At 39.9% G+C, this 57,785-nt stretch overlaps 1 protein-coding gene across 1 annotated transcript; it reads right to left on the reverse strand.

Moving 5' to 3' along the window:
* Window positions 1–37,394: 37,394 nt before the first annotated feature.
* LOC101645051 (L-lactate dehydrogenase A chain-like) lies at window positions 37,395–38,414 on the reverse strand. Its single transcript, XM_013007893.2, is given in 1 exon segment — window positions 37,395–38,414. A coding segment is annotated over 1 exon segment (1,005 nt). The 5' UTR covers window positions 38,400–38,414.
* Between the last annotated feature and the right edge of the window lie 19,371 nt (window positions 38,415–57,785).

The following is a 57,785-nucleotide window of genomic DNA, read 5'->3' on the forward strand; positions in this document are numbered from 1 at the left end:
GTGTGGGAGGGGAGCTGACCTACCACACCACACCCAGAGGGAAGCTGGGGCAAAGGAAGGAGGAGGAAAGGAGCGGAGCACAACTGGGCCCACCAAACTCAGAGGACGATGGTCAAGATCTAACTTTAAGTGCAAATCTGTCAGTGATAGAATAGTGTCTAACCTCATAGAAGGAAATGCAATAAATACAACTATTATTCAAATTTATGCACCAACCACTAAAATTAGTGATGCAGAAATTGAAGAATTCTACCACCATCTTCGCTTGAAATACATTAAGCATTCAATAAAGATGCATTGATAATTATTGGCAATTGGAATGCAAAATTTGGAAACAACAAAAGAAGGAAGTTATTGGAAAATATGTTCTTACTAAAAACAACAACAAAAAATATGCTTTTACTGATTGAAACGAAGCTGGAGATTGCATGATAGACTCTTGCAAGACTAACAACTTCTTATTGCAAATACCTTTTTCCAATAACACAAATAGTGATTATACACATGGACTACTCCAGATGGAATACACAGAAATCAAATTGACTACATCTGTGGGAAGAGTCGATGTAATGATGGTGAGACTTAGTCTTATGTACATTGGACATGTTATCTGGAGAGTCAGGTTCCTGGAGAAGACATCCTGCAGTGGAGGGGCAGTGAAACAGGGGAAAGCCCCGGATAACCTGAATTGACACAGTGGCTACAACAACGAGCTCAAACATACAAACAATTGTGAGATGACCCTGGGTGGTGCTTTGTTCTGTTGTACATAGTCAGAATCAACTCGAGGGAACCTGACGACAACAACAATAACAACATCCCCCATCTAAGCAGATACAGAGGAATATAGGGCCACTAGCTTGACATATCCTTGAGCCTAGATTAATATAAGCCAGGGCACACAGGTTTGAATCATGTCTTCATTATTTATGCATTCATGCATGATGTGTTTATTTTGCTTCTGGTCATTAGCAATACAGCAGTAAAAAACAGACAAAAATGTTTTCTGGACTTTATATTCTAGTGGAGGGAAACATAATAAGCAATGTACATCTATAGTATGACAGATGGAAATAAGTATTATGAAAAAAAAAAGTAGCCCAGAGAGGAGACCTGAAACAGGTGAGGGAAGAAGCTGTGCTGGCCAAGAAGAGTATTCCTGCAGATGGACCCAATGCAAACACTCTGAGACAAGAATGTGTTTGATGTGTTGTAGGAACATAAAAAGAGATCCAAGGTGCTGGAGCAGAGTGAGTGAGAGGGACAGCAATAAGAGATGAGGTCAGAGAGGTAACTGGAGGGGAAGAGGCAGGCTATGTGGAGTCTTATAAACCCTTGTTAACCTGTGGCTTTTGCTCAAGAAGTGAGCTGAGGAGTAGTGGGAAATTTTGAGCAGAGAAGTGTCCCAATCTGACCTGCCATTAAAAGAGCCACTCTGAAAAGTGCGTTACGAATACACTGTAAGTGGGCTGAGAAGAATCAGAAGCCTCCGTACAGAGGCTAGAGCAATAAGCCAGGAGAGAGGCGATTACAGTATCCCAGTGACGGCACTGAAGGCCATCATAGTGGTCAGATGATGGGTGCAAGGGGGTAACAAAATGTTTGTGGAAAACAGAATGAAAACATCATGGACTTTTCCCACGAATGTATTGAAGTCCCCTCGTTTATTTAGAAGATAGAGACATGAAAATTTCACCTGGATGAAAATTTCTTGGTTTATGCAATTGGAAAATGAAGAACCGTTCATTTACTGAGACAGAGAAGGTGATGGCTTGAGCAGATTTGAAGGGAAAGAGCAGGAGTTCAGTGTTTGAAATGAGAAGTTGGAGGCATCTGCTACACATCTGAGAGGAAACTCAAGCTGGGAGTTGGATGTATAAATCTAGAGGTCCGAGGGTGATATGATGGAGATAAATGCAGGAATTGTTAGCATGTATGAGGTGATATTTAGAGACATGATATGAAATAAAGTCATAAAGGAGTGGGTGTAGCAAGAATAGAAAAGAAGTTCAAGTAGTAAACCATGGGTCACTCCAATATTAACAAACTGGAGAGATGAGTCAGCAAAGGAGACCAAGAAGGAATAGACAGAAATAAAGGAGAAATGTCATGTGAAGGATCCTCTAGCCAGTCTTGCATGAAGAACAGAACCCAGTATGTTAGCTGCAAAGAGAATGAATTTATGAGTGAATAAAAAATATTAACACCTTACCATTCTTGAGTTGCCAACATCTGGAGCATTACATTTAATAACTGGATCCTATTCAACAGCCCACTCTCCTCCAAAAATTCTGGAAATAAAGTTTGTTTCTTATTTAAACAATATCTAGATTCCTTTTCACCAGTTTTGTGCCCAATGCTGGCCTTGAAAAATTAGCTCATTCTGGTATACTGGGAGCTTAGTTTTTTTCTTTTGGTACTTACTTATTTTTAATTTGAGCTGTTTTATTGACATGTAATTCATATACCATCCAATTCAATGGTTCATATATCTTTAAAGGAGTTGTGCATCAAGGAGTCCAGGAAGAAAAAGGAATGTTTGGAAACTGATTGTGACAGCAATTTTATAATTCTGCTCGATGTGACTGAACTATGAAATGATATGATATATGTATTAACCCACAATTAGCTCCCCAATACCCCCCAACTTCCCCTGCCATAACCCTAAGAAACTATTTATCTAGTTACTATCTCTATAAATTTATTAAACGAGTTACTGTCTCGATAGATTTATCTATCCCAAATTTTATATAAAGAAAATCAGACCCAAAACAACAACAGCAAACCCAACAACAAAGAACACAGAAAATCTTCAATCCAATAGCAGAAAATATTTAAAAACTAGAACAAGTTTAAAATGGGTCAAATGGGAGAACAAATGATAAGATGCTAAATTATAACCTAGTTATATCTGCTTTCCAGGTTGCTTTTCAATGTACTCTCTGAAAGCAAGGCTATTCCTAACCCTGATCAATAGTCAAAGAGGATTCGCCAGAGGCTTAATCACCATGGGGACTCTGCAAATGGACTTTGGACTTTGTCATTCATAGCCTTCTGTAAATAGGGTGCTCAGAATTTAAGTTCACATATTATTTAGGGAGCTTCTTAATGATCTTGATTTTCAACCGTTGAACTTGATGAAACACAGAAATGTACAGGGAAAAATCAAATGTGACAGTTCTGACAGGAGAAGGAAATGCTATTTACAGTGACATGGGGAAGAGATAAGGTTTTCTACTCCTATAAAGCTTTATGGTCTTGGAAACCCACAGAGGGAGTTCTACCCTATGGTATAGGGTCACTATGAGTCAGCATCGACTGGATAGCAGTGAGTGAGTGGACTATGGTTCAAACTTACCAACTGCTCTGCTGGAGGAAGATGTGATAGTTAGCTACCAAAAAGATGTACAGGGTTGGAAATTCTACTCTGTCCTATAGGGTCACTGTGAGCTGAAATCTTTCCATGGCAGTGAATTTGGGGGTTTTATTAACAGAGAGTAAGTGCTGCTGGAAGTGCCACACAGGTGGCTGGGCTGGGACACAGTCACAAAGAGAGGTTGGGGCAAAGATAAAAGAAAGAGGTTTTCTTTTCCACCACTGATTACATATCCACTTTTCTCACCGCTAAGACAAATTAGTTATGTAAACACTTCTGAATAAAGAAGCTACAGAGAAATAGCTAAAAGAACTTCAAACATCATTTGCTTCTCTATCTATCTGCAGAGAAGACTATGAACTCTAAAAGAGCTTTTGTGATGGTTCCATCATTACAGCTGCAGCCTGTAGTAAATTCTAATTTTGGAGGCTTATTATTGAGAGTGAAAAACCTGTTGATTCCAATGTTATGTATATATTTTTTTAAAATCCACCAAAATAGTCCGTGCATGGCAGGATATCAAAGCTGAAGGGGGGTGGGATGGGATTCAAGACCAGCAAGCCCAAGGATCTCTATTTACAATGTGGAAACTGAGGCAGTGAGAGAAATTGCCCTGACCTTGGCCGTGAGTGAGAAAGTGACATAAATGGAGCAGCATAAATGCAACAGCACTCTCAAGACACCAATCTCAACCCAGCAGTCTTTTCTTTTCAGTACACTTGAGCATGTGCTAATGGAAAACAAATTAAAGCAGAAGATTGCTAAGGGGATAGAAAGCTTGAAATTGCTCATAAAGGATTGCTATTTTCTCAACTGGTTTTCTAAAGCCCCAGAAATTCTAGCTGAAGTAAGCCACAGAACAAAACAAAGTGGGTGACAGTCAAACACTGATCACCACTATCCTTTGAAAACATTGTATTTAAAGTCTCCCCTTCCCCACCCCCATCCCCATGAGTGAGGCTCCACATGTTGAATTCATGCCATGGAAAGTTTGTTGTAATGATTACGGAAAGTCACAGGTGATTCATAGTTTCTCAGCCACATTGTGCGGTAATCAAACAGTCAAAATTCCTTATCAACAGGCATGAAGCCCAAGGGTCAGTCCATTGGTGAGACTGAACAGAGCATGTTAACACCAGACTGGGATTTAATGAGCCTGGTTGGGAAATGACAGGACCAAAGACATTGATTATGTGTATATTTGTATGTTGGTGGCGGGGGGCAAAGTGTGCAGAACAATACACCACTGTCCTAAGCTCCATGGGGAGGAGATGGTGCCACCTGGAGTGTACTAGCTCTAATAGCTTGACAGGGAGCTGAGAGTACAGGGAAACACTCTCTCATTGACAAGGGGACATGACATTGCATTTCCTTATATATATGTTCCCTCGTGTACTTCCTATGTACAATTTCAGGAGAATAGTTTTTTTAAATGTTTTCTCAAAGAAACTTCTATGTCTCTTTAGTAAATCCAGGAAACATCAGCAACTCCAACCAAGAAAAAGTTCTTTAAAGAGAGTGGCCTTGGTCTTCACCCAAGCAAGGTTAAAATAAAGGACCAATTGTTTGCCTCAACCTGATGTCTCAGAGAATCCTCACTCTTCATCCATATGGCTTTAATTTCTCAGTCCACTTCGGAGTTGGCATTAGAGAATATTGATTTCCCATCTACCTCCAAACCTGTGCAGGGCACCACAATGTTAAAGATGGAGACATCCTAACAGGTCTTCCCTAGAAGTCCATTCTTCTTCCAGGTGCACAAAGGCATCAACACCAAGAACTGAAATGGAGAAACAACTCTAAATGTAAAAAAATATCTTTCCAGCTTTAAATTGATATTCACTCCAACCATTGAAATAAAGGCTAGCATAAGCCAAAGACAAATTTATGTGTTCAGCATTGCAGGGATAGAAGAATAGAAGATAGTATCCTTATTCCAGATGTGGAAGATGTGCACATTCCATAATAGCCAACAATATAAGCAAATACAGAAGACAACTAGAGCAGAAAGTAGGAGTTCACAAGAAAAGAAGAGGATGAGTACAGAGACTTCACAGAAGGATTTGCGAAGGACGTAACCTGTGAGGAAAGATGAGGAGGGCTGTGTGAACAAGCAGCACAGGGGCAGGCATGGATATGGGTTGTCACTCTGGACAAGGGAACGGTTTGTGGGTTAGGGGTTGGGCCACTAACCACAAGGTCAACAGCTCAAACCAATTAGCTGTTTTCCAGAAGAAAGATGAGGCTGTCTGCTCCTCTAAAGCTTTGCAGTCTCAGAAACACTATATATCAGTGGTTCTCAACCTTCCTCATGCTGCGACCCTTTAATACAGTTCCTCATGTGGTGGTGACCCCCCAACCATAAAACTATTTTCGTTGCTACTTCATAACTGACTTTGCTACCGTTATAAATCGGGCAACCCTTGTGAAAGGGTCGTTCGACCCCCAAACGGGTCACGACCTACAGGTTGAGAACTGCTGCTATATCTGGTGTTGCTGTGAGTCAGAATTGACTAGATGGCAGTAGAGTTGGTGGAGGTGCCCTGGTGACACAATGATTACAGTGCTCAGTGACTTGAACCCTTCAGCCACTACATCTGAGTAAGAAGAGTGTGGAGTCTACTCCTATAGTGATTACAACATTGGAAACCCAGTGGCAGGGAGGTTCTAGTCTGCCTATAGGGTAGCTGTGAGTCCAAATGGACTCAAAGGTAATGGGATGGAAAGTGAGCACACAGAGCTACTGGGAGGGAAGTTAGGTAGAAGAGGCAGAGATTCTGGACCTAAGGCAGGTAGGTGCTGAGTACCGTAAAATCCTAAGCTTATGAAAGATACAGGGAAAGCAGTAATTCAACAAAAGTTGTCTGACAAGATGGATTTGGGAGAGAAATAGCCAGGAATGTGACTATAGAGTAGCCAACAGGAGACAAAGAGGACTTACATTGCAGAACTGGAATAATCAGGATAAAATGTATCATGGTTGAAAGAATGGAGAAAGGGTAGACAACTTGTATGGAAACTTATTTTATCACAGAGTTACTGTGATAATGTTGGCATTTCTTTGAGGTAAACCAAAGTGAGACTCATACATAGTATGTACAAGTACATACATTCATAAACACAGGTGTGTGTGTGTGTATGCCAAACAGCCTTACCCATTTAGGTCATTTGTCATTCCTCCTGTGTTTCTCTTGTATTGTTCATAGTTAAAGTGTTAAAGGGAAAACAAGAGATCAGAAGAATTAATATACACACTCTTTTTGGCTTAGTGGAATTTATTATTTACAATTTCATATCATTCTTCAATTTGTCATTCTTGGCACAATTAGCCATATGATTGGCCATAAAATTGCCAATTCCAGTGCATTTCAGCTCACTAAATTTTCCTTCAGCTCACCAATCTCTAAGATATCTATACCTGTTCCATTTCATTTCTAAATGACTCTAAATTTCCTGATTAATACTTTTCACATTCTTCTCAGTTATACACATCAGCAAATGAAAGTCCTGAAAGCTTTGATGCATCCACTTCACTAAGATTGACTCTATTTTGAGGAAGAAGCTCATTCTCAGTCATATTATGAGTGCCTCATAAACTGTGAAGCTCATCTTCTGGAATTACATTGGAAAATGATCCACTTATATTCCTAAGGTATTCATTGGCCATTTCTTTTCAGAATTACATTGCAAGTTTACTTTTCTTAGTCTCTGTTAGGGTGAAGCATCCCTGAGACCTGTCCACCAAACATGATTCTGGTCGTATATGAAATATCTATGGCATAATTTCCAGTATCACAGCAATCTACAAGTCACCACAGTATGGCAAACTGACAGGAAGGGGCATAATGTCTCTCTACAGCAACATAAGCAGAGAGTATATAATTTAAATACAAAACACAAGATAATATTGACTATATCTGTGGAAGGAGATGATGGAAAAAGCTCACTACCACCAGTCAGAAAAAGACCAGAGGCAACTACCGAGCACATCCTTTGTTTATATGCAAGTTCAAGTTGAAGCTGAAAAAAATTAAAACAAGTTCAGGAACCAAATTGCAACCTTGAGTCTACCAATGACAAGCTGTGGGATGGCATCAAGGACATAATATAGGAAAAAGCAAAAAGTCATTTAAATACAGGAAAGGGGGGAAAGCTCAAAATTGATGTCAGAAGAGACTCTGGAACTTGCTCTTAAACATAGAGTAGTTAAAGCAAAGAAATAATTAAAAGAGCAATGGAGAAGACAAGTAAAGTATTACAAGGAAATATACAAACAGGAGGAGAATCAAGGGAAATAGAGGAAAAAGCTGGGAGGCAAAGGGTATTTATGGAGGTCTAGATAAAGACGTACATATGCAAACATATTTATATGAGGATGGGGAAATAAATCTATGAGCCTACATTTATAGATTTAGTATTAAAGTAGCAGAAGGACATTGGGCCTCCACTCAAGTACTCCCTCAATGCAAGAAAACTTTCTTCTATTAAATTGGCATTCTATGATGCTCACCTTCCCAACACAACCGCTGAAGACAAAGCGGGCGAATAAGCAAATGTGGTGAAGAAAGCTGATGGTGCCCGGCTATCAAAAGATATAGCGTCTGGTGTCTTAAAAGCTTGAAGGCAAACAAGCGGCCATCTAGCTCAGAAGCAACAAAGCCCACATGGAAGAAGCACACCAGCCTATGCAACCACGAGGTGTCAAAGGGATCAGGTATAAGGCATCATCAGAACAAAAAATCTTACCATAGTGAATGATGGGGGGAGTGCGGAGTGGAGATCCAAAGCCCATTAGTAGGCCACTGGAGATCCCCTTGCAGAGGGGTCTCGGGGAAGAGATGAGCCAGTCAGGGTGCGATGTAACAATGATGAGAAATACAACTTTCCTCTAGTTCCTAAATGTTTCCTCCCCGCTCCCACTACCATGACTTGAATTCGACCTTGCAAGTCTGGCTAGACCAGAGGAGGTACACTGGTACAGATAGGAACTGAAAATACAGGGAATCCAGGGCGGATGAGCCCTGCAGGACCATTTGTGTGGGTGGCGAGACAGGGAGGGTAGAGGGAGAGTGGGTGGGAAAGAGGGAACTGATTACAGGGAACTATATGTGACCTCCTCCCTGAGGGACGGACAACCGAAAAGTGGGTGAAGGGAGACGTCAGACAGGGCAAGATATGACAAAATACCAATTTATAAAGTATCAAGGGCTCATGAGGGAGGGGGGAGCGGGGAGGGAGGGGAAAAAATGAGGACCTAATGTCGGGGGTTTAAGTGGAAAGAAAATGTTTTGAGAATGGTGTACAAATGCGCTTTACACAATTGATGTGTGTATGGATTGCGATAACAGTTGTATGAGCCTCTAATAAAATGTTTTTCTTAAAAAAGAAATATACAAACACCTGTGGTTAGAAAGGCAAAAGGAAAATTTTTTCTTGGGCATTTCTCAAGCGGAAAAGACTGAAGAAAAAAGCCAAGCCCTAAGTTAAAATATTAAAGAAAACTACAGGCAAAATATTAAAACATAGGAAGTACCAAGTAACAATGGAAGGAATGCACAAAATCACTCTACCAAAAAGAAATGGTTGGCATTCAATCATTTCAGGAAGTATCTTAGAATCAAAAATGGAAGGTATTGTAGGAAGAAGTCTAAGCTGCATTGAAGGCATGGGCAAAAAGCAAGATTCCAGGAACTAACCGAGTACCAACTTAGATGCAAAACTGGAAGTTCTCACTCATCTATGCCAAGAAATTAGAAACACCACTACCTGGCCAACCGTATTTGTGCCCATTCCAAAGAAAGATGATCCAGCGGATAGGGTTACTATCAAACCACATCATTAATGTCACAGGCAAGTAAAGTTTTGCTGATTACAATTCAAAAGTGTTTGCAGCAGTACAACAGCAGGGAATTGTCAGAAATTCAAGCTGGATTCCGAAGAGGACATGGAAGTAGGGATATCATTGCAGATATCATATGGGTCTAGGCGAAAGATGAAAATACAAAAATACGTTTACCTGTATTTTGTTGACTGTGCTAAGACATTTAACTTTGTGAATCATAAAAAATTATTGATAACGTTGCAAAGAAAGAGACTTCCAGGACACTCCATGGTGTTCTTAGAGAACCTGTACATAAATGAAGAGAGTCATTCAAACAGAACAGGCAGATTCTGCATGATTTAAAATCAGGAATTGTGTGCGTCATAATTGTATTCTTTCACCATACATATTCAATATGTATGTTGAGAAAATAATCTGAGAAACTGAACTACATGAAGAACAAGGCATGCGGATAAGAGGAAGGATCTTGAACAACGTACAATAGTCTGTCTTTTTGTGACTAACCACTCAGCATAATGTTCTTCAAACCCATCCATGCATTGAGGTGCTTCACAGTTTCATCACTATTCATTAGAAATGCGTTTATGTCATTCTGTGTATGTACTCTAGTTTCATTTTCCCACTGATGGTCAATAATCTGTGAATAATGCAGCAATAAATATGTTTGGCCATATATAATTTTTTTCTGAAAAGTTGTTTATTAATTCATACAATTAATACTTAAAAACAAGGAAAGAGGTGCACAAAACTAGATTTTAAGAGTTTTAAAATATGAATGAATGAAAATATTAAAGGATACCTGACAAAACAATAATCCTGTGATTTAGGGTATTTCCATATTGCTTCTTGATTGTCATCCGCACTTACAATATTCTTCACTTTAAAAAAATCATTTTATTGGGGGCTCTTAAAGCTCTTATAACAATCCATACATCAATTGTATGAAGCACATTTGTACATATGTTGCCATCATCCTTTTCAAAACATTTTCTTACAACTTGAGCCCTTGGTATGACGTCATTTTCCCCTCCCTCCCCCACCCTCCCACTCTTATGAACCCTTGATAAATTATAAATTATTGTTTTCATATCTTACACTGTCTGCTGTCTCCCTTCACCCATATTTCTGTTGTTCATTACCCTTCGTGAGGGGGGGGGTTATACGTTGATCATTGCAATCAGTTACCCCTTTCTCCCCCACCTTCCCCCTACCCTCATGTTATCGCTACTCCCATTATTATTCCTGAGGGGGTGATCTGTCCTAAATTTCCATGTGTTGGGAACTCTTATCTGTATCAGTGTATGTGTTAGTCCGGGTTCTTTAGAGAAACAAATCCACAGAAACTCATGTATAAGAGAGAGTTTTATATATTAAGTGTGCACCAAGAAAACATCCCAACCCAGTGCTGCCCAAGGCCACAAGTCCAACATTAACCCATATGTCCAACAACAATCCACACAGTCCTCCTCCATCTCAGAAAACAGACACAATGATGCCGACTGCAGGAGGAAAGCCGAGTCAGTGAATGTGTTAACATCTCAGCGCTGGCAAGGGTCTCCACACGGCTGCTCCAGCACCCAGGGCTGCATCGGGGTAGGTCCATGTGGCTGCTCCTTGGGGATGTCTTGCTGGAAGTCAGTCTTGCAAGCTGAAGCAGGGAACTGCTAAGGCAGCTGCACCCTGGTGCTTCCATCACAAAGCAAGAGATCCGAGAACTGGAAAGGCAAGGCTCATCCAGCCATTTATCCCTCCACCCTTCAATTAACCCCACTTGTGTTTATGGCCAGATTGGCACAATTAACTAACTAACTCAGTGTACATGCTCTGGTCTAGCCAGATTTATAAGGTAGAACTGGGGTCATTTTAATGGGGGAGAGGGAGGGAGGAAGCATTGAGGAACTAGAGGAATATTGTATGTTTTGTCTGTGCTATACTGCACCCTGGCTGGTTAGTCCCTTCCTTGTGACCCTTCTGTGAGGGGATGTCCAGTTGTTTACAGATGGTCTTTGGATATCCACTCTGCACTCCCCCGCATTCACATTGATAATGGTTTTTTGTTCTTTGTCTTAGATGCCTGATACCTGATCCCATCAACACCTCATGATCACACAGGCTGGTGTGCTTCTTCCATGTGGGCTTGGTTGCTTCTCATCTAGATGGCCCACTTGTTTATCTTCATACAAATCTTTTGTTATTTTGATTAGGAATATCCCTAGATATTTCAATTTGTGCTTAGATATTGTGAAGGGTACTACCTTTTTGATATCTTCTCCCATGGTATTGTCTGATAGACTTCTGTTTGTTGATCTTGTATCCTGCCACTCTGCCATATCCCTCTCTCACTTCCAGCACTCCCCTTGTGGAGCTTTTGGGGTTTTCCATATATAAAATCACCATCTTCAAATAACAAAAGTTTCACCTCTTCTTTCCCCAGATGAATACATTTGATGTCTTTTCTTTGCCTTATGCTTTTAGATAAAACCTCCAGTACAATGTTAAATAAGAGTGGGGACAAAGGGCATCCGAGTCTGGTGCCCTTTTTCAGTGGGATTGTTTTCTTCTTTTCTCCATAAACTACCATGTTGGCTTTTGGTTTTTCATATGGAACTTGGATTATATTGAGGATTTTCCTTCCATTCCTATCTTCTTGAATGTCTTAAACAGGAATGGGTATTGGATGTTGTGGAATGCTTTTTCTGTGTCTATTGATATTTTCATGTGATTTTTATCCTTTTTCTTATCAAAGTGCCAAATAATGCTGATGGACTTTCAGATTTTGAAGCATCCCTTATGGTGGATTATTCGTGTTATAAAATTTTGTATTCTATTTGCCAGTATTTTGTTAAGGAATTTTGCAACGGTGTTCATTAGAGCTATCGGTCTGTAGTTCTCAATTCTTGTGGGATCCTTGCCCACTTTGGGTATCAGAGCTATACTAGCTTCATAGAAAGAGTTTGGGAGTTTGCCATCTTTTTTTCTATGCTCTGAAAGAGTTTGTGTAGGGTTGGTGTCAGATCTTTCCTGAATGCTTGGTGGAATTCTCCTGTGAAGCCATCTGGTCCAGGGGATTTTTCAGTTGGTATATCTTTGATAGCCTTGTCTATTTCCTCTATTGCTATGGGTCTATTGTGTTGCTTGATGTCCATCTGGGATGGTCTAGGGAGGGACATTTCCCCAATATTTGTCCATGTTTTCCACGTTGTTGGATTCTTTGGAATACAGGCTTGTGTAGTAATGTATAATTAGTCTTTTAATTACATTAGGGTCCATTTTAATGTCCCCTGTTTCATTCCACATTCCGGCAATTGAAATTTGTTCCTTCCTTTCTGTGGTTAAGTTTTCAACCTCTGTCAATTCTGTTAACGCTTTCAAATAACCAGTTTTTAGCTGCATTTTTCCATTGTTTTCTTGTTTTCCCTCTCATGTGTATCACCTCTGATTTTTATTGTTTCTTTTGCTATTATTTGTATTGTCCTGTTGACTCTGCTCTAATTACTAGAGTTTTTGCGCCACCATATCAATAATAAGCCTCTCTGTCTTTTTCATTTGTGCATTTATCGCTGTCAAATTTCCTGTGATAACTGCTTTTGCTGTGTCCCAAAAGTTTTGGTACATTGTATTCTCATTCTTGTTGGTTTCTAACAACTCCCTAATTTCATGTCTGATCTGGGCCAGTATACACTACTTTTGCAATAGTTATTCATCCTCCAATAGTTTTCTCTTGTTTCTTAAACATCATGTTGTTGATTCCCAGCCTTATGATGTAGAGGTCCAAGAGGGAAGTCTGCGTGACCGCTATATGTTTGAATTTACACAGGCTCAACTTTAGCCTCAGTATGTGGTCTATCTTTGAGTATGTGCTGTGAGGACTTGAGAAAAATGTGATTTTTTTAATATTTAGGTTAAAAGCTCTGAATACATCTCAGGTCAAGTTGCCTAATAAAAAAGTTTAGTTCTATAGCCTCCTTGTTAAGCTTATTTCCCTGTGATCTATATTTCTCAGAGAGTGGTTTATTAAAGTCACCTTATATGATTGTTGAGCCTGGGTTGTTGTTTTTTTTTTCATCTTTTGGAGTTTTTTCTTGGTGAATTAACCCGGTCTCTCATTGGGTGCATATATATTTATTAAGTTCACTTGTTCTTGCTCTACTGTTCCTTTGAGCATTATATAGTGCCCCTCCTTATCTTTTGTTATGACTTGCAACTTGAGATCAGTTTTGTCTGAGATTCATATTGCAATCCCTGCGTTTTTCAAATTTCCATTTGCTTGGTATGTTTTTATCCAGCCTTTGATTCTCAGCCTATTTTTGTCTGTAATCTTGAGATGTGTCTTCTGTAAGCAGCAGGTTGATTGTGTTTTCTAAGCTAGTCCGCTAATCTTTGTGTTTTACTAGGAGAGGTCAGTTCATTGACATTAAGGGTTATGACATCCAGCTGTGGACTCTGTGATGTCATCTTGTACCTTTTGTGTTGGATGTTTTCCTGTCTCCATTCTTATCAGTGCATTGTGCCTGTGTATGTTTCATGCTTGCCTTCTTTTCACCGTTGAGCCAATGGTACTTGGGGGCAGTTTTCAATTTGTTGACCCCTGTGTGGGGTTGTTCTATGTGGTGGTCTCTTATTTGTGCTTGGTGAATGTTGTTCCTCTGCCCATACTGGGTCAGCAAGGATTTTTTGCAAAGCTGGGTTTCTTTTAAAGTATTTTTTGAGTTTTTCCTTGTCTGGAAAGATTCTTACTTCTCCATCTATCTTCATAGATAATTTTACTGGCTAGAGTATTCTTGGGCTTGCATTATTTTCAATCAACTTTTAGAATATGGTACTCCATTCTCTCCTTTTCTTCATTGTGTCCACTGATAGGTCTGAGAATATTTGTATTTGGGTACCTTTATAGGTGACTGCTTCTGCCGCCACCCCCTCCCCAAACCTTATCTGCTCTTATGATTTTCTCCTTTTCCTCGAAGTTGGATAGTTTAACTATTATATTCCTTGGTGAATTCTTCTTGGGATTTAGTCTACCTAGTGTCCTTTCGGCTTCCTGATGGTTGCCTGATTTTCATTCATTAAGATGGGAAAGTTTTCCTCTTCAGAACTCCCTTGCTCTTTTTGATCTTGAATTCTTTGTCATGTCTTGTTCCATTAGTCCAATTAGTCTAATGTATTTCCTCTTCATCGTAACAGACATTGTTCTCAGGTTTTTGTCAACTTCTCTGATTATCTTGATTGACTGTCTTTCCCCATTGTTAAAATCTGCTTCATTATCCTCTAGGTCATGTGTATGATTTTCTGCTTTGTCAAGTCTATTGGTGAATTCTGTGAATTTGCTACTTGCTTTGCTACCTCGTCCCTTAACACTTGTATTTCCCTTTAGTGCATGACCTTCATCTCCTCTATCATTTCATTCTTTTCCTGTATATCTTCACTCATACTGTATGAATCTAAGCAGCATTCTGAAGAATTCTTTCTTTGGCATATCAACATTTATCTCTTCTATGAATGTCATTAGGTTCAGGACATCCTCTGACAATGCATTTTATTTCTCTTGTTTTCTTGTTGAGGTTGTTGAGACAGTTTACTGTTTCTGAGTTATTTTGGAGGAACTCGGTGCCATTTTCCCAGGAGTCAAGGAACTCTGGACTCTCTCCTTGGGAGGTTGGAAGGAATGCTTCTGTATGCTTCCTGCAGCCAACTGCCCTGGGTGGGTCGTGCTACACCTTTGTCTCACTGGGGCTTTCCTCTCACAATAGCCTATTCCGATTCCATTGTTTGGAAGGCAGGTGGATGGTCCTCTCAGTCATCTTGCTCTGTGGTCAGCCTGTGTCACATTTGAGCAGTGCTCAGGTGTCCAAAGGAGCCTATTCATGGCTATGAAAGCTGTCCCCAACTGTACAGGGCATGGTCCGAATGTAAGTACTGGCCTGGGTGTGGTAACATGAAACTCTGGGGGGTAGGGGTGAGGGTGGTGGTGTGCGGTATTCTGTTCCTATCTAGAGGCACTGCGGATGGCAGTAAGGCAGGGAAAAGGCCCCAGCCACATCTGTTACCTTAACCCACAGCTCCACAGCTCCAAGCACAGGAGGTAGAGCAGGGAAAGTGTAGGAAGTAAAATGCCAGTTTTGGAGGAGGGATCCTCCAGTGGGTGGCATAAGGGCCTCGGGCCATTTGGTGTGTCAAACTGCAGCTTCAATAGCCTCTGCTGAGCAGCTGGTGAGCTTGGGGTGTGGTGGCCAGGATGCAGACAGACGGCTGGTGGTGATAGCTCTGGTGTGATCCGCAGCAGCATGGGTGGTGTGAGCTGGAGCATTCCCTGCAGCAGGCCACAGGTCCTCAGGCCTCCGCAGTGAGTGCAGGATAGTGGCTGGAAGTCAGATCCTGGTTCAGAAAAGCGATCTGGGCTGTCATGAGGATAAATCGACAGTCTTGGATCCCCTACTGGGCCCCCAGATCGCTCCACTGACCAATCTCCACGAGTTCCCTACTTGGTCATCATTTGACAGAAGTCCCTTGCTCATATCTTTTTGTTCTATGGCTCCATACACAACTGGTGGGACTATAAATAGGTTCAGCCCCTGTGGAAAGTGGCATGACGCTTCCTCAAACAATTGGAAGTAGAAATATCACATGACCCAGCACTTTCTTTGCTGGCTATCTACCCTAGAAAAGTCAAATGCTGTATATGACCACTGTTACAAAGGAAAAACCAAGACAAATATTTCATTAAAAAATAATAAAACCTTGATGACTACCAGGAAGAAGGTTGAAGGATGGGAGGTGAAGCAATAGGCTAGAAGGTAAACAGGAAAAAGGGGGGGGGGTGCAATTCATTCAGAGTGTTGATGAATAGTTTTAAGTTGTTGGATACAAAATTGATTATCTGAAGTATAAACCTCCTCCTAATTCAAAACACAAACTTTCTTTTAAAAAGGGAGAAAAGAGTGAAGGTGTCAGAAATTTCATTTTACTTGGATCCACAATCAATTCCCAGGAAAGTAGCAGTCACAAAATCAAGTAATGTCGTGAATTTAGTAAATCTGCTGGGTAGAGAAAACTGTATAGAGTGTTACGAAGCAAAGATATCATTTTGAGGACTAAGGTGTGCCTGACCCAAGCCATAGTATTTTCTATTGCCGCATATACATGCAAAAACTGCACAATAAATAAAAGCTCCAAACTCACTGCCATCAAGTCAATGCTGACTCATAGTAATCCTATAGGATAGGGTCGAATTGCCCCTTTGATTTTCAAAGACTGTAACTGTTTATAGGAGTAGAAAGCCCCACCTTTCCCCCTGAGTGGATGATGCTTTCCAACTGCTGATCTTGCTGTATGCAGCCCAATATGTAACCATTATACCACCAGGGCTCCTGCACAATGAATAAGGAAGACAAAAAATAATTGATGTATTTTAATTATGGTGCTGGTGAAGAATAGTGAAAGACCATGGACTTCAAACAGAACAAACAAAATTGTCTTGGATGAAGTACACAAAGAAAGTTCCTTATAAGTGAGGATGGCATAACTTCATCTCATATACTTTGGATATCTTATCAGTATAAATCCATCCTGGAAAAGGACATCATGCTTGGTAAAGTAGAAGAGCAGAGAAAAAGAGAAAGGCAATTGACAAGATGGAATGGCACAGTGGTTGCAGCAATGGGCTCAAACACAGGAACAATTGTGAGGATGGCCTAGAACAGGGCAGTATTTCATTCCATTGTATATAGAGCCTCTATGTGTTGTAAAAAACTCAACATCACCTAAGGACAACAAGTACTTTACCAAACAGGATGACTTTTTATATTGATTCCTCTTTCTTGATGACATGTCCAAATTAATTGAGTTGAATTCTCACCATTTTCCCTTCTAAGGAACATTCTGTTTCGTGTGTGTGTGTGTGTGTGTGTGTGTGTGTGTGTGTGTTACATTTCAGGCCATCAACTCTGAATTCATAAGTTCAAACCACTCAACATATTCTATGTCCTACTCATTTGACTTCTCCCTTTTGTGGTTCTCTATCCTCTCTTTCTTTCAAGTCAACACCTTTCAACCCAGTAGTCTATATCTTAATCTTCCCTCCCTTGCCCTCACTTGCCCTTCCTTGCCTTGTCCTTCCCAGCCTTTGTAACTTTCAAAGTCTGTTCAGTTTGGTACAAAAGTCTTAGTCTTGGTTTTTATCTTATAGTTATGGTGTCTTACAATATTTGTCCTTCTGTGATTGTCTAACTTTATTCATAATGATCTCCAGGTGCATCCATGGTATAAGATGATTCATGGTTTCATCATTGTTTTTAGTGATAAAAAGTATTCCATTTTGTTTACCAAATGTTTCTTTATCCACTTGTCTCGTGATGGACATTTGGGTTGTTTTAAACTTCTTATGCTTGTGAATAGTGCTATGATGAACATGAGAGTGCATATGTCTGTTCATGCTATGTCTCTTACTTCTTTAGGATATATAACCAGTAGTGGTGTTGCTGGATAGTATAAAATATATTTTCCCAGTTTTAACCATTGCCATATCGCTTTCCATATTGGTTGTACATTTTTAGAGACCTATCAGCAGTGTATTAGTGTTCCAATAGCTCCACAGCTACCAGCACTTGTTGTCTGTTCTGGTTTGCTTGCTTGCTTGCTGGCTTGCTTTTTAATTTGACTGCCACTGTTGTATAAGGTGGTAGTTAATTGTTATTTTGATTTGCATTCCCCAGATAGCTAATAATAGTGAGAATTTTCATGTTTGTTTGTCATTTGAATAACATTTTTGATAAACTATGTTCATGTCGCTTGCCTATTTTTTAATTAGGTTATTCAGGTTTTTAAAAAATTTTTATTTTATTGAGATCTTGCAGTTTTCTGTAAATTTCAGCCCTTGTCTGCTGTGTTATGGGCAAATATTTCTTCCAAGACTGTGGGTTCTCTTTTAACTCTTTTGATGCACATAATTGTCTTATTTTAATAGGTCCCAGTCATCTAGCCACCATTTGTCAGTTTGTCATATGGGGATGATTTCTTGTCTTATTAATCATTAAATATAATTTAATTTATGTGTATTATTACTTTTGTTTTAATGCTTTTCTTTTGCTTAGTTTTTAATTTTAATAAATCATTTTATTGGGGGCTCTTATAGCTCTTATAACAATCCATACATCCATTGTGTGAAACACATTTATACATATGTTGCCATCATCTTTTTCAAAACATTTTTTTCTACTTGATTTCTTGGTATCAGCTCATTTTTCCTCCTTCCCTCACCCTCCCACATTTATGAAGCCTTTATGAATTACAAACTATTTTTATTTTCATATCTTACACTGTCCAATGTCTTCCTTCGCCATGTTTCTGTTGTCTGTCACCCTGGGGGCAGGCTGGGGATGGGGGTGGGGTTTACATCAATCATTGTGATTGGTTATTGGGATGGATTTTATGTTACTGTGATACTTAAAGCTATGTTGCTTGTATTTTAAATACCAGCGGGGTCACCCAAAGTGAATAGCAGAGCTTCCAGACTAAGAACAGACTACAAAGATGGAGTAGACTGTCCACTTCTAAGGAATTAGCTATTTATAGATAGCAGAAAAACATTGTCAGAGATAGTGCCAGAAGATGAGTCCCTCAGCTTGGAAAGTGCTGAAAATATGATGGAGGAAGAGTTGACTTCTTAAAGTAGAATTGATCATAATGCCACGGGTGGAGTAAAATCGCAGGTAGTCACACTTTCGATACTTTCATTTACTGAGGGCAAAGGACTCAAAACGAGAAGAAACAGCTACAAACACCAATTACTAACTGGAATGTTGAATGTGGGAAGTATGAAGCTAGAAAAATTGGAGGTCTTCGTAATGAAATGGAACACATAAAATGGATATTTTAGGCGTTCTTGAGCTGACATGGTGTAGTGTTGGCCATTTTGAAAATTGTATGGTCTCCTATGTTGAGAATTACAGATTCAAGAGAAATGGCGTCACAGTCATTGCCTAAAAGGACTTTTTCTTCTTTGATGGCTGATACCTGATCCCTTTGGCACCTCATGATCACACAGGCTGGTGTCTTTCTTCCATGCGGGCTTTGTTGCTTCTGAGCTAGTTGGCCGCTTGTTTACCTTAAAGTCTTTAAGACCCTAGATGCTGTATCTTTGGATAGCCGGGCTCCATCAGTTTTCTTCACCACATTTGCTTATGCACATGTGTGCTCACCTTCCCGATATGATCACTGAAGACAAATGGGTGTATTAGCAAATGTGGTGAAGAAAGCTGATGGTGCATGGCTATCAAAAGATATAGTGTCTGGGGTCTTATAGGCTTGAAGGTAAACAAGTGGTCATCTAGCTCAGAAGCAACAAAGCCCACATGGAGGAATCACACCAGCCTGCGTGATCATGAGGTGTCAAAGGGATCAGGAATCAGACATCAAAGAACAAAAATCATATCATTGTGTTCTCACCTCCCCAATAAGATCACTGAAGACAAATGGGTGTATAAGCAAAAGTGGTGAACAAAGCTGATGGTGCCCAGCTATCAAAACATATAGCATCTGGTGTCTTAAATGTTTGAAGGTAAATAAACAGTCATCTAGCTCAAAAGCAACAAAGCCTACATGGAACACCAGTCAATGTGATCATAAGGTGCCAGAGGGATCAGGGATCAGGGATCAAAAAACAAAATTCAAATCATTCTGAATGAGGGGGAGGGCAGATTGGGGACCCAAGACTCATCTGTAGGCAATTGGACATTCCCTTACAGAAGGGTTGCGGGAAGGAGACGAGCTAGTCAGTGTACTGTGTAGCAACGATGAAACATACAAATTTCCTCTAGTTACTAAATGGTCCCCCCTCCACTATCATGATCCCAATTCTACCTTACAAATCTGGCTAGACCAGAGGATGTACACTGGTGCAGATAAGAACTGGAAACACATGGAATCCAGGACAGATCATCTCTTCAGGACCAGTGGTGAGAGTGGCCATACCGGGAGAGTGGAGGAAGGGTGGGGTATAAAGGGGGAACCAATTACAAGGATCTACATATAACCTCCTTCCTGGGGGTGGACAACAGAAAAGTGGGTGAAGGGAGACGTTGGACAGTGTAGGATATGACAAAATAATAATAATTTATAAATTATCAAGTGTTCCTGAGGAAGGGTGGAGCGGGGAGGGATGGGAAAAATGAGGAGCTGATACCAAGGGCTCAAGTAGAAAGCAAATGTTTTGAGAATGATGATGACAACAAATGTACAAATGTGCTTATCACAGTTGATGTATGTATGGATTCTGAGAAGAGTTGTATGAGCCCCCAATAAAATGATTTTTAAAAAACACAAAAAACTACAGCCCAAAATGACAAAAAAAAAACCCAAATAAATAATGGACATTTAAAAATCTATCTTGAATTACAATGCTCTCTGTGATAGCATAAGAACTATCCACATTGATGCTTGGCTACCAAAAGATATAACACCTGAAGTCACTGAAGACAATGGGTGCACAAGCAAGTGTGGTGAAGAAAGCTGATGGTGCTCAGCTACCAAAAGATATAGCACCTGAAGCCTTAAAGACCTGAAGATAAACAAGCACCATCTAGCTGAGAGAAAACAAAACCCACACGGAAGAAGCACACCAGCCTACCCCTACTCGATCGCTGAGGACATAGGGGGTGCATTAGCAAAAGTGGTGAAGAAAGTAGATGGTGCCCGGCTATCAAATGATACAGCATCTGGGGGTTTACAGGCTTGAAGACAAACAGACAGCCATCTAGCTAAGAGACAACAAAACCCACAAGGAGGAAACACACCAGCCTACCCCAACACGAATGCTGAAGACAAAGTGGGTACATAAGCAAATGTGGTGAAGAAAGCTGATGGTGCCAAGCTGTCAAATTACACGGAATCTGGGGTCCCACATGCTGGAAGATAAACAAGGGGCCATCTAACTGAGAAACAACAAAGCCCACATGGAAGAAGCTCACCAGCCTGTAAGATGACAAGGCGGCGAAAGGGTCAGGTATCAGGCATCAAAGACAAAAAAAAATCATAACATTGTGAATGAGGGGGAGTGCAGAGTGAGGACCCAGGGCCCATCCGGGGGAATTGGACATCCCCTTGCAGAAGGGTTGCGGGGAGGTGAGGAGCAAATCGGAATGCAGTGTAGAAACAATGAAATATGCAATTTTCCTCCGATTCTTAAATACTTCCTCCACCCCACTATCATGATCCCAATTCTACCTTACATATCCAGCTGGACTGGAGGAGGTGCACTGGCACAGATAGGAACTGGAAATACAGTGAACCCAGGACAGATGAACCCCCCAGGACCAGTGGAGAGAGTGGCGATGGCGGGAGGGTGAAGGGAAGGAGAGGGAGAAAGGGGGAACAGAGGACAAGGTCTACATGTGGCCTCCTCCTTGGGGGACGGACAGCGGAGAAGTGGGTGAGGGAGACGTGGGATGGGGCAAGATATGATAAAATAATAATAAATTATAAATTATCAGGAGTTCGGGGGGAGTGGGGAGGGAGAGGGAAAAATGAGCTGAAACCAGGGGCTCAAGTGGAAAGTGGGTGTCGTAAGAATGATGAAGTCAACATATGTACTAAAGTGCTGGACACAGATGACGTATGTACAGATTGTGATGAGTTGAATGAGGAGCCCCTAACAAAATGATTATTTTAAAAAAAAGAGAACTATCCACATGTAAGGCAATTATTCCAATTTATACACTAAGCACTAATTCTAGTGATGCAGAAATTGAAGAATAATACCACTGTCTTCTGTCTGAAATGAGTCAATGTGCATTCAAACTACATTGACTATTTTGGCGATTGGAATAAAAAAATTGGAAACAAAGATGAAGGAACAAAGAATTGGAAAATAGGAGCTTGATAGCAATGAAGTAAGAGATCCCATGATAGAATTGTGAAAGATCAATTATTCAGCACAAATAGCTTTTTTCAACCACACGAAGGCAACTATACATGTGGATTTAGTCAGACAGGATACACGGAAACCAAATTGACTACATCTGTAAGAAGGGATGCTGAAGATGATCAATATCAGCAACTAAAACTCAGCCAGGTACCAAATGTGGAGGGGAGGGGGAAAAATGAAGAGCTGATATTAAGGCCTCAAGTAGGAAACAAATGTTTTGAGAATGATGATGGCAACAAATGTACAAATGTGCTTGACACAATGGATGGATGTATGGATTGTGATAAGAATTGTATGAGTCCCCAATAGAATGATTTAAAAAAAGTGGATGTCAGAAGAGATTCTGAAACTTGCTCTTAATTGTTGAGTTGCTAAAGCAAATGGAAGTAATGATGAGTTAAGGCTCATGAAGCACTAGAAGCACTCACTCATCTATGCAAGGCAATTTGGAAGGCAGATACTTGGCCAACTGACTGGAAGAGATACATATTTGTACCCATTTCAAGGAAAAGTAACCTAACAGAATCCTCAAATTATAGAACAATGTCATTGAAATCATACCAGGAGCTGCCAGAGATTCAGTCCAGATTCTGAAAAGGATGTGGAACAAGGGATATTATTGCTGATATAAGATGGACTTTGGCTCAAAGCAGACAATAACAAAAATACAAATGTGTTTTATTGACTATGCCAGCGCATTTGACTGTATGGATAACAAACTATGGATAGCCTTGAGAAGAATGGGAATTCCAGAACACTTCACTGTGCTCATTTGGAACTTGTACATGGATCACGAGGCAGTTGTACAAACAGAACAAGGGCATACTGCTTGGTTTAAAATCAAGTGAGGTGTGCATCAGGATTGTATCCTCTCACCATACCTATTCAATATATAAGCTGAACAAGTCATCAAATAAGCTGAATTATATGAAAAAGAATGTGGCATCAGGATTGGAAGAAGGCTTACGCGTGTAACTGCATACCTGTGGTATGTAGATAACATAACCTTGCTTGCTGAAAGTGAGGAGGAATTGAAGCATTTGCTGATGAAGATCAAAAATTGTAGCTTTCAGTATGGATTACAACTCAATGTAAAGGAGACAAAAATCCCCACAACTAGGCCCATCATTAACATTATGATAAATGGAGAAAAGGTAAAAGTTGTCAAGGATTTTATCTTACTTGGATCCACAATTCAATGATCATGGAAGCAGTAGTCAAGAGATCAAAATATGTGTTGTATTGAGCAAATATGCTGCACAAGAGAGTATTGAAGATCAAGGATCTTACTTTGAGGACTAAGGTGCACCATGGTATTCTCCATTGTATCATATGCATGTGAAAGTTGAACACTGAATCCGAAGAAGGATTGATGTGTTTGAATTGTGATGCTGGAGAAGAATATTCAAAGTACGCTGGACTGTTCAAAGGACAAATAAATCTTTCCCAGAGAAGTGCATCCAGAATTCTCCTTAGAAGCAAAGATGGCAAAACTTCATCTTACGTGTTTTGGATGTGCTGTCAGGAGAGACCAGTCTCTAGACAATGACATCACACTTGATAAAGTAGAAGGGCAGTGAAAGAGAAGGAGGTCCTCAATAAGATGACTTTTAACAGTGGCTGCAACAATGAGCTCAAACGTAGAAACAATTGTGAGGATGACACAGGATTGGACAATGTTTTGTTCTGTTGTGCATAGGGTCACAGTGGCTCAGAACTGTTTAAAAAGCACCTAACCATAACTGAGAACCCTACTCAACCCTGTTGACACAAAACCTATCACACCTCTCTCTTTTTCATTATAAAATATGAATGAGCCCATGCATACAAATTACATAAAATAATATATCAGACACCTGTGTGCTTACTATTAATATAAAACAAATATAAACTCTTGGTCTTATTTTTTTTTACACATATAAAAGACAAAAAGAATGAAAGAAAACATTACTATTATAGCTAAAGCCCCATTTCCATCTCTACTGCCGCCTTTCTTTCCACCCCAGGGAGAGCCAATTTCCTGAAGTTGATGTACATTACTCAGCTGCTTGGTTTTATACTTTTGCTATAAAAATGTGTGTCAATAAATAATATATAGAATAATTTTACTTAGTTTTTGAACGTATATAAATATAATCTACTGTATGCATACTCTCAAACATTGCTGTTATCCATGGCATTCTGTGATGCTTACCATCCCGACACGATTGCTGAAGCCAAAATGGGTGTGCAAGCAAATGTGGTGAAGAAAGCTGATGGTGCTCAGCTATTAAAAGATCAGGTATCAGGAATTAGAAGACCCCAAATAATCATACTGATGTGAATGAGTGGGCTCAGAATGGAGACCCAAAGCCCATCTGTAGACAATTGGACATCCCATCACAGAAGGGTCACAAGGAAGGGACAAATCATCCAGAGTGCAGTATAGCACGTTTCTGTTGTTCATTCCCCGTGGGATGGGGGTGGGGACCATTGCAAACGGTCCCCGCTTCCATCCTTCCTTCCCCTACATTCCCCCTACCCTCCTGGTATCGATACTCCCATTTCTGTTTCTAAGGGGTTTATCTGACCTGGATTCCGTGTGTGATGAGTTCTTACCTGTACCAGAGTACATGCTCCGGTCTACCCAGAACTGAAAGGCAGGACCGGGGTCGTGATAGGGAGGGTGAGGAAGCCTCAAAGAACCAGAGGAATATTGTGTGTTTTATTAGTGCTATACTGCGCCCTGGTTGACTCATCCATTCCTTGTGACCTTTCTGTGAGGGGATGTTCTCTTCTCTACAGATGGGTTTTGGGTCTCTGCTCTGACCCACCTTGTTCTCAACAATATGGGTTTTTGTTTTGTTTAGCTTGGGGTCTTCTGCTGCAAAGAGAGGGGGGGAAAGGCTAGCGAAAAACCTCCAAACCAAAAACAAATGAAAAAACTATTCATAATTCTAGGTCTGTCCGCTGACCTTTATGACTATCTCCCCATCGGTCCTTGGGGTTTCCAGGAACAGCCCCACCCTAGCCATAAATCTATTTGGGGGACTCCTCAGGGACTTTGTGGCTTGGCTTTTCTCCAGCTGCTGATCTGTTATGTTTCTTTCTTGTTTTGCCCCACTGTGGGGGTGGGTCAGGCCGGGCTTGCTCCTCGCAGTGTGTCCCCAGTATTGTCCTCTGTCATGGTATGCTCCAGCAAGTGGACATCATGTATCGAACTGTTGTCGACCCTACAGTCTTCTCTCTGCCTCAGCAGCTCTGTGCAGCGACTTTGTCTTCAGGGCCTGATGGCCTGATGTGTCTATATGGGGTCTAGTTCCTCACTCTTTTTCCTTCCTGGTTTGTGAATGTGTGGGTATAGCAGGCTGGCCCCACTCCCCAACCACTAGGTTTAATGTTATCTGTCCTCTGTAGCACATATTTTTAGGGAGCGGGTCAGTTTGGCTCTGATGGGGGCTGGCCCTGTAGCCCTCTGTTCATGACTTGCTCACGTTGCCCTTAAGGTTTGAAGGAATGTGATGGGGTCTGCACTCACACTCCCATTTCTGTGGAGACATATACAATACCCTCGCCCTGGGTGGATTAGTGCCCTGCTTCCCCAGTGCCATTGTCTCTCTCCCCCCCCCCACTTTCTCTCCCCTCTATCTTTCCTCTTCTCTGTGTTGAAATGACATGTACATCCTTGGGTTTGGCCTGTCCCCCCCTCCTCTGATTGCCTGTACCTCAACCCATATAATGTGAGATAAGTGGCTTTTTTCTATACCTACTGTGGCAGCAAATCTTATGGAAGTAGACCACCATAACTTTCTCCCGTGATTGATGGGTTTGAACCACCAACCTTTTGTTTAAGTCAGTCAATTGCACAGCAACGAGTATAAACCATAATGATCATTTATTTTGCTCAAGAACCTCAACTTTGCATGGGTATGGCTCATCTGTACTCTATGTAGTGTCATCTAAAATCCATTCACTGGGACTAGACTATCCATTTTCAAAATGGCTCAGTTTCATTACTGGCAAATTGACGTTGGGTGTCAGCTGGGAGCTCAGCTAGAACTTTCAACTAGAGGACTTGGTTTCTGTTTAGATGTGAATCTCTATGTGGCTGATTGGACTTCCTCACAGCATGGTGGCTGGAAATCCTAGGCAAAAGATCAAAGTTTCTTCTGATCTTGCCTCCAAAATATTAGCCCATACATCCACTGAATTCTCTAAGTCAAGAAAATCACCAAAATGAGCCCAGATTCAAGGAGACAGGAGGTAGAGTACATCTGTTTTCAATATAACATATAACTATAAATTATTCACCAAGCTCACTCACACACTGCAAAGGACCCAGAATTCTCATCCCATTTTGACATCAGGTTCAGGCTGGAGGACCAGGATGCCTTCATCTAATTCATGTCTAGGTGGGATTGGATTCCTTAAGCGAAAGTCCTTGAATACAGAACTGAGGACTATACTTTGTGAATTAAATGATGTTCCCCATACACACACACCACACAATGGTGAAATAAAGATAGGCTAACCACATTCTCATTTTAAAAAGAAGGAAACAAGAGACCCATAGCAGTCCACAGTAATTCTGAAGCCCAGCCAGGCAAATATCACTACCTTTCATGAGGTGAGGCCCCAGTTCTACTGTTTGGAAAATATTCTCTATAACTCTTGACTCCAACCTTTAAAATTCTGCTTTCTCACTGTCTTTAAGATATTTTCTAAATTTTTTTTGTGTGTGAAAATTGGGATCCCATTTCACAATTTCTCCACTAGTTTCTCAGTGACATTAGTTATATATTTTAGAACATGTTAGCATTCTCGTTAATTCCATTCTGACCTTTCAGTTTCTAGTACTCTAGTTTCCCAGACACCCTATCTTCTCATTTTTGCTTTAGAGTAATTATTGCCCCTTTGGTCTTATAGATTTTTTTACTGGATCCCTATGCCCTGATTCCATTTTCTTAATAATTCTTCCTTTCTCATAAGATATGACCCATAGACAAGTGGGACTTTTGAATTGGTGGTAGGAAGAATTCAGTGAAATATTCCACAAGGAAACAACCATTTACCTATTACAATTTATGAAAGTAAAAACTTTTTCAGTCTCTAGAAATTTCCATTAAGAGCATACAACCAAAGAGAAAAAAAGTTATTCAGGAAAATCTACAAATTCTCAGTAAGAAGAGTGAGAGTCTGTTGTATTTGAGGTACAACCTGTCCCCATTCCTCACCTCATAGCACTATACAGTGATAACATCTCTAACCTGGGTAGGAGTAAATAGTGGTAGTCCCTCCCCACAACTCGTAGTGTAGGAGTACAGTTATAATCTGGGAGGGGCCAGCTACTGGTATTTCTTGTTCTTCCCATCCTTGCATTGCAGGACCTCGATTTCAACAGGTGAGTGTAAGGACTAGAACTTCCATTCAGCTCCCACCTTTTCCTATTCAACTCCCACTCTTAAGGTGAGGGTGAAATGGGTCAATGGGCCAAGAATACTTGATCTCAATCCACCCCATCCTGTTTTACTCCTAGGATAAGGGTTTCACCATGGAAGGGACAAGCTTAGAAGCCCCCTCAGTAAAGTATAGATATCACCCCAAAAGGAAAAAAAATTCTGTCACTCCCTCCAGCTCAAGTGTATGGGGACACAGGTTTTGCCCAAGGATAGATGCAGGCTATAAGGACTGAAAACCTGACAGTTATGCCTGATATGACAGACTTTATTTAAGAGAAAATATGGAGGAGGTCATACCTACAGGCATCACATAAAATGTTGAAGATTTTGGTGGCAAGCAATTAATATGTACTGGTATCATCATTATACTAGAATAAAAAAATGGCAGAACATTCAGAAGATTAGCAGAGAGCATCAGGGAGGGAGATATCAATGAAGAGCTGCCCTTCATGCCCCAGGATCACACACCAATATAAAGGAACAGAGGGCTACATGCTTGCATTAGGCAGCATCCACTTAGGAGCAATCAAAACAATATATGGTGTATACTTGAAAGCATTCACCAAACCACGTGCAAATGTATTGACACCCAATGGGCCCTTGAAACTCTTTGACTTCCAAGGAGCTTAAACAACCACTGGCCAATGACAGAACAATAAATTAGGGTGACTCCCAGGAAGTTAGGTAAAAATAAAATCCCTGGTGAGCTGGAAAACAGTGTGCCTACAACGCTGCTGCTCCTTGGGAACTTCCAGTGTGCCTACAATGCTGCTGCTCCTTGACAACTTCCAGCTTCTAAGCACTTGCTGAAGGCAGAATAATAAACTCTCTGATCTGTGAGTCTACAGACCACATACATCCAATGATTAAATAGTGAAAAGAAATCATAAGGGGACTGAAGCATAACCTTTGCCCCCAAAGTGCTTTATGCACATATAAGGATGACTCCTGGGAATTCAAGCTAGAAGATAAAATTTAAGTGAAAAAGCTGAACAAGGACATCACAGACTACATATGACATAAGAAATAGACTTAATATAGAATTATTCCATCGAATCATTAAACAAATAAACAGATTATCAAACAACAACAAAAATCAAAAAGCAAGAAGCCTCCAAAAACATGGGAACCATGTCTACAGTAGCTAAACTACATTACCTAAAACATCCTCTTTTGCCTGGGAGATCAGGATCATAGTCTCAGGCCAATTGGCATAACATAGTTCACCAAGACAGTGTTCTACATTCTACTTTTTAAAGACTGGAATCTTAAAAGCTCATGAAAACCCTCACTGCTATAGAGTAAATTCAGACTCATGGCCACACTATAGGACAGGGTAGAATTGCACCTGTGGGTTTCTGAGACTGTAAATATTTACAGGAAAAGAAAACCTGATCTTTCTCCTGAAGAGCAGCTGGTGTGTTCAAATTGTGACCCTGTGGTTACCAACACAACTTGCAACCCACTATGCCACCAGCGCTCATCAAAAGCTTATGAGGATCATGTAAATGACACTCTCCACAACCCCTGAGACCAGAAAAACAAGATGATACAGTTACCTTTACAAACTATTCTTCATGATTACATTAGAAGGCCTTGGAGAAAGTGGGAGGAAAAAAATGTGGAACAAATCTCAAAATCATAAAAGACCAGGCTTACTAGTCAGCTAGAGACTAGTGGGACCCTCCAGACTATGGCCCTTAGTAACCCTGTAGGTGTGGAATTGAGCTCATCCGCATGTTCTAATATAACTAGTAATTTAAGATTAAAAATAAAAGGCAGCATTTAACCAAGGACAAAGTTCAGAGGGTTAGGAAAGAAGGAGAAATGGAAACAGGAAACAGGGAGGAAGTGGGATCTGTGATGGTACATTGAGAGGATTGCAATAGATGAGGTGAAGCAAAATGTGTCGGAATTATTGAATGTAAAACTAATGCTATGCTCAACAAATCTTCACAAAATCCACTACAATACACTTTTAAAATAGAAATAAAATATCCAATATTCAAAATATTATGAGACACACAAAGAAACCCAAAACTGTGACCTAAACATTGGCAGTGGGCAAACAGGAAACACACCATCTGCAAGAAGAACCAGATGTCAGATCTAACCGGCATAAACTTCATAATAGTCCTTATATATATGAAGCGGGTTCAAAAAGTTCCTGGGAAAATTCCATGATCTTTTCATTCCATTTTGAAGCCCCCTAGAGGCGTTCTGGTAGCATACAGAGATGCTTACGTATTAGACTGCCAAACACACGGTCAGCATTTCTAACCCACTCGCCCTTCTGGAGGAGGCGGTAAGACTTCCTGCTCCTGAAAAGACTGATAGCCGCAGAAACCCACATGGAGCCTATTCAATGGCAGTGAATTGAGTTTAAAGGAAATCATGTTTACAGAAAAAAGTTTGATAGAATGACAAGGTCTCATCCAATAAAATGGCAGGTCTACTGTAAACTCAGGCCCTTGGATTACTGAGACCAAACTTCCCCACCCACCCTGTCCAAGGCCAGCCTTAGTCAGGTTTAGCTGACAAACGTTTCCTTTCGTTTTTGTTTCCTTTTGAGCCCTTACTCCTAGAGATCGCTCTTTCTTAACAGTACACTCATTTATGTATTAAAATATACATTCTCTCCAGAATTTCTGGATGTTGTGTAGTCAGGAGGTTTTTATATTACCTAATCTGTAAAATAACCTTCCTTTCTAATTGATACTTTGATAGTACTCAAGATCTGAAAAGAAAATCTAGGCAAGACTATTGAGTTCTGTTATAGGTTGGATTGCATTCCCGAAAAGAAGTTGAAGTCCCAACTGTCTGGCACCTCAGAATGGGACATTATTTGGAAATGGAGTCATAACAGACCTAATTACTTGCTAGTATAGGCCATATTGGACTAGCATAAGCACTTACTGCATTATGATGGATGCCTTTAATATTCTCTTCGTCAGTGTAGGTGGGGCAACAGTTAAGTGCTTGGCTACTAACTGAAATGCTGGAGGCTGGAACCCATCCAAAGAAAGGCTTGGAAATCTGCTCCCCAAAGGACTGTTTTTGTTGCTGTTAGGTGCCACCAAATCAGTGCCAACTCATTGTAACCCCGTGTCCAATACAGCAAGCATTACCTGTTCCTGCCCCAATCTCACAATTTGTTGTCTGGTTTGGGCCCATTGTTAGCCACTGTGTTAGTCCATATCATTAAGGGTCTTCTTCTTTTTCTCTGACCCTGTACTTTAAAAATGTGATGTCCCTTTCCAGAGACTTGTTCTCCTAATAACACATTCTAAGCACATAAGACAAAATTTGTCATCCTCGTGTCTAAGGAGCATTTTGGCTGTACTTCTTCTAAGACAGATTTGTTTGTTCCTCTGGCAGTACATGGTGCTTTCAACATTCTTCATTGGCCTAAGAATTAAAATGCATCTGTTTTTCAGCAGTTTGTTCTTATTAATTTTCTAGACTTCATATGCATATAAAGCAAAGGAACATACCAAGACTTGGGTTAAGTGCATCTTAGTCCTCAAAGTGACATCTTTACTCTTTAACATTTATAAGAGAGATTGTGCAGCAGAATTTCCGAATGCAATACATCATTTGGAGAGTTGAATGTAGATAAAATCTTTGACATCTACATTTTTTTTACATTTATCATGATGTTGTCTATTGGCTGGGTTATCTAAAGAAGCAAAACCAGTGATGCTTTTCATGCATGTGTGTGTATAAATTTATATCAAGAAAATTGCTAACACAGTTGTAAAAGCAGGCAAGTCCAAGTCCAGGAAGGCTCCAACTCCTTGGGTCAGATGTTAATCTAGAGGTTGCTCCTGACTCCCATAGGCTACATCGGTTGATGTACCTAAGATGTACCGGAAGACCACAGGCTGAAGGCTGCAGAGGTGGATGAATCTAAATTCAGCAGAGGTGAAAAAATCCCAGGTCAGAAGATCAGATGCCAGTCCTCTGCTGACTTCCAGGATTGGCAGACAATATGGAAGGAAGGCTGTTAGCTCAGTTCCAAAGAACTGGAGGTAAATGAGCCAGATGCCAAATTCAGATCCAGCCAAAACCAAGCAAACTTTTACACAGGACAAACATATTGGAGGGAGGCCATCCCCCATATAAAGTTGATTACGTTGTGTTAGGCACTATGATGAGGCAGTTATTACACGTTGGGTTGTAATCCACAAGGTCAGCAGTTAGAGACCACCAGTTGAGAGAAAGACAAGACTTTTTACTCCCATAAAAAGTTACAGTCTCAAAAACACATAGGGGTAGTTCTACCATCATATAGGGATACCATGAGCCAGAATCAACTTAATGGCAGTGAATTGGGTTTTGGTTTAGATCATTGGGTCTTAACTGAGAATTGTGACCTCGTCAAGTTGACACAAAACCTAGCTATAACAACCCAGTTGTGAGACGATTTTTGTTTTTCTTACATTGAGTTGTAGTCCATACTGAATTCCGTGGTCTTTTTTTTTGCACCAGCAAGTGTTCCAAGTTGTTTTTTCACATTCAGCAAGCAAGGTGGTGGTAGCAGTTCATGAAGTGTTAATAAACCTTCCTCAAATCCTGATTCTTTGATCTTCTTCATATAGTTCAGCTTCTTAGATTGTTGCTCAGCATAGGGATTTAATAAATATGATGAAAGGGTATATCCCTGATACAGTCTTTATTTTACACCATGTGATGTTACCTTGGCCTGTTAAATGATTTTCTCTTGATCCATGCACAGGTTCTAAATGAGCACAAAGATGTGTTTTAGAATCTCCATTCTTCTCAATACTAATCCATAGTTTGTTATGATCCACACAGTCAAATGCCTTGCCATAGTCAATAAAATACAAATCAACTTCTTTCTGGTATTTTCTGCTTGCAGCAATGATCCATCTGATGTTGGCAATTATATTCCTTGTTCCATATCCTCTTCTGAATATAGCCTGAACCTCTGCCAGCTCCCTGGCAACGTACCACTACAATAATTGTTGGATGATCTTCAGCAAAACTTTACTTGCATGCTATGTGAAAGACACTGTTCAATTATTTCCACATTCCACTGGGTCACCTTTCTTTGGAATGGGCATAATTATGGACCTCTTTCAATTGGTTGGCCATGTAACTGTGTCCCAAATTTCTTGGGATAGACCAGTGAATGTGTTTAGTGCTTCATCAGCTTGTTGAAGCATTTCAACTGTTATACTGTCAATTCCTGAAGCCGTGTGTTTGTCTAATGCCTTCAATGCAGCTGGGACTTCTTCCTTCAGTATCATCAGTTCTTGATCTTGTACTACTTCTTGAATTACTTGAACATTGGCAAATTCTTTCTGTTACATTGATTTTGTGTATTATTTCCATCTTCTTTTGATGTTTCCTGCATCACTCAATACTTGACCTATAGAATCTTTCAGTCTTGTCAATTGAGATGTGATTTTTTTTCATTTCTTTTAGCTTGAGACATGCTGAGCATGTGCTTCCTTTTTGTCTTTCTAACTCCAGGCCTTTGCACATTTTAAAATAACATTTCAGGGATTTTTGGTTTGCCTCTTTATATTTCATCATTTTTCCATTCATTTTACCTACTCTATGTTTAGAGACAAGTTTCAGACTATCTTCTTATATCCACTTTGGTCTTTTTTGTCTTTTTAATGGCCTTTTGCTTTCTTTATGCATTACATCCCATTCTTGATGCCATTGTACAACTTGGAAGGTCTCTGGTAATTAGTGCTCCAATGCATTTGAATTTATTCTTGAGATATACTTTAATTCAAAGGGGGTATACTCAAGGTTTTATGTTGGCTCTTGTGGATTTGTTTTAATTTCTCTAGCTTCAATCTGAACTTACATATGAGCCATTGCTTATTACACAGTTGGTCTTTTTAGTTTCTCCAATGCCTCTTCTCATGGATATAGTAATTTTATTTCTGTATTTCCCACCTGGGAAGTCCACTTGTATAATTACCATTTATGTTGTTAAAAGGGGGTGTTTGCAATGAAGAAGTCATTGGTCTTGCAAAATTCTATCATGACATTTTCAATTACATTTCTATCACCAAGGTCATATTTTCTGACTACTGTTCCTTTCTTCTTTGTTTCCAACTTTCACATTTTAGTCACCAGCAATTGGCAATGCATCTCTATGGCATGTTGGATAAATTTTGGAGTGAAGAAACTGGTAGAATTTTTGAATTTATTCATCACTTGCTTTAGTAGTCATGGTGTAATTTTGAATAATAGTCTTACTAACTGAACTTCCTAGTGGGTGTGATTTTTCTGTCAGAGATAGAATTGTATTTCAGGATAGACCTTGCAAGTTTCTTTCTGAGTATGAATATGATTCCATTGTTTTTCAAATTGTCATTCCAAGCATAATAAATCATATGGTTGTCCACTTTAAAATGGCGAATGCCAGTTGATTTCAGCTCAATTAATGCCTAGGATATTGGTCTTCATGTGTTCATTTCATTTTTGAAAAATTTCAATTCTCCTTCAATAATAATTCATATATTCTACATTCCAATTATTGATGTTTGAAGTTGTTTCTTCTCATTTTAAATCCTACCTCGTCAGAAAATGAAGGTCCCAAAAGCTTTGATCCATCTAAATCATTAAAGTTGACTCTACTTTGAAGAGGCAGCTCTTTCTCAGTAATATTTTTGAGTGTCTTCCAACCTGAGCGATTCATCTTCTGGTACTATGTCTGATGATGTTCTGTTGCTATTTATAAGGTTTTCAGTGGTTAATCCCTCAGGATTGAATAGCTGAATCCTTCTTCCTTATCTCTTCTTAGTCTGGAAGCTCCATTGAAACCTGTCCAACTTGGCTTTTGAAACCTGTCCAACTTCATTGGCACCTTGTTAGAATCCAGGTTCACCTGTCCACCTGCTAGCACTTGAAATATTGGTGTAATAAGTTCCAGCACCACAGCAACATGCAAGGACCTGCAGCGTGACAAACTGACCTATGAGTGGTGGTCTGTAAAAATCACAGCCTAGATAATTTTATGGAGAAGTCTTACTCTGTAACAATAGATCACTGGGAGTAAAAAAAATTGACTCAATGTCACCTAACAACAACAATGTCAGTGTCTTTATAAGAAAAGTAAGCAGAGAGACTGACACTGATACAGAGGGAATACTACCATGTGAAAAGCGGGGCAGAGATTGGAGTTATGCTGTCACAAATCTAGCAATATCTCGTGCTACCAAGAGCTGGAAAAGATAAGGAAGTGTTTTCTACTACTATAGCCTTTGGAAAGAGTACAACTAGGCCAAAACCCAGAATCCAGACTCTAGCTTCCAGAACTGAGACAATAAATCTTGTTTCTTAGGCCACCCAGTTGATATAGGTTTCTTAAAAATGTTCTATGAAATTAGTATAGGTTCTTTTTTGTTTCCATGGATAATTTTTGTCTGCTAGTTGAATGAAAAACTGCAAGACCACTTCTTAGGCCCAGCCATTCTCCATGCTCCCTTTTTCTTCTTTATTGTAAGCTACAAGATTTCAACCTCCTCTCCTCTCCATAGTAACTTTCTCCTCTACTCTCTCATAGTTTGGGTTATGGAAGGGGCCATGGCTTCCCTATCTACCCCTTTTCCTGGGGTTCCAGAAAAGCATAAACACTTAAACCCTCCACTTTTTAAGAGCTTTATAGCTGATCCTGTGAAGAAACATAAAGAGGTTAGCGTAACATGAGGCTATTACCACATCTTTAAGGCATTGTCTCTATTCTGTTAACCATTTGCATAAAGGGGTCCCTGACACAAATTTGCCCAAGTTCTGATGGCCAACAGGCAATAGCTAAAAGAATAAGCTTAGTTTCCCAGTCCTAATCCACTCCTCTTTTCCCCAGTCCCACCTCACTCCTTATTTAATGAATGATGATTCTGCTATAGATAGGGGAATTGGAATTTTAAAAGAGTTCATTGATTATGCATCAACATCTACATGTCAAATGTACCATTCAGCAAGAGCAAGTAGGACACAGAGAAAATTCTGATTTAATAACAAAAAATTAAGAAATATGCTATTCAGAGATCCTTCTATGTGTCAGCAAACAATATATTCTATTACCTTAGGATTTTGCTTTCCTTTGTGGGAGAATGAGGTGTATAAGTTTAGAGATGATTGCTAATATCATCCCCACATATCTGGGTATTAAAATATATATGTAGTATAAATCAATTTCCTAAAATTTGATTAAATCTCCCTTGGGCAGTGTCATGCCAGCTGCTCACAGACAAAGCCAAAGAATTAAGACAAGTATCCTCTTTCCCCCAATTTTGTGTAAATGAGCCATTTCATTTTGGCTCTGAAAACTAAGCTGCATTGATGCATCCTCATGTATATGAGCATCCCTTTAGAAAAGAAAAGAAAACCATGATTAAAATAAAATATTTGATACCACGAATTTATTGTGCATGTGCTTTGCAACCATGAGTGAAGGGCTCAATAATCAAAATCCCATAACAATCTCAGAAAAAGAAAGCAAAACAAAAACAAAAGAGCAGACCTTGTTCAACTAAGCCACACATTCTTATCCTAAGGTTTATTAACTGATAGGGAATCCATAACCAACTTTAGAAAGATTTTGATACCCCACTTCCCCCAAATTGTGTACTAAATTGTGGTTAGATGACTAGGAGACTAAGGGGTTTATGCATTCATTGGGGAAGTGAGGCCTATAGTTTTCACCAAATTCTCAGGGTATTTAGGAACCTAAGCAAAATGTCTGGCCTGGTACAATAGATCAAGAGAAATAATTAAGCTTCTGCCTCTTTCTACAAAAGCCTTAGGTTTGATCCCATGTGATTCAGGAAGCTTTCCAAGTGGATAGAGGTGATGAATAAACAAGGATTTTAAGTAGTCTCAGACCTGCAAAATGGTATTCCAAGTGGCATTCATTGGCCATGACTCTAAGACTCATTAAAACCTGTTGTTATGACTCACAGAGCAAGCTGAACTGGTTACCATGGGGCAATCAATCTAAGAGGCCACGTTAATAGAACTCTTCAGAGTCCTAACAGAATATTGTATGCACTGTGCTTTACTATTTTATATCTCGGTGTTTGCCTTGCTACTGTGCTCCTAACTTTGTATAAAATTTCAAAGAGAAAGACACTTCTTTAAAGTCAGTGAATATTTATGAAGTATTTACTCATCTTTTATAATATCATATAACAGAAAATAACACAATACAATCAATATGAAAATATACATAACAGTATTTATTCTGATGCCTTGAGCTGTGGCAGTTCTCCCGGTGTCTTCCTTTGCCCTCATCATTTTTTTCTTTCCTTTTTTTTTCACTGTGCATGGCTTATTTGGCGTTTTCGTTGGTAGAACAGATAGTTGCACTGTTTTCATGTAGGTCTTTTTACATTATATGGCAAATACACACTATTTGGATAAATATTGTACACAAAATAAAATCCTTAGGACAGTTATGCACAAGAAATGCAATACTGGAATTACTTTACACACTGGAGCCCAAGATGTGATTGGGGGAAGGAAGCTGGACTTGGGATGTTGAGTGAAGGTACCAGAAGCTCTATCACACACAGTAAACACCTTGGCAGTGGGGTCTCGGAGGTGGAGAACAATTGTATGCTAACCAATACAGAAGGACACATGATAAGTATTCACCTCAGGAAAGAGTTGTCAGGCTTTATGGCCCATCCCCAGGTCTGACTTTAGGGAACGAAGGTTTTCCCTAGATGCTCATTTTACTGCTTTAGTCATAGAGCAGATAAAGAGAGCAACATGCACACCCCTACTAACATCCATTTGTAGCCCAGACAGTGAAGTGGCTGGTACGAGACTTTAAAACTGCAGCTCTTTTTGGATCCCCCAAAGTGTATCTGCACTTTTCTTCAATCGGGCCTCTTCCTCAGGAGTCAGGGTCAGCTTCACTATGTCTGAGATTCCATTCTGTCCAAGGATGCACGGGACACTGAGGAAGACGTCTTAGTTTATACCATAAAGTCCCTTCATCATGGTGGAAATGGGATGTACCCGCCGGAGATTCTTCATTATACTCTCTCCCAAGTCAGCCACAGACAGCCCAATGGCCCAGGAAGTATAGCCTTTCAGTTTGATCACCTCATAAGCACTTTCGACCACCTGTTTGTGGACCTCTTTCCACTGTTCCTTATCTCCATCAGTGCCTAAAGCAGGATGCAGATTTTTCAGGGAGACACCAGCAACATTCACTCCACTCCAAACTGGCACACTCGAGTCTCCATGCTCCCCAAGGACCCATCCGTGACAGCTTAATGGGTGGACTCCCAGCTTCTTCCCCATGAGGTAACGGAACCGTGCTGAGTTCAGATTGCAACCACTCCCGATAACACAGTTCTTGGGGAAGCCACTTATCTTCCAAGCCACATCGGTAAGGATATCCACTGCATTAGAAACACTGAGCAACTTGCAGTTTGGGCTGTGCTTCACGACGTTCGGAATGATGAATTTGAAGATGTTCACGTTGTGTTGGACCAAATTAAGACGACTTTCTCCCTCCTGCTGACCAGCTCCAGCCGTGATAATTACCAACTTGGAAGTTGCAGTGACATTATAGTCTTTCCCAGAGACGATTTTTGGTGTTCGAAGGAAAAGGTTGCCATGCTGGAGATCCATCATTTCACCCTTCAATTTGTCTTCCATGACGTCAACAAGGGCAAGTTCATCTGCCAAGTCCTTCATTAAGATCCTGATGGCACAGGCCATGCCCACAGCACTCACCCCAACAACTGTAATCTTGTTCTGGGGGAGGGGGGTCTGTTCTTCCTTCAGGAGATTCTGAATCAGCTGCTCCTTCAGAGTTGCCATGGTGCTTTTGGAAGAGGAAGGAACCAGACTGCACGTCGGGCGAGCGGGAGGCGAAGGAAGCAGACAGTGGCAGCAGCGGCGGGGAATTTTTGGGTTTTTAAAAATCATTTTATTGAGGACTCATACAGCTCTTATCACAATCCATACATTCATTTTTTTTCTTGTTGAATAACACTTTTTCCTTCACTCAAGGTAATGTGTGTTGACTCTGTGGTTAGTGATTTACCCTCTGTAATAGTTAAAGGTTTTGCATCGGCTTGGCTGGGCCAGGATTCTCAGAGGTTTGGCAGTTAAGACCTAGTAATTGCCCATGAAGTCATCTAACACAATGTAATCGCCTCCATAATGGGATCTGCTTTAAACAGCAAATCAGTTGTAAGAACATTAGGCTGTGTGTTATTCCAAGTAGACTAGAGAAACAAATTCATGGACATTCATATATATATATATATATGAAAAAGCTTTATATACAAATGCAATTGAATAATGAGAAAACATTCCAGCCCAGTCCGGATCAAGTCCATAAGTCTGGTATTAGCCCATATGTCCGGTACCAATCCATAAATTCCTCTTCAGACTCATGAAACACATGCTATGATTCTGAGTGTAGGAAGATCACAGGCTAATGGGTGGGAAGTCTTGTGGCTTCAGTGGCGTTATAAGCATCTCAGCGCTGGCAGGAGACTCCACATAAGCATCTCAGTGCTGGCAGGGGACTCCACATGGCTTCTCCAGTTCAGGGTACTAGTGTAGCACCATGTGTCTTGTCAGCTGCAATGTCTCCTAGTTAGCTATTTATCTCCTTAGCGCCTGCAAATGAGGTCATCAAGCTGTGACTTGATTGACAGGCTAAACGCCACCCCTTCATTCTTAAGTCTCAAATTGACAACAGATTATGTAACTACCACAGGGTGGGACACAACACTCTTATTCAGATCACAGCTCTGATTTTGTCAATTGAAAGGAAATTTCCTCTAGGATGTGGGCTGCTTTTTTTTTTTTTTGCTGAATCTGATTTTGAGCTTGAGGCAATGACCTGCCATATATATTGCTTGCTGATCCTGGGAGTTGTCAGCAACCTGTCAGCTGATCTGCCAACTTGGATTCATTCGTCACTTCTCCTACTAGCCTTTCTTCTTCCTGCTGATCTTGTATTATTCAGTGTCCATAGGTACAACCATCAGGAAAAGCCTCCGGCCTAACATATGGCCCACAAACTTGAAACCTGCACAGACTTGGAACTTGCTATCTTCTACAAAAACAACAACACGGTGTGAGCCATTTTCTTGCTATAATTTTAATTATCACTAGTTTTGCTTCTCTAGAAAACCCAGCCTAAGATACACTCTTTTCCTCTCACACCCCTGGTGATCATCAACAAATGTTGTTTTTGTGTGGAAACTTTACTTGACTTGTTATAGCAGTGGCTGTTTTTCTTCTTGCTAGGTGCCATGGGGTAGGTTCTGACCCATAGCCACCCTATTCACAAGAAAACAAAACACTGCACAGTCTTGCAACATCCTAACAAGTTTTCCTATGCTTGAGCTCATTGTTACAGCCCCTGGGTCAATTCATTTTGTTGAGGGATTTCCTCTTTTTCACAACCTCTCTACTTTACCAAGCATGATGTATTTTTCCTGGGACTGGTCTCTCCTGATAACATTTCCTAAGTATATGAAGTCTTGCCATTCCACTTCTGGGAAGAATTCTGGCTGTACTTCTTCCAAGACAGATGTGTTTGTTCTTTTGGCAATCTGTGATATTTTCAAGATGCTTCACCAGCACCACAATTCAAATGTCTCAATTCTTCAGTTTTCCTTGCTTTTCAATACTCCAAAGAGGTAATCTGCAATAGATTAACCCAATGCAATGCATCATTTGATCTCTTTATTGCTACTTTCATGAGCATTGATTGTGAGTCCAAGCAAGATGAAATCCTTGACAGCCTTATTCTTTTCTATTGACCCAATTGTGAAGATTTGGTCTTTTTTACATTGAGTTCTAATTCATACAGAAGACTGGATTCCTTGATCTTCATCAGAAAGTGCTTCAAGTCCTCCTCACTTTCAGCAAGCAAGATTGTGTCATCTGAGTGTTGCAGAGTGTTAATATGCGGGTTTCCACTCCATTCTTCATCACATAATCCAGTTTATCAGGTGATCTGTTCAGAACACAGTTCGAACAAGTATTGTGAGAAAATACAGCCTTGAAGCACACTTTTGAAACCATGCAGTTTTCCCTTGTTCTCTTCACACATCTCCCTCTTGATCCATGTACAGTTCAGCATGAGCTCAATGAAGTGTGCTGGAATTCACATTTTTCTTAAGGTTATCCATAGGCTATGGTCCATACCAGCAAATGCCTTGGCATAGTCAATAAAACACAAATACACATCTTTCTGGTGTTCTTTGCTTTCAACCAAGTCTATCTGGCATCAGCAATGATATCCCTTGCTCCATGCCCTGTTCTTAATCTGGCTGGAACCCTGAGAATTCCCTGTCGATGTACTGCCGCAACCATTGTTAGATGATCTTCAGCAAAATTTTACTTGCATGTATTATCAATGATATTTTTCTATAATTTATGCATTCTGTTGGGTCACCTTTCTTTGGAATGGTACAAGCATACATTTCTTCCTTTCAATTGGCTAAGTAGCTGTCTTCTAAATCGCCTGACATAGATGTGTGAGAGTTTCTAGTGCTTGTTGAAATATTTCAATTGGTATTCGAACAATTCCTGGACCCTTGTTTTGGGCTAGTTCTTTCAGTACAGCTTAAACTTCTTCCTTCAGTATCATTGTTCTTGCTCATATGCTACCTCCTGAAATGGTGGGCTACCAACTAGTTCCTTTTGGTGTAATGACTCTGTCTGTACATCTTCTTTTGATGCTGTGATAGTTACATGATCTGGTGTCAATTTGGGACTTGATAGGATTAAGAGTGAAGGGGTGGAGTCGCGTCTGTTAATCAGATCATAGCCAGTGAGGCCTCTATGTGGGCATGGCTTTCTCCTGAGAATTCTAGGAATTCCTGTTTTTCCTCCTTGTAGATGAGAGACCCTTCTATCTCTCTCTCTCTGCTGACTCCCTGGGAGACTTTGTAGCTCATAGGACCCATGGAACTGCATTAGTGCCCTGAGCCAGAGAAGTCACATAGAGACCCCCTGCTAGCGCCGAGATGCTTACACCACTGGATCCCAAAGACTTTCATCCCACTGGCCTGTAGTCTTCCTGCATTTGGCGTCATTGCATGTGTTTCGTGAGACTGAAGAGGACTTTATAGATTGGTATCAGACATATGGGCTAATATCGGACTAATGGACTTGATCTAGACTGGGCTGGGACGTTTTCTCAATTTTCAATTGCTCTTTTATATAAACCTCTTGCTTATACACATATGAGTGTCTATGGATTTGTTTCTCTAGTGAACCCAGACTAACACCGATGCTTACTGTATCATTCAATATATTGACTATATTGCCCATAGAGTGTTTCATTATTTCAGCTCGAGGCTTGATTTTTTTTTCTTGAGTTCTTTCCATTTAAGACATGTGGAACACGTGTTTCCTTTTTGGTTTTCGAACTCTAGGGTTTTTGCACATTTCATTCTACTATTTTACTTTGTCTTCTCAAACTGCAATTTGAAAATTTCTGTTCTCTTTGACTTCATCAGTTCTTCCATTTTCCTTAACTACTCTATGATTAAGGTCAAATTTCAGAGTCTCTCTTCACATCCACTTTTATGCTTTCTTTCTTCCCGTCTTTTTAGTGACCCTTTGCTTTCTTCCTGAATGATGTTCCTGATGTCCTATCCACAGCTCACTCTGTCTTCTATCCTTAGTGTTCAATGTGTCAAATCTTTTCTTGAGGTCTCCTCAAAATTCAGGTTGAATGTACAGGAATTAAGCCTCTGGTGAATCTCCCCAGAACATAGTTGAGGGATGCGAATGGCCTTGTTATCAGACAGAGAGCATGATAAATTCAATTATGGCAGATGTAATTAAGTTAATAAGTAATGTCTTATCATTTGATGCCCCCTTTGACCCATTATAAAGTTGTTTCAGTTAAAAAGGAAAAGGGGAAGAAGTCCATGTGGATTAAGCCTCTGGTGAATCCCATCTGACCATGGACCAGGTATGTGAATAGCCTTGATACCATATAGAATGCATTGGAAAGTGGACTGTTGCAGGTGCATTTAGGTTAAAATTTAGCACCTTATGATTTGATCTTCCTTATCATCTATTTTACATTTTTTCTAATTTTTAATATTTTTCTGCTTTCTTTTCAGGTGAGCTTTATAACCTGTTTTACTTTGTTATTGTTATTAGTTTATTTTTTGGGGGGGTATATCACAAACTGGATAGGTAAATCTATAGAGACAGGAACAAGATGAATGGTTCCTTGGAGGTACAGCAAAGGAATTGGAGAGAAATGAGGAGTTAATAATGATGAGTACAAGAATGAAGAGAATGTTCAAAAACTGATTGTGGTAATGATTGAACAACTCTTCTTGATGTGACTGAATTATTGAATTGCATGATATGTTAATTGCATGCCAATAAATCCCTATGGATCACAAACAAATTCACATGAGTTAGACTTAGTAATATTTTGGCTCTCGTGGACTTGTTTGAATTTTTTTGAGCTTACATATGAGCAATTGATGGTCTCCTCCATAGTCAGCCCCTGGCCTGGTTTCAGGTGCAGATATTGACTTTCTCCATCATCTCTTCCCACATATCAGTTGAATTTGTGTGTATTCCATCTGGATACTTCCATGTGTACAGTCACCACTTGTGTTGCTGGAAAAAGGTATTTGATATAAGAAGTTGTTGGTCTTGTAAACTTCTATCATATAACCTCTAGCTCCATTTCTGTCACCAAGACCATATTTTCAAAATACTGTTCCTTCTTCTTGATGTCCAAACTTTGCATTCCAATCATCAATCATTATTAATGTATCTTTTTAAATTTTTTAATAAATCCTTTTATTGGGGGCTCTTACAGCTCTTATAACAATCCATACATCAATTGTGTCAAGCACATTTGTATATATTTACATATGTACATGCCTGTATTTAGACCTCTATAAATGTCATTTGCCTCCTGGTTCTTTCCTCTATTTCCTTTTACTTTCCTCTTGTCCTACCATCATTTTTGGCCTTCATTCGGGTTTAGTAATTCCTCACTGCTACATTGCCCTTGATTAAGCCCAACTAGGGAGCATCCTATACCCTTCTCTCCATTGATTTTAGTTTACTTGTTTTTCCCTTGTCCCTGGGTTGGCTCCGCCCCCCCTTCCTTTCTCCCACCTCCCCTTTTTCCGTATCCCCCTGGAACTATTGGTCCCGTTCTTTTCATCTCCTAATTATTTATCCTGCCTATCTTATCTAGATAGACATGCAGATACATTAATAAGCACAACAACCCAGAAAAGCCAAAAAAACAACAAAGAAACCAACAAAACAATAATGCAACAACAAAATAACAGCAACAAAAAGAAAGCCACTGACAAAAATGGAAAGGCTTATAAATAGTTTAAGGTCTGTTTGTTGGCCTTTACTAGTGTTTTCCAGTCGTGTCTGATGGGGTGCCACACTCTGTCTCCAAAGTCTACTTTTGGTATTTCCCGGGGACTTCATCACTGTACTCCCCTTGCCCCTCTGTTGCATGCCCTTAGTGTTTCGCCCCAGTGTGATGGGATCAAATTGTGCACAATTCCTGCACTGTGTCTCCAGTATTGTCCCTCACAGAGGTATGGTTTAGTGAGGGACGTCGTGTCTCGTGGTGGGGCCGGCCATTTGGTCCTTTCTGTGCATTGTCTGCTCCCAGCACGCATATTGTTCTCGGGGCTTGGTGGCCCCAGATGTCCTCACCTCCCTCCTCATCCCTTTTTGTTTCTCCCATGTGCATTAATCAGACATGCCATTCTTCCCAAGCTGTAGCCCCAGTGCTGTCCTCTGAAGTGCATTCTTCTGAGGGTGTGTGTGTGTCCACATAGTTGGGATTGGGGCCAGCCCTGAAGACCTCTCTATTGATTACCTGGTACATGCCGGTATGTTGTATTCATGTCTTGGCGCATCGGGTTGAAGTCTGGTCTTGCTCTCCCTCTCCTGTGTAGGTATAAACTATACCCTCCCCTTGGGTGAGTTAGTTTGCTTCCCCACTATCCATGACATTTTTTTTTCTTTTTCTCTTTCTTCCCCCTTGTTATTAGTTGGCTGCCATATGTATCACTGGATTAGGTTTGATCCCTGCCATAGTTGCTAGACATTACCCCAGGGATGTATTTATATAGTAGCTTTTCCCCTATGCCCCATTTTTGTTTTGTTTTGTTTGTTGTTGTTTTTGTTGTTTAAGCTTACCTCAGTGGATTCATGTTGTACTTGTCCTTTTGTGCTTGGCTTACTTCAGTTAGCATGATTTCCTCCAGTTCTTCCCATGTGGCAATGTGCTTCATGCGTTGGGCAAAGGACCTGAACAGAAGTTTCACAGATACAGAAATCCAAATGGCCAATAAACATATGAGAAAATGTTCCCGATCATTAGGGATAAGAGAAATGCAAGTTAAAACAACTATGAGATACCATCTAACACCCTCAAAGATAGCCCAATTCAAAAAATCAGAAAGCAACAAGTGTTGGAGGGGCTGTGGTGAGATAGGAACTCTCATTCACTGCTGGTGGGTCTGTGGGTATGAGCAGCCACTATGGAAATCGATTTGGCATATACCCAGAAGAGGCAGGAAACAAATCACAGCCACATATCTGTGCTACAATGTTCATCGCAGCACAGTTCACAATTGCAAGGAGTTGGAAGCTACCCAAATTTCCATCAACAGACGAATGGATAAAAAAAAACTGTGGTACAATGGAGTACTATGCATCCCTAAAAAGCAGCGATGAATGCATGAAGCACATAGCAATGCATCTTGATTACATGTTTGATCAATTTCAGACTGAAGTCATTGGTTGAATTCTTCAATTTCTCCATCACTAACTCTGGTGTTTGGTGCATAAATTAGAATAATGGTTGTATTGATTGGATTCCCTTGAGAGAAGATATATATGAGCCTATCAGGTAGCATTATGCTTCAAGATAGAGCTTGAAATGTCATTTTTGACAATGAATACAACACTATTCCTCTTGATGGTGTCATTCCTAGCATAGTAAACCATGTGATTGTCTGATTCCAAATGACCAATACCAGTCCACTGCAGCTCACTAACACTTAGAGTGTCCATCTTTATGCATTCCATTTCACATACTCTTAAAGTTCTAATTATTAGTAGATTTTTGTAGCAGTTTCTTCTTACCTTGAGTTGCACGTCATCAGCAAATGAAGATCCCAAAGCTCTACTCTCACAGGCTTTACTGCATTCACATCACCCTGGTAGACTCTATTTTGAGAAGCAGCTTCTCCTGAGTCACTTTGCAAGTGCCTTCAGCCCCCAGCACTCTCAACAATGTTCTGCTTCCATTCATTAGACCTCCAATATGTGACAATGTTTCCATACTATGCATAACGTTTTCAGTGGCTACTTTCTTTGAAGTGGAGAGCAGATTCCGTCTTCGTAGTCTGTTCTTATTCTGGAAAAGCTGTTCACTTTGGATGACCCTGCTGGTATTTGAAATACCAGTGACATACCTTCCAGTATCACAGCAACACACAAACTACCACAGCATGACAAACTGACAGACAGGGGGTAGTTTATAGTAGTAGTTCTCTATAATATTTGTCGTTTTTTGATTAGCTAGTTTCACTCAGAATTATGTCCTCCAGGTTCACCCATATTTTGCGGTATTTCACATAGTAATCATTATCCTTTAACATACATAGTATACCATTATGTGTATGTACTAAGGTTTGTTTATCTGTTCTTCCATTAATAGGCATTTAGGTTGTTTCCATCTTTTGGCTATTGAGCGTTGTGCTACGGTTTTTATTTCTCTAGAATATATAGTAAGTAGAGGGATTGATGTGTCACATCATATTTCTTTTCTCAACTCTTTAAGGAAGCCCCATACTGTTTTCCACAGTAGTTATGGAATTTTAATCTCCCACCAGCAGTGTATGGGGGTTCCACTCTCTCCACACCCTTATCAGCAATGGTTTTTAGCTTTGTTATTAATTCTGGGGTGAACTGATGTCTTGTTGTTGCTTTGATGCATTCTCTAATGACTAATGATTGTAAGTATTTCTTCAAGTGTTTGTTGATCACCTGAAAGTCTTCTTTAGTGACATGTCTGCTCATGTCTTCTGCCCATTTTTAATTGGATTATTTGTCTTTAGGTCTTGTAGAGGTTTTGAAGTTTTCTATAAATAGTACAGATTAATTACTTGTCTGATATGTTGTTGCCAATTTTTTTCCTGCCAATCTGTGGGTTCTCTTTTTAATTTGGGGTGAAATCTTTTGATGTCTAATTTTTAGACATTCCTGCTGTGTGTGCGCTTTCTGTTTGATAGTATATTTGTGCCATGTATTAGGCTCCCTAAATTTGTCTCTATTTTTTCTTCAATCATCTTTATACTTTCAGGATTCACATTTAGGTCTTTGTTTTACCTTGGGTGTATTTTTGTATAGGTATGAGATAAGGGTCCTATTTAATTTTTCTGCAAATGCATATACAGTTTTGCCATTTATTAAAGAGACTATCCCTTCCTCATTTAATGACTTTTGGACATTTGTCAACGATCACCTATCCATAGGTGGATGGATTTACTTCTAGTTTCTCAGTTGTGTTCTATTGGTCTATGTGTCTGTCATTGTTCCAAGACCAGACTTTCATGCCTATGGTGGCTGTGTAGTGTGCTTGAGATTGGGAAATATGACACATCTTTGTTGTTCTTCCTAACTAGTGCTCTGCTTATCCAGAGTCTATTTCCTTTCCATATAAAGTTGTTCTTTTCCATCTCTTTAAAAAATGATTATGGGATCTGGATCAGAATTGCTTTGTATCTATAGACTGCTTTGGATGGTGTTGATATTTTCACAATGGTATGTGTTCCTATGCCATGCACTTCCTTGAGCATGGCATATTCTTCCATTTATGTAAGTCTATCTTGGTTTCTTGTAGTAATGTTTTGTAGTTTTCTTTGTATAGCTCTTTATTAAGAATTTACTCTGTTAAATTATTGTAATGCATTGTACTTGGTGCATTATCTCATTTAGTCCTCAGGATAACCCTGTGAAGTTGGTGTTAATATTAGCTCAATTTAACTGGTGAGAAAACAGAGGCTCAGAATGGGTGTGACTAGACCAAGATCACACAACTGCTAAATAGCCAAGGTGCCATAGCTCATGGTATTTACCACTAATTATACTAAGAGCCCTTCCTCCCCTGAGATCATTCTATTACTTACATTGTCTTCTCCAAACATTTACTCAATATAGTTCATACACTCTCTTCAAGTATTGGTAACCCCAGAAATAATAATGAAAATATTGTTCTTTGAAGACTTGCAATGTGCTAAGTGCTTCTCATACAGAATCTGATTTAAGACTAACCACAAAAATCCATTACCTTATTATACATTGAATAATAATGTTAGTAGCATGTAACATGGTTAATATTTAAGGACATAGGTTTAGAAGTCAGACTATTATTTCAAAGATGAAGACATAGATACTCAGAGAAGTTAAATAACTTGTCCAATATCACACAGCTAGTATGTTGAAAAGCTGAGTTAGGAACTTAAGAATATCTGACTCCATCTCAGTACTTTTAACCACAAGAAAATATTTCAAAACAGTGTTAAATGTAATATTAACACAGCAGGGACAATGAGGCTCCAAAGAATTATTTTAATATGTAGGGAGCAGGTGTCAACTCCTACTTCCATTTCGCCTTTCCTGTGTTCACTCCAGGTGACAGAGCCTCCCATGCAGCATTCTGTGCTAACGTGAACATAATAAGACGGACCCTAGGCACTGTGCCTACATAAGCCAAACAATGCCCTAAACTGACAATAAATGAAACCAGTCGTGCCAGATTTAGGAGGAGAAAGCAAAAGGACAGACGATGTGACCAAAATATACTTTATTATTGAGAAGCCCTTTTTGTTCACCCTGACCTCCCCACTGCTTTACTGCTTCACTGAACAAGAATTGTGGCGTAAAACACATGGCTGCTACACAAGCAGGTCACGTGTGGTGCTGCTGACCTGCAGCTCTTATCTACCACTAGCAGATTCACTTGCAGCCCTCTTCTGTCTCTTCACTGTTCCTGAAGATAAAGGTGTTTTGCTAAGTATTCTGTCCCTTGCTTCCCACTGTTCCCCTGAAATTGACTTGCCTATAGAAAACATAGCATTATGGGACCAGACATGAGGAACTCTTAATGTGACAATAACCTTGTGAAAAAGGGAGAAGGACTACTATGTTCTCTGCTGCAGATGGCATTAAGGCGATAGGGGGAGAAATCATCAGAATATTAAATCACCTTTCTTGTATGTATGGTCAGATTTTCTTTCTGAAATTCAACAAGCCCTGAAAATATGTTGCTGTGCACTGCCTCCAGTCTTGGCAGCTCTTCCTTTGCTGTTGGGATGAGTTCCCAGCCTCAGGGAATAGTTCTTTCAGATGTCAGCTACACACCTTGCCCAGACAAAGCTTCCAACAGCTTGACTTATTCCAAAAGAACCCCCAGAGCAACTGAGAGGCTATTAGCACAGGTAGATGTCAGGCCAAGCTGCATCAGTAGGAAGGGAGAGAGGCGGGGGGAGAGAATATTGATAGAAGTTTTACAAGTGGGGAAAAAAGTTGCTGAGAGTTTGTTGTAGCAGAGTTTTATGCTATTTCCACTAAGGTGGTGTGAAGGTCTACTTTGAGGTCAGTGTCTGGAGAATCCTTCACTGCTAGATTTTAGTGTCCCAAGATAGACATTGAAATATTCTTTTTGACAATGTATGTGATGCCATTCCTCTTCAATTTGTCACTACTAGTATAGTAAAATATATGATTATCTGGCTCAAAATGGCCAATATCAGTCCATTTCAGCTCAATAATGCCTAGGATATTGCTCTTGATGGGTTCCATTTCAATTTTTACCATTTCCAATTTTTCTAGGTTTATATTCTTATATTCCACGTTCTGATTATTAATGGATGTTTGCAGCTCTTTGTTTTCACCTTGACTCGTGTCTCATCAGCAAATAAAGGTCCCCAAAGCTTTAGTCCATCCATTTCATTAAAGTTGTCTCTTTTTTGAAGAGTCAGCTCTGCCCCGGTCGTATTTTGAGTGCCTTTCAACCTGAGAGGCTCATCTCCTGGCACTATAAATTAATGAACAAATAAACAAAGTATGGCATATTTATATAATGAAATATAATTTGGCAATAAAGCAATGAAGTGCTGAAACATGTTACAACATGGAAGGATCTTAAGAACTTTATGCTAAGTAAAAGGAACCAAAAATGTAGGGCATACACTGTTTATTTCTATTTATATGAAATGTTTAAAATATGCAAATATATTGAGGTAGAATGTAGACTAGTAGCTTGGAAGATGGGGGGACTGAGGTAGTTAGTTTTTTGTGCCAACCTGGCCGATAAACACATGTGGGGTTAATTGAAGGGTGGAGGGATAAATGTCTCTGTGAGCCATGCCTTCCTAGTTCTCAGGTCTCTTGCTTTTTGATGGAAACACCAGGGTGCAGCTGCCTTAACAGTTCCCTGTTTCAGCTTGCAGGGCTGCCTTCCTGCAAGACATTCCCCAGGAGAAGTCACATGGACCTACCCCAATGCAGCCCTGGGTGCTGGAGCAGCCGTGTGGAGAACTCTGCCACCGCTGAGATGCTTACACGTTCACTGATTCAGTTTTCCTCCTGCAGTTGGCACCATAGCATGTGTTTTGTGAGATGGAGGAGGATTTTGTGGATTGGTGTTGGACATAATGGGTTAATGTTGGACTTGTGGGCTTGGGAAGCACTGGGTTGGCATGCTTTCTTGATGCGCACTTACCCTTTATATAAAACTCTCTCTTATACATGAGTTTCTGTGGATTTGTTTCTCTAAAGTACCCAGACTAACACAGGGACAAAGAAGTGAATGACCTTAGGTGGATTTGGCTGGATGGGTCCTAGTCTTTTCCACATTTCTCTCATCCTTCCTAGATCAGCAGCCTCCCCAGGACGTGGTCTCCTTATGAGATGAAAGAAGCACACTCATGCATATCACATAACCAAGGCCAAAAATCCAAGAGTAAAATCTTATAACCAAAAATTAGACATATGAGACACAGGGAGGAGCAATAATCCAATCTACCACATTATTCCAGCTAGAATAATCCATTTGGCAAATATTAACTGTTTACACTCTAGCAGATAATTCTGAGGACCAGTCATGCCCTTACCTTCATGGATATCACAGTAGGTTGTGATACCAATGCATCAGGTTTAAGATGAACCCATAGAGTAGGGTCAAAAACTCTAAGGTTCAGAGGTTCCAGACTTATCAGGTCCATTAGTGAATAAGGACTGGGATGAGTTTAAGAGTACTCACTTCCTGCCATTAAGTGGATTCAGACTCATAGCACCCTATAGGACAGGGTAGAACTGCTCCTATGGGTTTCTGAGACTGTAAATCTTATGGGAATAGAAAGCCTTATCTCTGTCATGTGGAGTGGCTGGTGGTTTCCAACTGCTTACCTTGCAGTTAGCAGCTCAACTTGTAACCCACTACGCCATCAGCGCTCTTTAGAGAGTACTAGCCCAGTATAAAGGAGGTAGCCATTGTTAACTCTACTCTAGCTGATTGAAACCAAGAGGGAATAAGACTGTACTATTGTCTGGTCTTATAGCTTTTCGGTGAACACCCTGGTGACATAATGAGTTACACCTTGGGCTTCTAAGCACAAAATTATCAGTTAGAAACCACCAGCCACTCCACAAGAGAAAGATGAGGCTTTCCGTTTCCCTTGAAAACCTACAGGGGCAGTTCTACCATATCCAACAGGGCCTCTATGAGTCAGAATCGACTCCATGGCACTGGGTTTTGCTTTTATAATTTTTCAAGAATAAAAAGTATTATTTTAAAAATTCCAATTCGTTTTTTTTAATCTTAGCAATCAGTGCACATAGAAAACCCCACTGTGCAAGCCAAACAAAACCGAAGACAACTAGTTCGTTGAACCCTGACATATATATATAATTGTAACAAAATATGCAATTGGAGCATAAGGGACAGCATACTTGTGACTTCCTGGAGGAATACAGGGAATCAACACAAAGATGACACCTAAGTGGAGTATATGAAGGCAGAATACAGGGAGTTCAGACAGGTAAAAAATGTGTATAGAAGGCAAGGAAAGTAAAAGACCAGGGTGTTGCATCAGCCAAAATGAAAGCACTTTTGTGGTCATCAAGACTGTGATCTGGATGACAAATTCTACATCAAATAAAAAGGAGTTTTCTGCAAGCTGAAACATTACAGTAGCAAGAAAGAATAGAGAATAGTGTATCCAGTTAGCATGAAACTTTAAAGAGAAAAGCATTCTACATACAGGTGGAGGAAAATTGGAATTGGAACTTGAACTCAAGTATAATACTGACCTGACACCTAGTCTTGCAGTTTGACGTTGCATTAGTATGGGTACTTTAGAGAAACAAATCCACAGAAACATGTATAAGAGAGAGTTTAGATAAAGGGTAAGTGCACATCAAGAAAACATCCCAACCCAATGCTGCCCAAGCCCACAAGTTCAAAATTAACCCATTAACCCATATGTCCAACACCAATCCACAAAGTCTTCCTCCATCTCACAAAACAGACGCAATGACATTGGCTGTAGGAGGAAAGCCAAATCAGTGAACGTGTAATCATCTCAGCATTGGTAGGGGTCTCCACACAGCTGCTTCAGCACCCAGGGTTGCATCGGGGTAGGTCCATGCAGCTCCTTCTCGGGGATTTCCTGCAGGAAGTGAGCCTTGGCCGTTGAAGCAGGGAACTGGCTAAGGCAGCTGCACCCTGGTCTGACCACCAGACAGTAAGAGACCCGAGAACTAGAAAGGTGAGGCTCACTGAGCCTTTTATCTCTCTGCCCTTCAATTAACCTCACATGTGTTTATTGGCCAGCTTGGCACAATGAACTAACTCAGACGTTATGAAAGAATGAGTCTTGGAAGGTCACAGGAGATCCCACCTTGGGAGAGCAGTAGACTCACTTTGAGGATATCAGAAGGTACAGTGAAATGGGTTGAGAGAGAGAGAGAAAGTGAGCAGTGGGTAAATGAGACCAAGGTGTGCCTAGTGTTGAAAAGAACATGGGATTGTTGGAGAATGACGATTTTTGGAGAATGACCAGAGGTGAGGTTTAAGGTAAATGATCATAGAGATCTTCAATTGGGAAGATGTCAACAAAGTACAGATTTAGAGAAGTGATTAACTGTTGCATAGCACACATGGAGAAGAGTATATAAAACATATGTACAATTTAAGAATAAGTAAAAGCCAATATCCATTAACTACCATCCAGATAAGTATTACTTGTGCTTCTACTGGGATTGACTGGTCACAAGGTTCCAAAAGGAACTCTGAGGAACAGCTCCATGCTGAATTTTGACCGAACTGCACTTGAAGCCCTTTTTTATCCTAAACGAAACTGAGAGCTATTAAAGTATAACCAGAAGAGATTAAGTAATGTGCCCAAGCTCTCCTGGCTAACTAATGGCGAAGCCAGAAAGAAAATTAAAGCCTTTGACTCCCATTTTTCTCTACTGAGTTGTTTGGGATTTGCTAAGTAACTTGGGATAGAAATAGAAAAGCACAGTGGTTAAGAGATTGGGGACTAGACACTGATTGCCTGAGTTTACATCTTAACTCCACCATTTGCTATCTAAGTGACCTTGAATTCCAGTTTCCACATCTGGAAAATGAGAATAATAAGAATACGTATATCATCTGGTTGTTTGGAGGATTAAATGAGATATGTCTAAAGATTTAGCACAATGTCTGACACAGAGCAAATGCTCAACAAATGATAGCTACTATTAACCACATTTGTCCTATTTCTTCTAATTTATCAGCATTTTAAAATTTGCCTACAATAAACTTGTCTTGTGTGAAGAAAATACTAAATGGTAGAATTTATATAAATGCACGTTCTCAGACTAGAAAGCCCATCTCATTTTTTGGCCATCATCTCTATTTTATGAAGAGATTCATGTGAATTATCAGGACTAAAATCCCCACATTGTCACTCCTGAACTCCTTTTGATACAAGATGAAACTCTGAGTTTGTAGTCCCCATATTTTAAGAGTATAATCTAAAGAATCCAGGATGCAGGAGAAAATGTAAAAGGGGACGTCTTCATATTGGCAACAACATTTCTGAATTTCCACTCATTCCCTTGTTAAAAGATGTAAGAAAGATTCAAAAAGAAAGCTTTCTAGCTGAAGATTAACTTCCAAGCAGCTCGGGACTTCAATAACCACTCAAGTGAACAAGCTCAATTTCACACTCTGTTCTTCGCATCTTCAAGATCCAAGAAAGTAAATTCAACAGGAAACAGTTCTTTTAGGCTAGTGCCACATGAATTGACGTGTTTCTCAAGTGTAGCTGCAGCAGAGAGAAAGCAACTTTACTCAAATAAAAAACTACAGGAGCATGAGCACCACTGCTGATTGAGCTGCAGCGCCCCTAGTGGCCTCGTTGATTTCTAAACCAAATTTACTCTTCTTTTTCTGTGCGGTTGCTGGTTGCCAGTGGTAAGTGGCCTAGAAACCATTTAAGTAAAGATTTTATTATTATTATTTGAGTCTATTTGTGAGATTAAAGAGGTCTATGAACCCACTAAATTTTCATATTGAGTTTTATGTGTATCTTTCTTTACCACATTTCGAAAGAACACCATGACAAAGCAGGTGCTAGTCTAAGTAATATGACTTCACACCTACGCTTGGTATAGGTGCAAACGATTGACAGCTTACTGTACTACATCTTTTAAAAAGTTATGCGATAAGGAAGGCAGCACCACATATTAGAGAGTCGCATAAATCATTTAAATGGTTTACCAGGGTGTCCCAAATTCTTTGATCAGCATAATCCTGTAGGGACCCATTCTAATTTGATTAAAAAACCTTCTAGAGGTGATGTCTTATGTAAGTTTTTATGTGTGTACTCTCAACGACAGCAACACAAGTTTTAAAATGTTCCTGAGCATTTAAGTACATGAGTTTACCTTTATTATAGGTTAGATAAGTCTATTTCCCCAAACAAGGATAAATGTTCCAAAACATACCAACATTTTCCTTTAAAAGATTTAAATGATTAAAAGACAATGTAAGGACTACCAAGTCAATACCAAGCTTGGTAACAAGGAAGTAAGATGAATAACAGAACACCAAAGTCACTTTTCCCCCTGTATCTATAGCCAAGTTTATTTATTTAATTCATTTTAATAAATTATTTTATTGGGGGCTATCAACAGCTCAAAACAATCCATACATCCATTGTATCAAGTACATTTGTACACATGTTGCCATAATCCTTTTCAAAACATTTTCCTTCTCCTTGAGCCCTTGGTACCAGCTCCTCTTTTTATCCCCTCCCTCCTGTACCTTCTCACCCTCATGAACCCTTGATAAATTATAAATTATTATTTTCATATCTTACACCACCCACTGTCTCTCTTCACCCATGAACAATCAAGTTCATTAACATTTTCATTTCTCCATGACTTGAGGAAAATAAAATGCAGATTTCCAATGTGTACCTGTACATATTCACATTTTGCAAGTCTGAGTAGAGATACAAGTGGGTATAAATACTGAGCTTCCTGGAGAGTTCAACTGATCCTCAGACAGAAGATCTTTACCTATAGAACATTCACTAGTATTACTCAGTTGAGCATCAGCTCCACAGTTTCAAACGGAAAAGACAGAGACATCAATGCCCAGGGCCCAACTAAAGCAAGGAGTCTTACAGAAGACACATGTGACATGAAACTGGAACTTGAACGGACTGTACTACAAGGTATCAATAAGCCAGAACTAAAATAGTCCCTTTCTGTTAGACAGGCTTATTCAGGAAAATGGAAGACACTATGTATTGCAAGAATGAAAGGACTTAATACAAGAAAAATTTTAATGATAGATAATAACATGAACTAGTATAACTCAAAAATATATTTTCTGTGTCTACTAAAATGGAACTGATTACAAGGATCTAATATAACCCCCTCCCTAGGGGATGGACAACAGAAAAGTGGGCAAAGGGAGACATCGGACAAGTAAGATATGACAAAATAATAATTTATAAATTAATAGGACATCCTATTGTGACAGAAGGCAATGGAATATTCATAGAATAGTGGAGTCATGTCAAAAGACTACAGGAAACAGATTGGAGGGCAAATTGAAGAGATATGTCCATCAAAAGATGATTATAATTGTTTATAACATTGAATTTAAAAGATCCAAGAGCCCATTGTGATATATTGGAAAAACAGTAAGTTCTTTATTACAAGAATATGCCAAGGAATGATAGGATTAGAAATATGATTATTTCCCAACCCTTAATTGACAGTTGATTCTGGCATATGGTATATCATGAATGGATTTTAAAATCATTGGATAATTATTGAGAAAGTTTTTTGAGGATGACAATACAATTTGCACAGCACTGATGTTTAACTCCACATTTATTTAGTAATTTCAAAGGAAAAAATGTATTTTTCAGAAAGGAAAAATGATAATGATCTGGCACTCATGACCTTAACCTAAGGATAAAAAATTTAATCAGGGGATGACCTGATATTGTATGCTCCGTTATGTGATATAATGTTAGGTACAGACTGCCACCAATGAAGTATTCTTGCCAATAAGTTTAACCTGAATCAAATCAACCCTATGCCAATGGTCTCCAACAGAAAGGTAATTCAAGAGACATTTGTAATTTTAATGGTCTCATATCCACATTAAAAGGTTTACAGAAATAGTTGAAAAATAATATAATTTGTGCATGTGAAAACTAGAAGACCAGAGAAGAATTGATGTATTTAAATTATGGTGCTGGAAAAGAATACTTGGACTTCCAGAAATAAAAACAGATCTGTCTTTGAAGAAGTAGGCTCAGGATACTCCTTAGAAATGAGGAATTACTGAAACCCAAATGAAGGCTGAGCATGATAGTGGGACAGTAGGAAAGTAAAAGGAAATACAGGAAAGAACTAGGAGGCAAAGGGCATTTATAGAGGTCTAAATGCAGGCATGTACAGAGTAAATATATTTATATATGATGATGGGAAAATAGATCCATGTGCATATATTTATAGGTGTAGTATTAAGGTAGCAGCTCGACATTGGGCCTCTACTCAAGTACTCCCTCAATGCAAGAACACTTTGTTCTATTAAACTGGCATTCTGTGATCCTCACCTTCCCGACACGATCTCTGAAGACAAAATAGGTGTATAAGCAAATGTGGTGAAGAAAGCTGATGGTATCCGGCTATCAAAAGATATAATGTCTGGGGTCTTAAAGGCCACCTACTGAGAAACCGCAAAGCCCACATGGAAGAAGCACACCAGCCTGTGTGATCATGAGGTGTCAATGGGATCAGGTATCAGGCATCAAAGAACAGACCATCATATCATTGTGAATGAGGGGGGGCGGGTGCAGAATGGGGACCCAAAGCCCAACTGTAGGCAACTGGACATCCCCTTACAGAAGGGTCGTGGGGAGGAGACGGGCCAGTAAGAGTGCAGTGTAGCAAAGATGAAACATACAACTTTCCTCTAGTTCTTAAATGCTCCCCCACCCCACTATCATAATCTCAATTCTACCTTAAAAATCCAGCTAGACCAGAGGATGTACACTGGTACAGATAGGAACTGGAAACATAGGGAATCCAGGATAGATGACTCCCTAGGACCAATGGTGAGAATGGAGATACCAGAAGGGTGGAGGGAAGGTGGGGCAGAAAGGGGAAACTTACAAGGATCTCCATATAACCCCCTCCCTGGGGGACAGACAACAGAAAAGTAAATGAAGGGAGATGTCATACAGTGTAAGATATGACAAAATAATAATAATTTATAAATTATCCAGGTTTCATGAGGGGAACAGTGGGAGGAAGAGGGTCTATATGTGTTGGAATTGACTCAACAGCATATAACAACATATTTTAGTTAGCTCTCATAAGGTTGCACTAAGTTAGAATCCACTAGATGGCAATGAGTTTAGTTTTATGTATGTATGTATATATATAATATTATTTCACAATGAAATATAAAAACTATTAATGAGATGCTTTACACTCTTTTCCACAACAAATTGTCAAATTCCTAAGAGTAGTTTATACTTACAGTACATCTCAGTTTGGACTACATACAGTGAACCCTCGCCACTTCACGCTTCGACTTCCGCAGCTTCACTCTATCGCGGTTTTTGC

The sequence above is a fragment of the Echinops telfairi genome, unplaced genomic scaffold (genome assembly GCF_000313985.2).
Source record: "Echinops telfairi isolate 266 unplaced genomic scaffold, ASM31398v2 ScPeMD7_20;HRSCAF=75, whole genome shotgun sequence".
NCBI classification, from domain to species: domain Eukaryota; kingdom Metazoa; phylum Chordata; class Mammalia; order Afrosoricida; family Tenrecidae; genus Echinops; species Echinops telfairi.